Genomic DNA, 72,089 nt, shown 5'->3' with positions numbered 1-72,089 from the left:
ATAAGGATAAGGATAAGAATCAAGTGTAAGTAATGTGTCAGGTTTTAATGCTAATACGAGAATGTAAAGTAGGCATGTAAATTTCTTGTATTTTATGGTTACTGAAGTAAAATCTATGTGAAATAAATAATAAGGCTTAGAATACATCATATTTGATCTAAGAAAACAAGTAGATCCGATAAATATCTACTTATGTAATCTACTATTATAATAAACAAAAATGTTGGTTGTACCACAAACTCCTTAGTTGGCGTAATAGTTTACCAAGTAACACTCTCATGTATTAACCTATAATTTTAAATTAAATTTATAAATTTAAAACTAAAATTTGATTAAGATTTAAAACATTCCTTATTTAGCCTTATAATTATCTCATTCATTCCTTAGCTATTGTGGATTACAACTAATGGAGTTTGTTTCATATTATAAAGTCATGTTCATTGCACCACCCATTTATTAATTATGATTGCCCAAATGACTTATTACTCTTCTCACAAACCAAAAGCATATTGACTCTTGGTTTATATGTTGTTCCAAGTAGCGTGCAATAGATCCCTTTTGTCAATGACAAATTTGAATGTTACCATGATAAAAAACATGATCAGAAACATTAGCAAGTTGGGTAGAAACCAATTGATCAGATTATTGTAGGTTATTTGACCAAAAAACCTTATTTACAAGATCAAAAACATAAGCGGGTTAGGTAGAAGGTCAAAGTGACTAATTTCGTATGGATCAGTTGGAACCGGAACACTCCTTGTCCAGTATTTTGATTAGCAATATGGGTGTCACATATGAATACAAAAACATTATTATTTTGAAATCAAGCTGAAATGAATTTAGCTAATCTTTCTTTTCTTTTTTTTCCCTCTCTCTTTCGATCTATTGACTAATTATGAATGTACAAATCAAACTGAATGAATGAGACAAGTGTTTGGGTATTAAATCATGGTTGGTTTGGTTATTTTTTGTTGTGAATTGCAAGTAATAGTAAAAGCAATAATTAGACATCATATGGCCCCATTAATGGTTAGGGAAACTAGCAATTAGTTCAAATAAAAAAAATGTATATAATTTGTATATGCTTTGTTGCTTTATAACGTATGGTTTGTTAATGTTTCGGTAAAACTGTAGTAATTTATTTATATATATATATAACTTGCAACTTATTTGTAATTTAGATATTCATGAGCTTTTCATTTTTCAATATTATATGTAATTCGTAGATTTAATCATATAACGTATTTTAAAATTTATCAATTATACCGTTTTCTTTGTCCAACCCGTGTAATACATGGGTTCCCAACCTAGTTTTGAATGTAGCAAAAGAGATGAATAATAAGACTTTGAATACATAATATCTAATCTAATCTAATTTTTGCAGATGGTTAATAATTAACATACGTTCACATATTCCGTGAGGATCACGTAGTGATATCGTTTTTAATGATTGATACTGACAATGGAATTTGACTCGATCTCAAGCTTGGATTAAAATAGAGAGACAGTTTGCGTGGTTGATGTTCCTTTGCTATTTTTGGAAACTTCTGTTATGCAAATATCACATCATGATTCATTTACGTCTAGTTATTATATCCATTTTGAAATGAATAAAATATTTCTAAAAACTTGTAATACTACTATATTTGGAACAACGATAGCGTTCTGCTTTTGAATATGATTTTCCTAGGGCCGTCTTCAAAAATCCCTTAAAATTTCAAGGCTTGCTCAAGACAAGTAAAGACAGAGGCTCCTAAAATCACGTTTTACCAACTGAGTTGCATTTCAAAAACCAAATATGGATAAAAGCAAATAATAACAATAATAATAATAATAAGTTAATAAAATGACCGATATAAAACATAAAGTTACAATTTTTTCGTATACTAAAACGAATACCCTCATGGCAATTAAATTTATGATCTTTGGTTTTATAGACCAGCACTATTTTCATTGCTCCAAGTAATCATTTTGTAAAATGTTGTTTTAAAACAAAATTATATATGAAATATATTAAAAAAATTAACAGTTACATGTCTCTTCGAACACTAGGCTTGGAGTGATCGCCCTCCATTTTGGACGGCCTTGAATCACCCCCCCCCCCCCCCCCCCCAATTGAAACTTTATGCTAGGTTACCAAAATATCACTACTACAAGTACAAAATAATGAAAATATGATAAACACGACTAAAGTTTAGAACCGGCCACTAAAATTTTGCAACCGGAAAAAAATGCTCTATAGTGGTTTGTAACATTAGAATTAAATAAAGTAAATTGATTTGATCATTCATAACATGATTAACATTTGTAAAAAAATAAAAAATATTAAAGGAACTTTAGCAAGTGGTATCAAAGTGTGTAGAATGATGTCCCTCATCATAGCGTTAACTCCGATCCTCGTGGTAGACAGTAACATAGATTTATAAGTAAGCTTAACGTGTGTGTGTGCTAGACATTTTAAAAAATGAATGCAATATCTTAAAAGTAAGTGGGTCGCAAAAGGAACAGTATTTCATAGAGAAAATGTTTAATTTTGTGAGCCATTATTGTTGCTAAAAATAGTTCATAACATTTATTTTAACGGTTGAAAAAGAAACAAAAAAAGTAAAATAAAACTATTATTAATTTCTTACGTGAGAGAGTATCTCAGTGTACGTGTATATGGAAGGCACAAGTAGTCGACAAACTAACGATAAGGTTGATCTAAATAACGATAACGTTGTTGAAGATGAGAATGCGATTGTGATAACGATAACGTTGTGCAATGTTTTATACTTTTATGTTCTTAAAGTGGCACGTTTTAAACTTTAATGGATTAGACCTATCTTTTTTGCTAGGCGTTTTTTACTTTTAGTATGAATGAATGATCATGAGCCCATTTAGCATCTTCTTCAACCATAGTAAAAGATTTGAGCCCAAATAAAGCCCAAGCCTGACAATAAGAAACCCAAACTTGTAAGAATATAACAGCCTAAAAAATTTCCTCTCATTTTGTAATTACCACTAGACACTGAGACAAAGTCTGCTGGGTTTCCATAAACGAAAACTACCACCGGTAACCATATACTATTTAAAAGAAGAATTAATTTCATATATATCTTTACAAATATTACAAATATCATATATATCCAAGCAAAATTTAAAATATTATATATATACCCTTACAAAGTGAATAAAATATCATATATGTCCTTATAAACTCAATTAAAGTATCATATATACCCCTATTAATTAATAATAATTTAATAAATGGCCATTTTACCATTATTTTTCAAAAATTATAACTTTCATACACGCTCATTTTTTAACGAATAGTTCGTTCTACCGCTTCTATTAAACAACGTGTTTATATATTTTAATTTTAATCGACGTTTCTCACCTTTAACAACAACCAAATCGTCTCTCGTAACTTCTTGAAAATTGCAAACCATTCGAAGATTTATCGTATTGAATGGTCTACATTGGAAAACCTTTTATTGCATCTAATCAAACTAGAGTAATATGGTCGTCTTTTAAATTTTTTTAATGAATTGGGTATATATGATATATTAATAACTTTGTAAGGACATATACGATATTTTTAATTTTGCATGGGTATATATGATATTTTTAATATTTGTAAGGGTATATATGAAATTGCCCCTTAAAAGAAATACTTTGTGAGACAAAGTTACTATTTATTCTTTTAAAGCTTTATAACTTGTTTTGATGTTTATTCAATTCTTTGGTGGTTTTTTTAGTATAAGTATAAAATCATCTTGTTAACTATTAAAAAAACGATAAAATCGTCACAAAAATTTTAACTTTAGTGATAAATTACGGATATTGTCTTTACTGTTTGTGAAGTTATCACGTTTTTGTACTTGACACAAATGTTACACAACATAAAAGACATTCAAGTATCTTTAAAATTTAAAAACACGATTTTAAAAGTAACTCTCTTTATTATTTATTCGCCTAGTCGTCTTTTTTTTTTATTTTCAGCCTTAGTATTATTTTACTCTCAAATCTCGATTATTGAAGCTAACCATGAAGTCAATAACCAAAAAGATAGCCAATAATTTTAAATGGGCGGTTTCTAATCTTTGTTGCTAATAACATGAAAAATCAATATAAAATTAAATATAATAATTATAAACCTAAATTTTACAATCTACCTATATAATAAAAGAGTGGGTTCTTAAACAACCCCCTTTTATAATTAACTAGGAGTCTTTAAAATGCTTTCTAATTTTATTTCATTATTTTAATTTCTTTTAAAATCAAAACCGCGCTCGACGCATAAATCCATCTTCCTGTTAAGATATCTTCTAACCCCAATCACCATGAGCCCATTCTACTCGGAGTTACTTTGAAATCGATCAATCCTCAACTTTAAAGGTATGCATCAAACATGATGTCGATTATTAAACAACCGATTAATCTTCAACATCTGATGCAATCCGATTTGAAATGATCATCTAATCTTTGAAATCGATGATATAACCCTTCTTATCTACAATAGACAATCATCATCTCTTTCAATCCATCACTGTTCACTAGATCTATGTTTCAGTCGATCTCAAAAAACAATTTATTTGTTTTTCTTCTTCTTCGTGGCCGGTAGTCATGGAATCCATCGAAGCAATTGGATCTAGGTTTTTTATTCAGTATATATTTCTCTGTTTTTTCTTCTAAAAATTGTTTACCGATCACAATAAAATGTGATTTGGATGAGGCTTCATTCATTATATCGTTTTGCTTTTGTGGGTTTTTTATTGATATACGTAACAATTCATATTCAATTTCGTTTATTGTGTTCATAATGGTTATCATTCAGATTAGATTTCATCTATTCTCTTATAGTCTTACCTAGGGTGCGTATTAACCGAAGAAAAAAGGTAAAGTTGTTGATTCTAGAATCAGATGTTTGGTGGTTACACATAACCTTTTTGATGAAATGCCACAGAAAACTTGGTAAGGTAATATCTTTATTTTTCAAATTTGCTTACATGATATATGTTTGTTATTAGTGTGTCTTATTAAATTTAATGTTGGTATCATCTTTTTAATGATGATGATATTAATGTATCTTATATAGCGTTGTGAGAGAAAAGTATATCTTTTGCTAATATGTATGTTTCTTTGGATTGCGTATTATTTTTATTTTTTATTTTTATTGTTTCATCTTTTTTTAATCTTCTACTATTGTATTTACCTTAAAGTTGGTGATAGGAAACATGTGGAGTATTTTTTTTTTGTTGGAAAATATGCAGTCATGAATTGCAACACAAATTAAAAGGAATGCTAAACCTCCTATACTGATTGTGTCAGCCAAACCTTCAATCGCATGAACATTTAAAAGGTATGTTCGTAACTACGTTACCTTTTGAGTTATAAGAGCTCCCCTAATTCATTTGTATGCTGTTTATTTGATGTTTGGTTTTATGGGTGTTCCTTCAATATGAAAGGTTTCAAGTTTGGATCTAATATATTTCTACAATGATTTTTGTTTGGATATTACCTGTTGATGATGACAATTTAAGAGAATGGTTTAGATGTTTATTTATATCCAAGCAATCTTTATTGATCCAGTATAATGTTGGTTTTTATATTTCTATCTTTTGACCTGAATGTTTCGGTTTGCATAGATGTAGAATACAATGGTTTGTTAATATACTTAATATGGTGATGATTTAAGTCCTTCAATAGTTTTTATAGACAGGAAAATATGTTACTTTAACTTATGTTTGTTTCCATGGTGTACCATCTGGTTATGCTGCTTTAATCTAGCTACTATGCACACTTTTCTGAATTTTTCCTTATAACCTTTTTCTTCCTCGATGTTTCGCAGAAATATTATGGGCATGTTCAGCTTTATCTTTGTCACAAATCATGGGTAAAACCTTAAATCTTTGTTCTACATGAGGCGTGTTCTGGTTTCATTTAATTTGGGGTTTTATGAGTTCTTTTTGTTAATGTATCAATTTGCATATATTTAAAACACATTTAAAGTACTTTCCAAAGTCAAGTTTGACCCGAAAAAGTCAAAAATAATTTTTATTAACACATCACAGGTTTTTGTTTCTTTAGATTTATGTAAATAGTTAGGATAATTCTATTTATTCTTCATTTCTTATTTGCTTAGCTAACTATTTTTTTAATTATTTCATTCGTTCCAAATTTGGTTTTAGTTGAAGTTAATAGTTTACTTTTTTACAAATGGTCAAGTTATATAAAAAGTTTACTCTTTAATTTAAACAGAGAGCCATTTACCAGAAGTCTTAAACTTTGAAGTTGTTGTATTAAAGTTCAACCATATAATTGACTCAAATTTACTTCTGGAATCACTGCAGACCATTGGCATGAATCAGGTAATTCCAAAACTACCTTTATTGTTTATTTATCAAGATTATCATCTTCTAATTATTAACTAGATAAGATATGAATAATGCCATTAAGGAAAAAAAATATTTACTTGAGATCAGTAATGATCATGTCATAGATAGACCACATCAACTATGTTTGTTATGGTTTACCAGGTTTCAAAATGCTATTAAACAACAACGAGATAGAGGATGTAGATATATGGATTTTCTGTTATCTATTAATTTTGGTATTTATTAATATGTTCTAACAAATACTTTTAATATTCAAACCATCTTCTCAGAATGAAAATTTTTAGGAGATAAATGACTTGTTTTGCCATATCAGCATTTGGGAGAAGTGATCAAGTCCTTCATGTTAAGTATTCAGGTGTTAATTAACAAAACTTTAAATGATCTTGAAGCTGAATTGAGCCATCTTAGAAAGCGTATATCTTTACTACTGGTGTAAGTTAATTGCCACATCTGTTGCGTACAAGCACCAGTTCCAAATTTGACATTTGAGAATGCTTAGAACTTGCATAGGTGTTGAAAATATGTATTAATGTGATTGTTATGTTATTTTGTTCTTATGGAATTCTCATATCAGCCTTCCTTTTGACATGCATTTGCATTAGAAATTTTTCTAAGGTTGTTGTTACCTTACTTTGGAATCGTGTTCAGCGTAGTTAAACAGTTACATGATTTTTGTATAATACTTTTGTATTTTGTTTGGTTTTGTTGTACTGAAATCAATATATCTAACCTGTTATTTAATATGAATTTAGATATGAATGAAAACTTACTAATAGAAAATTTAAGATTTTTGTAAAATCATTTGTTAACTAAATATGATATGTAAAATTATGATATGAATAAATAACGATGTAATTATTTATATTATTATAGTTGTTTTATATTTATTTATTTATTTTTATCAACCCCGTGTATCACACGAATTCTAATCTAGTCTAATTTATATAAAGTCATTAAGTCAACACCAGGCATGAATCACACGCAAACATTCTCTCCACTTCGTAACAAGATTCCAAAATTGACTCTTTTTTTTAATCTTCAAACGTACAACTTATGCTATCATAATAGCCTGAAATTAAAAAAAATAAAATCGAAAGTAACAGAAAAATAAAAAAAAAGCATATGAAAGATGTATATAACTAACTACCTGGTTTGAATGTTTATAGTTATAATGGTTGTCACTATTGACAATTGCCTAGCCATTAATATTTTCGTATGGTTTCAATATTTTCCGGGGTTTGGATTAATAACTATCCGACGTCAAATTTTTTGGGTTGTGTTTGATTAAGTCGAGTCACATAATAAAAAAGACAAAATTATAATAAAACTAACATTGGTTCATATTGGATTCAGTTTTTTTAATTTTTGAGTTTGATCAGATTTCAAAGAGAGATTTGTTGATTTAAATTGTTTTGTTGAGAAATTAGTTGACTGGGATTTGTCACCTCTATATCTTTGTCGCGTAAACGACTTTGAGCTAGGCACTGTCGAGTGGTGAGTCGGTCGCATGGAATTTGGTTTATTTACACCATTTGCTCATTACTTCTTAACAAACTGGGTTTATTATATTATTTAGACCATTATTAATTACAAAATCAAATTGGACTCATCAGGTCTCAATTTTGCTTATAAGTTATCTATTTATCTAACTATCTATATAATTGTCTATCATGAAATCCTAAGTGTCGCTCTCAGGTTGTTCCCCCCCATTCTCTAGAGCCACTAGATTGCTTGATTTCTAAATCGAGGCTTCTCATGCATTTGACCCGAATTCATAGGTATGGGTCTTACAAAACTCGGATAGTCTTTAAATGGGTTATAACATCTCATATATTTATGAACTCTTTCATAATCAAACAATAATTTTTACGGGTCATGGGTCTCACCAAACCCAAATAACTCCTAAACGGGTTATAACATCTCATTTATTTGTGAAATGACCCCTTAATCATCAAATCCCAAAAATAATTTACACGGGTTATGGGTCTTACCAAACCCTAATAGCCCTCAAATGGGTTATAAGATCTCATTTAGTAAACACTATCAATAAACCGTAATTTAATTTATCTCCTTTACATGTTCTTTGTTGCTGGTCTATCATCTTCATCGACGGTTAACTTATGATACTACCCATCATTGTCAACTACATTAGCATCCCCTTTTTCATTAGACAAATATTTGTGCTCATGTTTGTTCATTTAAAAAAATCAACATGCTTGTGTCCGTTTATGTTTGTTCGTTAAAAATCTAAAAAACATACACATCTCAATTGAAAAAAATTCAAACGCTAAAAAATATAATAACAAACTAATATATATGTATTAAATTAAAACTAAGCTACGTTAAAAAATAAAATAAATCATCATAAAATATCAAAACGATTAAAACAAAAACTTGAATAAACCCCCGTAACACGGGATGATCAAACTAGTATTAAATATTATTTTATATAAACTTTATTTACAAAATTTTTTTTCTTAGTAATTTGGTTTAAAATCGTTTTTGTAATACACAATTGCCAAAAAAGAGTGGATTCGTTCGAAGATATCATATTACATGCACTAAAGAAAATGCGAAAAAAAATTGGTGTCGGGCAAACCCATAAGGTGGCTCCACCAATGACTGTTGTCGAAACCGGGGTGGAATATTACTACGAAACGTTAGGAGCATATATACCACGTTTACTTGGACAAAGTTGACAAATGACAATGACAAGTAACTTGTATGAAATATTCCTGAAGATTTCCAACAATTTACAGATTACTGAATGAGGGATTAAGCGGTTGACCATACTTAGGGTTGTTTGTTTACATCTGAATGGAACCATTCAGATGTAAACATCTGATTCATTTAGACTTCAGACTGTATGGTCTAACAGAAACATCTGAATGGTTAAAATTAGCTCAGAATCATTCAGACTTATTGTTATTACTGAATGGGACAGATGCTCATTCAGATCTGACTCATTCAGATCTGAATGAACCAAACAGCCCCTTAATTAATATAATAATCTTAAACTATGATGGATAATTTTGATTAATTATGGTCCAGCCCATCACAGCCAAGTAACCAGAATTCCGTAGGTTAGGTTAAGCTAGCTAGCCAACCCCACATTATAATATTACTAGTTTGAGGCCCATGTATTACACGGGTAATTGATGAAAATTTTAAACTTAAACTATGAAGTGAATTACAGTCAACAAAATCATCATTTATTGTTAATACAATTTATATAAAAATGACATAAATTACATAAATAAGATTACACAAATATGTTACAAATAAACAAAACTTTTCTTGTACACTACATTTGTGATTATATTGGTTGGTATACATTTTTTTTTATCAAAAATAAAAAATATTTAGTCCATGTATGCTTGTAACTCTTGCTAAGGTAACATATATGTCTGCTTATAACTTTTGATACAACCATGTATAGTTATCTGTGTGACAATAAAATAATACAAGTACATACCGCGACCCTAGATAAATGATAATATATATCCATGATACTAACAAAAAAAATATTCATACACATAAAATAAAATGTCATACCTTTTGATCAATTAGTATATATGATGTCATTTGAGATCATTCACTCATGTTTATCAACAAAAAAAAACCATGAGTATTCAAAAAAATACAGATTACCTAAACTTTGATGATATAATCATCCTTAGAGTCTTTAGAATCTGAAATTGATTGATCATGATAAATTATCTTTTGTTATTAATATACTGCATATTACAAATTGTAATTAATTTTATATATTAAAATTAATAATTATATAATCAATAAAACGTATAAAATCCAAAAATTAAATATAACAAAATGATTTGTTTCATTTCATATGAGTGGAAAATGACAAAGAAATAATAACCTAAAAGTCATGTTCAACTAACAGTAACTTTTTTAAAAAAAAATTGAGTATCACTTAATTATTTTGAATATAAACTTTAACAAACACTTTAATTATGTATTACCCAACATGTAACACTAACATAACCTCAAATCGTTGTATTTGTATAAAAATAAAATTACTAAGTTAATATAATATTGAAATGATGTAATAAATGATGAAAACGATATTCTAGGTTTTCATATCCTAAATGAGTTTTGGAAAGCGAAAATAGTGGAAAGGGATTGAAACATATTTTTCGGTTTAAAAATTTGAATGCTTTTAATTAAGTAATTTGTCTTATTAGACATTAAATTAAATATATTTGAATGTATAAAAAACGTATAAATCAAATCATAAAATATATGTTTCTGGAACATGTCCGTCTGAGTTATGAAAGAAAAATATTGAAAACTAAATATTGATCTTCTTGTTAATAACCATTTATATTACAAAAAAAAGTTATATAAATAAATGATAGATAGTTCATATAGTAAATCGTTATTCATATGGATTATAATTATAATATTCAACTTCAATGACTTAATGCTAAACACCAAGATATATATAATATGTATTCTTCATGTTTGTAATTTTTATATAAAATGTTTGGAGAAATTAAGAAAATACACATTTTCTTGAGTTCAAATACATATGAGAAAAATTTAAATCCAAATTTGAAACTAATCTTATGTAAAAAATTATGCACGACTGCTCCAATCCCAGTTTAAAACAAGTTATAGTTTACTATGATTTGAATTACCTATGATTTTAGAATTTATTCTAATAGATCTGCAACTTCAATTTTGATATTTTCTTATTTTTTTTTATCTTTCACCATTAATACTAATGAATGAATCGAATATGATTTACGTTTAATAAAAATAAACTTGAATTCATGTATTGAAATAACTTAAAATATAAGGATCATATGTTGAAATGTTGAAAAAATGGTGAAGAGGGTTATGAGAGTGACAAGTGACAAAAATAAGTAGTTATTTATTAGGATAGACATATATGATTTCTCAAGTTTTGAATATACAATTTTTAAGCCGGGATGAGGAAGTCCACGAAGAAACAGCCCACCGTATTCGTGATTTAATAATTTTTATTACTAGATAAAAAGAAGGAACCACATGGAATATTAGGATTAATTTTTATCGTCAAAATTACACTCCCTTTGACCTAGATAGCCATTTGATTAGTTTTCTAAAAACTATAACTAACTTAGAATTGAAGCTTTACAAAGAGCCTTTTGATTTGATAAAAGTGCCAATTTTGATCTCCAAAAGGCGCCAACGGAGAAATTTTGTCCACATGAAGTCTTTTGATTGAGTTATAATTTCTTATAATTATTTCAAGTTACAAAATAAAATATGTTTTAAATAACTGAGTGAGATGACCATTTGCCAATTTGTATAAAAACTTACCCAATATTGAAAGTACGATCGGTATCTATAATAGTCTAAACTTGATCGTTTATTAATTGTTGTGAAATAATGTTTACAAATAACCCTATCTATAAACTAACTAATCCTTAATCAATAAGTCAATAACAATCCTTATTAGAGTAAACTTGGAGAAAACTAACTAAAAAACTCTCAGGTTTTGCAACTTGTAAGTATGACAAATTACCCTTTTTACTCTACTTACGTAAGATTAGTTTAACAATCACCCACCAGAATCTTGCAATACCGGGAAGATATATCATCTCGATAATCTTTACTGTGGCATGGCTTTCGTGAGGATGTTGCCCCGTTGCAAATCCCCGCTAACATATTTCACTTTAATTATTCTCGCAATAGTTGAAAGTACAAATGATATCTGGCAATAGTCTAAACTTGATCGTCTATTAATTGTTGTGATAAATAATGTTCAAAAAACCCTATTTATAAACATACGGATCCGTAGTCAATAAGATTTTCCATAAAGTTGACTTAATAAGTAAATATATAATGTAGGAATAACAATATAAGGGTATTCAACAGACAATACAACAAGTCTCCAGCTCAAATGTTAGTTGCATACGAGGTATAATAATATAATATTATTCAACATACACAATACAGCAAGAAAATATATAAACAATAATGATAATACTAAATTAATCAAGTAGAATTCTTTTAAGCATGTATAAGATGAACCTAGCAACCTCAAAATAAGCATTTCTCAAAGAAATGAAGTTCCAAGGTTTTCTTCCAATGTTAATTCTTTTTGGTTTAGTGCTTACAACAGTTTTGGTTAATGCCCAAGATGATCAATCTGGTACTAAACAATATTTCTCTAAATATAAATATATAATCACTAATTATCTCTGTTTAATCCTCACTAATTAACATCTCCTTCCTTTTTTTGCAGGCTTCATAAGCATAGATTGTGGGATCGTCGAAGGCTCAACCTACACCGATAATGTAACAAACATAAACTATGTATCAGATGCTGAGTTCATAGACGGTGGTGAAATCCATAATATATTGGCCATATACAATTCATTCGACGTTGATACACAGCTTACCACCCTCAGAAGTTTCCCACAAAACACCAGAAACTGCTACACATTAAAACCAACCCAAGGAAAAGGTAACAGGTATTTAATAAGAGCACGATTTATGTATGGGAATTATGACTTCAAGGAGAAACTCCCAGAATTCGATGTCTATCTTGGACCTGATTACTGGGACACCATTAAATTTAATTCGTCATCAAAACCAATAAACATGGAGATTGTACATGTTTTGTCATCAGATTATATACATGTTTTATATAAATACTGGCCGTGGAACGCCTTTTGTATCAGCCATAGAATTACGGCTTCTGCAAGTAACATATATAAAGAAACTGCATTTGGATCATTATATCTTTTTGCGCGTGTGAATTTTGGCTCTGCATTTGGAACAATCAGGTAAATATTTTCGCTTCTTGGATAGAAAATTGATAATCTTTAATAGCAAAAATACTAATATTGGTTTTGTTGATTCTTGACTTAGGTATGAGGCTGACAAGTATGATAGACTATGGGGTCCAATCAGTTGGGCTAATAGCACTTACTTGTACACTTTTGTTAAAGTTTCTACAGAACTTTTCACAACTATTGACCCACCATCAGAGGTCATGAGTGATTCCATCACTCCAAAATACCCGCAAGAATCGTTTAACATTAATTGGACTCCTGATCAAACCACCGATAAGTTTTTCATGTACATGCACTTTGCAGAAATTGAAATACTGAGAAGAAACCAAAAAAGAGAATTCAACATTTACCTAAATGGGAATCTCTCTTATGGACCTTTCTCTCCACTTAATCACTCAACCACCACTATTTATAGCACAGAACCGGAGTTCGTAGCACCCAAGTATACACTCACAATAAATAAAACTAAAAACTCAACCCTTCCTCCAATCATCAATGCTCTCGAGCTTTATACGTTAAAGCAGCTCCCACAAAATCAAACATATTATCAAGATGGTAAGTGTAGAATCTTTTCTTTGATTATATATCAAAGTAGGTTTTCATTATAACCAGTTTCTTTTTTCTTTTTTTTTTGCAATGGATACTAGTTGCTGCATTGTTGAGCATCAAGTCAACTTACAAAATAAATACAAAAAACTGGCAAGGAGATCCATGTACTCCACAGGAATTTGTCTGGGAAGGCATTGGATGCAGCAACAATGATATTGAATCTCCTAGGATCGTGTCGTTGTAAGTAATTTCCGTATCCCCCCCCCCCCTATTCGAAGTTAAAATTTCCGTCCCACATGCTAGAGTTTATTAACGCTTAATTAATTTGAAAATCAGGAACTTGTCTGCTAGCGGATTGAATGGAGGCATAGATCCTGGAATAGCTAATCTCACAATGATACATACTTTGTAAGCGAACACTTGTAAATATACAAATGGTGATCATTCCAATTAACATAGTCTTTTATTCACATTCCAGGGATTTGTCGAATAATAATTTGACAGGAATTGTGCCTAATTTTCTCTCCGGACTTAAATTCCTAACGGTACTGTAAGTTCATATCCCTCTAACTAGCTAGCATCACAAGCCTAGTTAAGTGGTAAAAACTAATTTACTATTCATTATAGCAATCTAAAAGGTAACAATTTCGTCGGGCCGATTCCAGTAGAGCTCCAAGCAAAGGCAGACAAGGGATCATTGTCATTAAGGTTTGACTCCCATTTTTGAACTTGATGATCGAATGAATTTAATGCAAACCATTTCTTTAGCATTTGACATTGACTCCCCCAATATCAGTTTTGATGGTGAGAGTAAAGGTGATCCTGCTAATTCGTGTGACGGGAATACTTGTAAAGACAGCAAGGATAACAAAATCATTGTCCCGGTTATAGCCTCCGTTGCATCACTCGTTGTGATTGTGATTGCACTCTCTGCTGTATGGATAATTAAAAAACAAAAAGAGCACAGTATGAGAGCCCCTTCTATTCAATTAGATTGCCTTGTCAAATAATCTTTAATCCAAATCCATACGCACAAAAGCAGGCATCGGGCCGGACATAAGAAAACAACAGTACACATACTCCGAGGTACAAAGCATGACAAACAACTTTAGTCTTGTTCTTGGGAAAGGAGGATTTGGAACAGTTTACCATGGGTGTATAGGTGATACACAAGTTGCTGTCAAGATGCTTTCTGGATCATCTCTCCAAGGGGACAAGGAATTTCAGGCTGAGGTAAACTTTAACTTAACACATGTGCAGGTCTATTTTCAAAATTAGAAACAAGAACATGTGTGCCATGAACTTACATGGAAAACTAAAAGATTTATTTCATGTGCAGGCCTATCTTCTCCTGGGAATTCATCATAAAAACTTGATTTCGCTTATTGGATACTGCAACGATGAAATCCACAAGGGAATCATTTATGAGTACATGGCTAATGGGAACTTAGAAAGCCACATATTTGGTATTTTTCATTGTGACTTTATGCTTTTTGTTTAGACATCTTTTTTTTCCTCAAAGGGGATAATGAATATGGTATTGTAAATATGTAAGAGCTAGTATTAATGTTTTAATTACTTGAGCAGATGCATCTTCAAGTTTCTTGAATTGGGAAGAAAGGTTGCAAATAGTATGTGATGCAGCACATGGTTCGTTAGAAAACTATCCCAAATCCACCTTGTATTTGTTTGCCTTAATGATCATGAAGAAGATTTCTAACCAAATAGGATTCTATTTTTAGGCCTAGAGTACCTGCATCATGGTTGCAAGCCACCAATAGTCCATAGAGATATCAAGGGTACCAACATCTTACTGAATGAAACATTTCAGGCAAAACTAGCAGACTTTGGGTTGTCCAAGGCTTTTCCAACAGAAGGCGGCACACATATTTCAACAGCGGTTGCCGGCACTCCTGGTTACCTTGACCCTGAGTGAGTTTTCTTAATCTTGACATCTACTATGTAACACTTATGCTATCCATGGATTTTATGGTTGTAAGAACTCTGGATTGCAGGTATTACACATCAACCAGGCTGACCGAGAAAAGTGATGTTTATAGCTTTGGGGTTGTTCTTCTAGTGATAATTACAGGCCAACCAGCAATAACCAAATATGATAACGACAACATACACATAAGTCGATTGGTCAATTTAAAGCTAGCAGAGGGGGACATTAATAACATTGTTGATCCAAGGCTATTGGGGGATTTTGACGCCAATTCAGCATGGAAGGCGGTAGAGCTGGCAATGGCCTGCGTTGCACACACACCGAGCAGGAGACCAACAATGAAGGAAGTGGTGATGGAGTTAAGTGATTGTTTAGTCACAGAAAGAGCTCGCCAGGATACCAAACCAAAGAAGTTAACTGGACTCATGTCACTTAATCTGGAGAGTGCATATGATCCAACACCAATATAGCAAATTCAAAATAAACTTTAATTTGACATTTGTGTAATGCTATACTTTATGTTGTGCTTCTTGGTATATTTTGTGTAATAAATGTAACTAATCTTTTACATTTGCATCCCTAAAAATATGTGTTTCCAACATATGCTTTCTAATAACCTTTTAAGCACCGTCACGTTGTGGAAACGGGTCTTACCCTTCTTGCTCATCCAAGAACACCATCAAACCACTGTAGAAAAACCACTTGAGTCAGGTCTAAAACCTGAAACCACAATGTCCCAAATCTAAACCATCACTCCATTGTTATTGAACTAGAAGACTAATCACACACAGATCCATAAACTAGAAGTAACCTTCTCTTTATTATTTTTATTCGCTCAATGGATGTTTTTTGGCTTTAGTTTTAATTTACTCTCAATCTCAATTATTGAAGCTAACCGAGAAGTCAATAACCACAAAGATTGTCAATATTTGTTTTTTAACGACTAAATGCTACCTCTATAGGGTTTGTAGATAAATTTCAATGGGCCGTTTAACCCATCATGTGCGAGAAACCATGACCCAAATTGAAGCTCTGTATTTCATATATTGTCACATGTTGGATTTGAACCCATGTCCTCCTCTTAAAATTGACCGTGGTCACCGGCCTTTGGTTTGACACCGAAGAACGTCGCTTGACCTTGGTCACCGGCCTTGGTTTGACACATCGTGAAGGACCATGGTCATCGAGTGTCAATTACTTTTATATTGTTTTTTGTTCTGTTTCATTGGAATATCGGTTGTGTTTATACTAACATGTACAATGAACCAAAACCGGGGAATGCCGTTGATGTGCAACACTTCAGGATCGAGCTACTTTGAAGAATATGAATTATTTCTTCAAACAATCAAGCAGCTCACATATATTTTGATAGAATTTTGGACTTATATATCAAGAACCTAGACCGGGACTAGTTATTATTATTATATTATCATTGTTCTTTCTATTATGATTCTTGTTTTACATTCTTAGCGTTCGATTCTCTACCACTCTGACTATGGGGGAGTATTGGAACCTATAGGATTAGCTAGATTTGGTATCAAGCCCACGAACCTATATATATGTCTATTTATTGTAACCCTATATTGAGGCCAAATACTAGTTAAAAAACAAATTCGACTCACTGGGTTTTAGTTTTGTTTATAATTTCTCTATTTGTATTAAATATTAATTTACAAAAAAATCATATACAAGAATATTTTATTCACTAAAACTTTATTTACTTAGTGGGTTCAATTTTTTTTATGTGCACTATACAATCACCAAAAGAATAGTGCGTTTGTTCGAAAATATCATGTTACACGCACTACTAGAAAACACGAAAAAGATTAATGTCGGGCGAACCCATAAGGTTGCACCACCAATGACTGTCATCAAGACCAGAATGGAATATTACCACGAAATGAAGGGAGCATATCACGCTTACTTGGACAAATTTGACAATGACAAGTAAGCTATATGAAATATTCCATGAAAATTGCAGCAATTTACAGATTACTACTATACTTAATCAATAATATTAATCTAGGATGGATAATTAATAATCTTAATCTATGATGGATACTTAATTAATAATCTTAATCTATGATAGAGTCGAGCAAACCCATAAGGTGGCTCCATCAATGGTTGTTGTCGAGACCCGAATAGAATAATACTACAAAGTGATGGGAGCATACCAAGTTTACTTGGACAAATTTGACGAAGACATGTAAGATGCATGAAATATTCTAGGAAAATACCAGCAACTTATAGATTACTACTATACTTAATTAATAATCTTAATCTTTGATGGATAATTAATAATCTAATCTATGACGGATACTTAATTAATAATCTTAATTTATGATGGTATCGGGCAAATACATAAAGTGACTCCACCATTGATTATTGTCGAGACCTGAGAGGAATATTACTACGAAATGAGGGGAGTACGTGTACCACGTTTACTTGGACAAATTTGACTATGATAAGTAAGCTGCATGAAACATTCTAAGAAAATTCCAACAATTTATAGATGACTGAGGGATTAAATGGTTAAGTATACTTAATTAACAATCTTAATATACTATGAGTACTTAATCAATAATCTTAATCTATGATGGATATTATTATTAATATATTAAATAGTGCCTTTATGATTATTTATTTATTAGTAATCGATTATGGATTTAAATCCTATATATATGGTAATTATTTGATGGATACAATTATCCTTGCATATTCTAATTAGGTTTCCTCTTTGATATATATAAATAGAGAGCTAATTAGAAAGAATATGGGTTAATCACAAACATTAAATTCTTCCCTCTCTCCATTTCCTAAATTCATCATCATCACATACACCTTAAACTGTCACAGCCCCCGACACCTATACCCCGGGAGGAGAGCCGTGAACACTGATTGGTGGTATCGGTGTTTATTAAATTATTTTGCAGCGGAAAATTTCATCAGAACCGTAGTTAGAAAAAATAATCAGAGTTATAAAAACACCATGATTATTATTATGATAAAACGGGAATTTAATCCCTTTTGATACAAACATAAGATTTATAGGGTTAAACCCTTATTTACAAAACACGTTTCTTTATTCTGTTGACAAGCCACTTATTTAAGCTGGAAGCCCGCATGCATCATTCCTTTGTTTCTAACAAGTCACCTGAAACATTTTTAAAATATTTGATCAGCAAGAAATACTGGTGAGTACATTCATTTGTATATGACACATTTTACAGTTACAACATTAAGATGTTTTTACATCTGCTTGCTTACAAATTACCGAAAGGTACTTGTCACTCGATCGTATCTATGACTGTGGTCATATTACTTATTGGCTAACACTTCTCCAATAAGTAACGTGTTATAGCCCAGTAGGCAAGCCTTGTATACAAAACCCCACAATACCAGTAGTAACCATCCCGTAAGTCTATAAAGACTTAATCACTGTAATGTATTTAAAATACTTTAAAAATATATTTGAAAACATTTAGACCATTTGCCATGAGTTTTATAGATTTTGAAATCATCATGACAATGTCGGAAAAATACCTGTCTCACACAAATGTGAGTGATACAAAAACTCGAATGTCTCACCTTGCATATTTACAATTAAAGAAAACGCCTCTTGGTATTAACCACCTAGGATAAACACAATGTAGTATACCTAGATTAGTATAAAGCAATAATCATAACGATAATCACGAGATTAGAAACTTTACACGATGGCACAATGTCTTACCTTAACAGGCAGAGCTTTCTGATTCGTGTATATTTCTTTCGATCGGATAGGATATCGCTACGATAACTTGGGTATTATACTTTATAAAATACTTGTGTGTGTGTATGTTTTCAGAGAGAAAGAGAATTTTTGAGCAAATATGAATGTGTGTGTGTGTGTTCACAACCTATTTATAACTGATTTTGGACCTCATCGCGGTACGCGATGGCCATACACAATGGCCGTCGCGTTATAGCTTCGCTGAGTCAGCCCTCGTGTCACGCCACGTGGCAGGCTACGTGTCTCGTCCGCGTAACCTCCACGTCGCGGTACGCGATGGAAGGATTTTTATTTTATTTTATTAAAAATCTTAATTCCCAACAAAAATACTAAGGCGACCCTTAATGCGGCTCGCAGCGATGTGCAAAGTGCGCCATCAAAGCGCCACATTGCGCCCATCGCCCGAGCCCGTGCCCGAGCCCGTGCCCATGCGCGTTCGGGTGCTTCGCACCCTCCGCTAGGACCACTGGGTGTGATATGTCTTATAAAAACATTAACATAGAAATTTTCTTTCTTATAAAGAGCTCACTGGTTTGTTAATCTAGCGATGTGGGACAAGAACTTACAAACCTATTTATACTATGGTGGTTCCTTCTCCATTTCTTTCCTCCACCAATGTGGGATGGAATTTCCTTCACTTTTCTCTTTATCCTTTATTTGTGGTTTGTTATAGTCTCCCCTTCTTATTTTGAATCTCGTCCTCGAGATTTGATTGGAATAAGTGTGGGTACTTTCGTTTCATTTCAGATTCCAATTCCCAAGTATATTCTGGTCCACGTTTTGAATCCCACTTCACTTTGACCAGAACTATTCTTTTATGCTTGAGATTCTTGATCTTTCTATCTTCAATTTGCAAAGGTTTCTCAACGGATTTCAACTTTTCATTTACCTTTATATCTTGAAGGGGTACTTCTAGTGTTTTATCAACTAAACATTTTCTTAAGTTACTTACATGAGATACATCATGTATACCTGACATTTCTTCTGGTAATTCTAGCTGATAGGCTACTGGTCCAATTCGTTTGAGAATTTGAAATGGTCCAGCAAATCTTGGACTTAACTTTCCTTACCGAATCGGACTACTCCTTTCTATGGAGATACTTTTAGTAGCACTTTGTCTCCAACTTGAAATTCTAATGGTTTGCATCTATGGTCCGCATAACTTTTCTGACGATCTCGTGCGGTCTTTAATCTTTCTTTAACTTGATTTATCTTATCAGTGCTCTTTTGTATAATTTCAGGACAGATAATTGTTTTTCTCCTATTTCTGCCCAACATACTGGTGTTCTACACCTTCGTCCGTAAAGGGCTTCAAATGGGGCAGCGTTAATGCTTGTATGATAACTGTTATTATAGGAGAATTCTATTAGAGGTAAATGGTCATCCCAATTTCCACCAAAATCTATTACACATGCTCTTAGCATGTCTTCCAATGTTTGTATGGTCCTTTCACTTTGACCATCAGTTTGTGGATGGTATGCTGTGCTCAAGTTTAATTTTGTTCCCATAGGTATTTGGAAACTTTTCCAAAAATGATAAGTAAAACGGCTATCCCGATCCGATACAATGGATAATGGAACTCCATGTAATGAGACAACTTTGTCCACATATAGCTTAGCTAATTGTTCCATTTTGAAAGTTTCCTTCATTGGTATAAAATGAGCTAATTTTGTTAATCTGTCCACAATCACCCAGATTATGTCATTACCTCTTCTTGTGGTAGGTAATTTGGTAACAAAATCCATTGTTATTAATTCCCATTTCCATTCTAGCATTTCTAATTGTTGAAGTAATCCTGATGGCTTTTGATGTTCTGCTTTAACTTGTGAACAAGTTAAGCATTTTGAAACATAACTGGTTATGTCCTTTTTTATTTCTATCCACCAATAGATTTTCTTTAAATCTTGATACATTTTATCTCTTCCAGGATGCATTGTGTATTTCGAGTTATGGGATTCTTCGAGAATCTTTTCTCGTAATCCTCCTATGATTGGTATCCAGATCCTGTTCCCCATTCGGAGAATTTCATCATTTCCTTTGACAAGTAGATCAATGGTACCATTTCTTTTCTCATCAGCAATATTATTTTCTTCTATTGCTTGTTTCTGAGCATTCTTTACTTTATCAATTAAATTGATTTGAAGTTCTAACCTTAGAGCTCGCACTCTTTTAGGTTTCTCATGCTCTTTTCTGCTTAATGCAACGACTGCTATATTTGTCTTACCTTCACGGTATAAGATTTCACAATCATAATCGCTGAGAATTTCCATCCAGCGTCTTTGCCTCATGTTAAGCTTCTTTTGCCCAAAGATATATTTTAAACTTTTATGATCTGTGAATACAGTAAACTTACTACCATATAGATAGTGTCTCCAGATCTTTAGGGCAAAAATTATTGCTCCCAATTCTAAGTCATGTGTTGTGTAATTCTCTTCATGCTTCTTTAATTGTCTAGATGCGTAAGCAATTACTTTTTCACGTTGCATTAGTACACATCCCAATCCTGATTTAGAAGCATCACAACAGACTGTAAAATCTTCAGTTCCTTCTGGTAGTGCAAGTATTAGGGCATTTGTTAACTTTTACTTCAAAGTTATAAAAGTTTCTTCTTGCTTAGGTCCCCATTCAAACTTGACATTCTTACACGTTAACTTGGTTAACGGAACTGCTATTCGGGAAAAATTTTGAATGAAGCGTCTATAGTATCCTGCTAATCCTAAGAAACTTCAAATTTCTGTAGGAGTTTTAGGAATTTCCCAGTTAGTAATAGCTTCTATTTTGGAAGGGTCCGCGTGAATACCTTCATGGTTAATCAAGTGTCCTAGAAACTGTACTTCTTGTAACCACAATTCACACTTTGAGAATTTAGCATAAAGCTTCTCTTTTCTCAATAGTGTCAAAAATGTATGAAGATGTTTAACATGATCTTCACTGGTTTCGGAATAAATAAGTATATCGTCTATAAAAACGATTACAAATTTATCCAAATATGGTTTACATATTCGGTTCATCATATCCATAAATGCAGCTGGTGCATTGGTTAAACCAAATGACATGACTGTAAACTCATAATGACCATATCTTGTCCTAAAAGTTGTTTTAGGAACATCTTCTTCTTGCACTTTTAATTGATGGTATCCTGAGCGTAAATCGATTTTAGAAAAATATCGAGCTCCTTGGAGTTGATCGAATAAATCATCAATTCTCGGTAAGGGATACCGATTCTTAATTGTGACTTTATTCAATTCTCTATAATCGATACACATACGCATCGACCCATCTTTCTTTTTGACAAACAGTACTGGTGCTCCCCAGGGTGATGAGCTAGGTCGTACGAAACCCTTTTCTAGCAATTCATCTAATTGCTTATTTAATTCTAACATCTCCGTTGGCGCTAATCGGTATGGTGCTTTAGCAACTGGCGCTATTCCTGGTATTATATGGATTCTAAATTCAACTTCACGATCAGGCGGTTGTCCAGGTAAATCTTCTGGAAAGACATCAGGATATTCCGATACTACCGGAATTTCTTTTAGCTCTTTTCCTTTGGCGCTAATGATTACAGAAATCATATATACTACGCCTTATTTCCATAGATAGCTTGCCGCTTTCATTATTGATATAAACTTTCTAGGCTTGAGCATCTTATCTCCTTGAATTGTAATAATTTCTCCTGTTGGCGAGCGAATTTCAACAGAATTTGTATTACATAGGATTCGAGCATGATTGGCTGCTAACCAGTCCATTCCTAATATAACATCGAATCCAGCCAGATTCATTGGGAGTAAATTTGCTTTAAACTGGTGGCCTAGTAAGTTTATGTTTTCTTCTTGAAGTACTTCATGAATATGAATGGAATTTCCATCTGCCGTCTCTACTGTGCAGACTTGAAGGAGTTTGGTTTATGGTTGATTTAAGGCTTGGCAAAACTTCGTGTTTATAAAACTTTGGTTTGCTCCGAAATCAAACAATACTTTAGCGTAAACGTTATTGATAAGGAACGTACCCGCAATGACGTCCAGAATCATTGCTGCTTCTTGTGCAGTAAGCTGAAAGGCTCGTGCATTCTTCTTAGGTCCATCTGTGTTCTTTGCTTTCTTATCAGGCACCTTTGTCAGCTTTGGACATTCTGGACGGATGTGGCCAGGTTCTCCGCAGTTGTAGCAAACACGACTTTCTTTTCTTCTACATTCTTCATCTGTATGTCCGGCCATTTTGCAAAAATTGCAATACTTAGTTTTCTTAAAAGCGCATCTCCCTGAATGCCTTTTTCTACAAGTTCTACAGAAAGAATGAGCATAAGATTGCCCTGTTCCTTTCGAAATCTTGGGAAATCTTTTGGGCTAAATCTTTCTTTTTATTTTTTTCCTGAGTTCGGACTAATCCATCTGTCATGGTATTCGCTAGCTCGACTGTTTCTTTAATAGTCTGAGGTCTAGCTGACTTTACCAGATCGCGGATTTCACTTAACGAGAAATTAGTACTGATTCTGGCGAAGCCAAAGCCGGTACCATTCTTGCATATTCGAAGAATTTTGTCGTATACTCACGACACTTCACACCTTCCATCTTGTGGTTTAAGAACATAGTAGCAATCTTTTCTCTTTCTTGAGGAGGATAAAATTTCCTTTCTACTATTTCTTTAAATTCTTCACAGGTCATAGTATAGACTATGTGACTTCCTTTTGATTGTAGAATCGTGTTCCACCATTCCATTGCTTCATTAATGAAGAGGCTAGAAGCATATATTATTTTATATTCTTAAGCACATTTACTGATTCTTATTATAGCTTCTGTTTTTTTCTAACCAGCGTAGTGCTGAAATGGGTCCTTCATTTCCAGAGAATTTGGTTGGCTTACAAGCTAAGAAATCCTTGTAAGTACAACCGCGAACTTTTTGCTTTTTGGGTAATGGGTTTCTACCTCCTCCATTCACACTGTTACTAGCTATAGTGTTAGACTTTCGCTTATTACTTTCGGTGTTATGCCTAATTACAGAAATGGGTTGCTTAATAGCATCAGCAATTAAAGGAATTGCTTTCACGATTTTCTGAACTATCATATTTTCAATAGCATTCATATTCAAATGAGTTTCTTAATTGGAATTTTCATGATTATTCTCATTTTCTTGATTGTGCTCGTTTTCGTGATTATAGTTGTTTTCGTGATTAGAACTAGCTTCATTTGACATCTGAATTACATACAAGAAATGATTTATTAATATCGTAATTAAATAAGTCCAGTAGCCGAAAGCATCACTAGCTTACGCTCTGACCCGAGTAGCATGGGGCACGTGGAATCCCGTGTGAATCAGCAAGGACCACCTTGCAAGACTAATGGATTCGGGTCCATAACCATGGGTTCCAATGCACGAGATCTTGTAGCACTTACCAATGAGGCCCTATCGATTAGTATTACACAGAAGAAATCAATTATAGATACTAATACAATTAGATCCGCTCTTCATAAACGAATTTGGGATTTGCGATCCCACGTTAGCTCCAAGACGTTGGTCTCTAACTAGAAAAGTAAATGCTTGAGCTTGAGAAGCTTCTGGTCCAGTGGGTCCATAAAACTCACTAGGATAAGCCGATAAAGTAAGAAAGATATTAATAACACATAAGCATAAATAACACATATGCACAAAATATGTCAAAATCGTCGATCTTTGTGACATTTACTCTTTTTATATATATACATCACTATATTTTACATCTGCACATCATATATATATGCGTCACTACACATCTTTCTTACATACATACACTCTTCTTTTTTTTCTTTTTTATCAAATAAATTACAATAATGAACATATAAATATTATGTATATATATGGCTTTATATATAAGGCTCTCGGTCATAGTACTTCCAGAGTAGGGTCTCCCCAACATTACTCAGTCTATTGATGGTATCCACCAATTCTTCCCCATAGTGACGGAGCTCTGTCATCATCTCCGGTGTCATGGTGAGGTAGTTTGTGGTTTTAACCTGGAACGGTGCATAAGGATTTGACATCATTGTTTTATATTGCCAATCGTTCGTCCACTATTCTTCCATTTGAGTTTGACTGATAATATCATCATGGGGAAATGTATTATTTGGGTTTTGAGTTGGCATATTCGGGTTGCTGGAGCTTCTTGCACCTATATCATTGAATATGGGTTGAAAGATTTCACATTCATCTAGGCATCTGCCTAGTCGCTCTTCCATTGGTATTGTTGACATGGGTGGTGGTAAAGTTGGTGGTGGTTCTATTAATTGTGGTTGAGTTGATTGTTCAGGTTGTGGTTGAGTTGGTTGTTCGGGTTGTGGTTGAGTTGGTCGTTTAATTGTGGTTTTTCCTTTCTTATTTCTTCTCAATCCTCGTTGCTAGTATTTCAGCCTTCTTCTTCTTTTAGGCTTTGGTTTTTCTACAGGTAGGGCTTGAAAGATCATTGGTTTTGGTTGTTGTTGACTAACTTCTCCTTCTTCTATATCCGTGGAGTTAACGGATATGTGTTCAAAAGAACAACTAGCTCACTCATGCTGTTAATCAAAAATTATAAAACAACGAATTCCAAAAGAAATTAGTATTTATTTTCACGTGTGGTTAAAATCTTATGTTTATGGTTAACACATAAGTTAATGCATGTATTTCCTAACATTAATTTCTAAGATTAGGTATTATTAAAATACCCATATTGCTTAAACCAGTGGCTCTGATACCACTTCAGCTGTCACAGCCCCCGACCCCTATACCCCGGGAGGGGAGCCGTGAACATTGATTGGTGGTATCGGTGTTTATTAAATTATTTTGCGGCGGAAAATTTCATCAGAACCGTAGTTAGGAAAAATTATTAGAGTTATAAAAACACCGTGATTATTGTTATGATAAACAGGAATTTAATCCCTTTTGATACAAACATAAGATTTATAGGGTTAAACCCTTATTTACAAAACACGTTTCTTTATTCTGGTGACAAGCCACTTATTTAAGCTGGAAGCCCGCATGCATCATTCATTTGTTTCTAACAAGTCACCTGAAACATGTTTAAAATATTTGATCAGCAAGAAATACTGGTGAGTACATTCATTTGTATATGACACATTTTACAGTTACAGCATTAAGATGTTTTTACATCTGCCTGCTTACAAATTACCGAAAGGTACTTGTCACTCGACCGTATCTATGACTGTGGTCATATTACTTATTGGCTAACACTTCTCCAATAAGTAATGTGTTATAGCCGGTAGGCAAGCCTTGTATACAAAACCCCACAATACCAGTAGTAACCATCCCGTAAGTCTACAGAGACTTAATCACTGTAATGTATTTAAAATACTTCAAAAATATATTTGAAAACATTTAGACCATTTGCCATGAGTTTTATAGAATTTGAAATCATCATGACATTGTCGGAAAAACACTTGTCTCACGCAAATGTGAGTGATACAAAAACTCGAATGTCTCACCTTGCATATTTACAATTAAAGAAAACGCCTCTTGGTATTAACCACCTAGGATAAACACAATGTAGTATACCTAGATTAGTATAAATCAATAATCATAACGATAATCACGAGATTAGAAACTTTTCACGATGGCACAATGTCTTACCTTAACAGGCAGAGCTTTTGGATTCGTGTATATTTCTTTCGATCGGATAGGATATCGCTACGATAACTTGGGTATTATACTTTATAAAATACTTGTGTGTGTGTGTGTATTTTCAGAGAGAAAGAGAATTTTTGAGCAAATATGAATGTCCCGTTCACAACCTATTTATAGCTGATTTTGGACCTCATCGCGGTACGCGATGCCCATACACAACGGTCGTCGCGTATCACGAAGCATGTTATAGCTTCGCTGAGTCAGCCCTAGGCCTGCTACGTGGCACGCCACGTGGCAGGCTACGTGTCGCGGTACGCGATGGGTAACTTAACCCGTCGCGTATCGCGATGGAAGGATTTTTATTTTTATTTATTTTATTAAAAATCTTAATTCCCAACAAAAATACTAAGGCGGCCCTTAATGCGGCTCGCGGCGATGCGAGCGTGCGAAGTGCGCCATCAAAGCGCCACATTGCGCCCATCGCTCGAGCACGTGCCCGAGCCCATGCCCTGCGCATTCGGGTGCTTCGCACCCTTCGCTAGGACCACTGGGTGTGATATGTCTTATAAGAACGTTAACATAGAAATTTTCTTTCTTATAAAGAGCTCACTAGTTTGTTAATCTAGCGATGTGGGACAAGAACTTACAAACCTATTTATACTATGGTGGTTCCTTCTCCATTTCTTTCCACCACCAATGTGGGATGGAATTTCCTTCACTTTTCTCTTTATCCTTTATTTGTGGTTTGTTATATAAATGGTTCAACCGGAGACCAGACATTAGGCTAGTCCGGCTCAATGTATATAACCACTAGGTTAGCTACCCGTGTAGCACACGAGTTAGAATAAATTAATTTATTTAAACAATAACATAATGTGACATACAAACAAATATGTTCAACAGATATAAATATATATTATATGGTATAATAAATTACACACTGTACAATATGAAAATAGAAAATTTATAAACCTCTAAATATTTCTTGATACACAATAGTGTACTTTTATTGTAACTTTACTTGTTTTTTAAAACTTAGTAGTTTCACATTGATTATGATTTTAAATCTAGATAATGTAACAAATAACTAGTCATGAGTTAAAACAAATTGTCTAAAAAACAAACCAACAATCTACAATGATTGACCTTCGCTTTTATTAATCTTCATTCCAAACAAAAATTAAGTGAAATTTTCATTCTTTAAAATTAGTACTTTTATTTAAAGGTGTAGGATTTAAAAAAAATAACTACAATTGTGAGTTCCAATATTATTTCTGGATATGATTTCGCTTCTATAGCACGGTTATCATATTGTATTTTCACATGTAGCTTAATTTCATTGCAATTACCAACTTTCTAGTTAATATTTTAATCAACATCAGTTCAACATCAGCTTTTAAAACTAACCTATGACTTAACAACCTTATATTTTGAGGTCATTTAAAAAGTCATGAGACTAATACTTTCTTGTAACATATCATTTTATGTCTGATAGATACCATATGAAGAATATAAGGATACACAAAGTCAATTTATCATCTGATTAACAGCGTGCTAACGTTTAACATTTGTATTCCAAAGGTAAGAAGTTGTCTTTACCGCATGAAAAACCAAAACATGTAGTATATATAGTGTTAATATTTTTGTGGATTTTTAAGATGGTGAACTTAACATAAATGATGGATTGATTAAATAGCAAATTAAAAAAATGTTGTAAATGGCTACTTTTTTAAACTAACCCGTGGATCGAAACTCATTCTAATAATAAATTGCTTTGACTTGAACCATGTTTGATACTTTAGCCGGTTAAAAAGCTCGTCGTTTAAATTAACATAAACAGTGAGAACTTCAATAGTTAATTTGTCTTTTAAGAGTTTGAATGATTAAAAAGAAAAAAAAATATGTATTTAATATGAGAGAAAGGAAGGAAAATTTAAAATACAAAATTATTAATAATAAAGATAAATGCATTTAATATGAGAGGGAGGTGGGAAAATTGTAAGGATTAGTATGGTGATGACATGTGGCAATAAGAAAGTTTTGTTTATTATATAGTATAGATTTTTATCGAGTTGTTCAGATCAATTAATTAGCGGTTGAACCGGTAAATCAAGTTAGTGGTTGGACCGGTGTTGGGCAAAATATATAAATGAAACTTTTTGTTACTTACAAGAAACTTGATATCTCTATTGTGAAAACTAAAGCCTCTACAAACTCTTCTAAAATGGTATTTATGTCCTTTTCCTACGTATATATGTTTAATATCCTTTTTAGTGCTTTAATTACTTCTTGTTTTTTTTCTTACAAAGTGTGCTGTTTTTTTTCCGAAAACCAAATACATTTCTTTTGTTTTTTAAATATAAATAAATTGACAACATAGTTTATTAAACTTTTTAATTAAATAGTATTCAAAGTTTATGTCATATTTGGTTGTTTTTGGAATGAATTATATATGACTTCGTCCGGGTCTTAAATCCGGTCTGACCTTTGACCTGGTTCGATGTTCGGTCCAAATCTGAAAACATCATGATCAAGAGTTAAGCGAACCGGTCAGAAACGATGAAGGATCAGGTTTCCTAAAACAATATACATTAATCAATTAATGACAAGTATACCACGTTTACTTGGACTAATTTAACAATGACAAGTAGCCGGAATGAAATTCCAGGAGTTTTCCAACAATTACAAATTACAAAATGAGAGGTTGACCATAACTAAGAATCTTAAATTATGATGGATAATCTTGATTAATTATATATGGTCCAACCCAGCACAGCGCTAACCAGAATTCCATAGATTAAGCTAATCAAACACATATTATATAGTTTTTAAGTTGTAAAATTTACACATTGTTTAAGGTAGGAATCATGCAGGTATGCTACAAAGTCAATGAGGATGTACGCCCACTAAGAAACTGCCAAGTCTCTTTCAGGGTAAGAAAGGAAACCGAGGGATGTTTGTCGTTTGATTGAATTTCTGTTCAAACCTTTCATCAGGGTGCTAAATAAACCTTTCACATGGAAAAACTTGGAGAGAAAGGAACCAAAAGCAGTTGGAGACCACTCTTTCTTTCTTTGTTTATTTTTATTTTTTTTTTCATATGGGGTGATCAGGGTGCTAAATAAAACTTTTATTGAAGGCAATAGGGATTTTTAGGTATAAAAATGCTAATATTCTTTTTTATGAAAAAAAGGGTTGTCCCACCCTTCGTGTGTAGGTCCGCCAATGCCTAGAAGGTTTTGTGAACCCCTAATTATGAACGTTACATGTTGCTATTCGCTTTTCGGAAAAAAACACACACGCATTGCTATAACAACGCAGACAAAATCAAGCATCAACAAATATCTAAAACCAGCCTGGCAGAAGTTGCCACTTTCAATACCATACCAAGTCTCCAGTTCAAATTAATACAAACCTTAAAGGTATAGATTAATCAACACACACAACACAGCAAGAATAAATGTTAAAAATAATTATAATAATGATACACAAATAAATAAATAAATAAATAAACGAGGAATCTTTGAAACATGTATAAGATGAGGGATCCCATATCTAACTAGAGACTTCAAACTAAGTGTTTCTCAGAGAAATGAAGCTGTTCCAATGTTTTCTTCCAATGTTGATTCTTGTTGGTTTAGTTCTTACCTTGGTTCATGCCCAAGATGCTCAATCAGGTACTAAAGTACTGTACTTCTCTAGATATAAATGTACAGCCACTATCTCTATCTAATTAACCTCCTGATTAATTAACCTCTCTTTTCTCTTTCGTTGCAGGCTTCATAAGCATAGATTGTGGGATTTGCCGAAGGCTCAACCTACACCTATAATGTAACAAACATAAACTATGTATCAAATGCTGACTTCATAGACAGTGGTGAAATCCATAATATATTGGCCATATACAATTCATACGACGTTGATACACAGCTTACCACCCTCAGAAGTTTTCCTCGAAACACCAGAAACTGCTACACGCTAAAACCAACTCAAGGAAAGGGTCGCAGGTATCTAATAAGGGTGCGGTTTATGTATGGGAACTATGACTTCAAGGATCAACTTCCAGAATTTGACGTCTATCTTGGACCTAATTACTGGCAAACCATTAAAATCAATTCGTCATCGAAACCAATAAACAGGGAGATTATACATCTTTTGTCATCCGATTATCTACATGTTTGTCTTATAAATACAGGTCATGGAATACCTTTTATATCGGCCATAGAGCTACGCTTCTGGCAGATAACATGTATAAAGAAAGTGCTGATTTTGGATCATTACATGCCTTTTCACGTGTCAATTTTGGTGATGCGTTTACAACAGTCAGGTAAACATTTTACAATATGTTTAGTATATGGAAAATTAATTAATAGATCATCTTAAAGAATACAAAAGTAGTAACTTCATTGTTATTGACTCTTAACTTAGATATGAGGCTGACAAATATGATCGACTATGGCTTCCGGTTAGTTGGCCTAATAATACTAGGTTATATACTTTAGACAAAGTTTATACATCGCTCTCATTCAATGACCCGCCAGAAGAGGTCATGAGTACTGCCATCACTCCGGAATACCCAAATGATTCAATTAGCATGAGCTGGAGTCCTGTTAATCCCACTGATCAATTTTTCATTTACATACACTTCGCTGATATTCAAATACTGAAAAGAAACCAGTTAAGAGAATTCACTGTTTACCTGAATGGGAACCATTGGATTGGACCTTTCTCTCCATTTAATCACTCAACCATCACCACTGCGAGCACAGAACCGGAGACCGTAGCACCCACCTATATTCTCACAATTAACAAAACCAAAAATTCAACCCTTCCTCCAATCATCAATGCCATCGAGCTTTATACATTAAAGCAGCTCCCACAAAAGCAAACATATGATCAAGATGGTAAGTGTAGAATCTGTTCTTTGATTCAATATATGAATCTGTTCTTTTAACAATACTATTTTTTAATTTAAGACTTTTGTATTTGTGATGGATATTAGTTTTTGTATTGTGGAGCATTAAGTCAACTTACAAAATAAATACAAAAAACCGGCAAGGTGATCCATGTACTCCACAAGAATTTGTTTCGGAAGGCATTGGATGCAGCAACAATGATACTGAATCTCCTAGGATCGTGTCGTTGTAAGTAAAAAACTTCAAGAACCCCCACCCCCGCCTTGCAGTTAAAATTTTGTTCTGCGTCCAAGAATTTATTAACGTTTGATCTGAAAATCAGGAACTTGTCTAGCAGTGGACTGAATGGAGACATAGATCCTGGAATAGCTAATCTCACAATGATACATACTTTGTAAGCGAACACTTTTATTTATACTGTTAGAAGAAGGGTGTTGTAGTGAAAGAGATGTTTATTTCTTAATTGTGTATATTACAAAGGGAGATACATCTATATATACAAGCCAAACCCTAATTACAACCCATAATAGGCCCATGGGCTTTAACCAACTACATGGGCTAAAACCCTAACAAATACAACTAACACACCTCCTCAAGTTGGTGCATAGATATTAATCATGCCCAACTTGTTACAAATAAAATCTATCTGAGTTTTCCGAAGAGGTTTAGTGAGAATATCTGCAAGTTGAAAGTTTGTCTTGATATGAATTGGTTGAATGGATGGAGGATCTGCTTGCGTGCCTACTACTCGGTCTCTGATAAGGTGGCAGTCAACCTCAATGTGTTTCGGTCTTTCATGGAATACTTGATTCTTGGCTATATGGATAGCTGATTGATTATCACAGTATAATCGCATCAAGTCTTTAGAAATAACCTCGAGTTCTATGAGAAGACGACGAATCCATGTCATTTCTGATGTTACATCTGCCATAGCTCTATACTCCGATTCAGCGCTCGATCTAGATACCGTGTGTTGTTTCTTACTTTTCCATGATACAAGATTTCCTCCAACGAACACACAATATCCAGTGGTAGATCGTCGTGAAATTGGACAACCTGCCCAATCTGCGTCTGAGAAACCTGATATCCCACCATCTCCTTCTTCCGTGAAAGCACCCACTCGACAATGACCCTGATCAGAATATAGGATGCCAAGGCCTGAGGTGGCCTTGAGATATCTCAAAACACGAAGAGCAGCATCCCAGTGAACGGTGTATGGTTCAGCCATGAATTGGCTCAGAACACTTACAGTGAAAGAAATATCGGGTCGTGTGACGGTTAAATAATTAAGTTTACCAACCAACCGTCTGTATCGCTCTGGATCCTTCATCGGATCCCCTTCTTTCGAGAGGAGCTTCTTTATAGGAAGCATCGGAGTATCAACAGGCTTGCAGCCAAGTAAGCCACATTCAATCAACATATCAAGGACATACTTTCGTTGACAAAGAAGTATTCCTTGTGGAGAGTGAGATACCTCTATGCCCAGAAAGTACCTCAGTCGACCTAAGTCGCTGACCTGAAACTGAGACTGAAGAAACTTTTTGAGTTCGGTGATCTCGACCTCGTCATCACCTGTGATTATAATTTCATCCACATAAACAACTACAATAATCCTTTTCCCTTTCTGGTGTCTAAAGAAGACAGAGTGATCGTAGGCACTACGAGTCATCCCAAACTATCCCATAACGCTAGAGAATCAACCAAACCATGCCCTGGGAGACTGTTTCAGACCATATAGAGAACGGCGCAGTCTGCAAACTTTCGAGGCCTCCTCCTCAACAATGAACCCTGGTGGCTGTTCCATATATATCTCCTCCTCAAGAACACCATTAAGAAAGGCGTTCTTGACATCAAGCTGGTGGAGCGGCCAATGATTAATGGCAGCAAGGGCAATACAAATACGGACAAGTGGCATTTTAGCAACCGGCGAGAAAGTTTCATCATAGTCAATGCCATATGCCTGAGAGTACCCTTTGGCGACCAACCGAGCTTTTAGGCGATTGAAAGAACCATCTGGATGAAGTTTGACTGTGAACACCCAACGACAGCCAACAATACGCTTCCCAACAGGAAGTGTTTCAAGATCCCATGTATGATTGGACCTTAGAGCCCCAATTTCATCTTCCATAGCCTGTCGCCATCCTGGGTGAGTGAGAGCCGTGGCCACATTTTTGGGAATCGGGTAGGAATCAAGGGTAGTGGTATATGCATGAGATTCGGTAGAGAGGTGAGAATAGGCAACATAATCCTGAATTGGATAACTAGTGCAATGTCGGGGTTCTTTGCGAAAGGCAATAGGTATATCGGGCAATGGTGCACCAAGAGGGTCATATGCAGGTGTATCAGGGGTAGTATCCGGTAAAGGTGTAGTTTCGGGTAAGGATGTATCAATTAGGGGTGTGGATTGCTCGGATGTAAGCGAAGGATCCGAGCTATGATCTGGTTGTGAATCAAGTGTCTCTGTTATTTGACCTTTACCTCGTCTAGCATATGTGAAAAGTAATGGCGGAGTTTCTGTCGGTGGGTCAGAATCAGTAGAGACCGGAATTGTTGCTTCAGAGACCGGATGGGTAGAGGGCACAAACACAGGAGAGGTGGAGATAATATGTGACTCAGGTATATCAGTCTCGGGAAACAAGTCATAAACTGAAGTGGAAGGCTCGAGAAAGTAATAACATGACTGATGGAAGGTTACGTCAGAACTCGTAAAGTAACTTTGAAGAGAGGGGTTGTAACACCGATACCCTTTCTTGACACGAGAATAACCAAGGAAGGCACAACGAATAGCTCAAGGTGCAAGTCTACTAAGACCCAGACGATGATCATGTACATATGCTACACACCCGAAAATTTTAGGCATGAGTGGAAAGGGAGTCCCTTTAGGGAACAAGACAGAAAACGGGGTTTGACCAAGAACAGATGAAGGCATGCGATTTATGAGATAACAAGCTGTAAGAACAGCGTCACCCCAAAATCTATCAGGAACATGATACTGAAACATGAGTGTGCGTGTGATATCCAGTAAGTGGCGATTTTTTCGTTCAGCGACGCCATTTTGTTGAGACGTGTACGAGCAAGAAGACTCGTGAACAATGCCATGCGTTTTAAGGTATGTAGAAAATTCATTTGAGAAGTATTCTGTTGCATTATCAGTGCGTAAGGTTTTAATGGATGTGTTGAACTGGTTTTGGACATAAGAATGAAACTCACGAAAAATGGAATTAACTTCACTACGAGCTTTCAAAAGATAAACCCAAGTAGCGCGGGAATAATCATCAATGAAAGTGATGAAGTACTAGAAACCCAATGTGGATTTAACACGACAAGGACCCCATACATCAGAATGCACAAGTTCAAATAAAAAATCGGTTCGTTTTGACACTTTAGGGGGATAAGATCGTCGTTTGTGTTTACCAAGCTCACATGACTCACAATGAAAATCATTAGAAATAGAAAGATCTGGTCTCATTTGCCTCAAAATCGCTAAAGAAGGATGGCCTAACTGACAATGAGCCTCCCTGACAGTGGAATCGCATAAGTTTGCTATAGGGTGTGATGGTTGAGACATACGATAGAGACCTCCCGATTCAAAACCGGTACCAATTACCTGGTTTGTTCCTAGTTCACGAAAGATGCAATGAGTTGGGTAAAAGGTTGCATGACAGTTGTTTTGTTTAGTAATCTGACTAACTGAACAAAGGCTGGTAGGAAATTTAGGAACGAATAGGACAGAAGACAATTTTAGGTTTTTCAGATTACTTATGGATCCTATACCGTGAACGGGGCATGAAGATCCATCGGCAAGACGAACAGGTGAATAATTAACATTATGTAGGTCGGATAAAATACCTCGATTCCCAGTCATGTGATGTGTTGCTCCAGAATCGATTACCCACGATGAGTCGAGGCTAGAAAACGTACCCGGATGTGCTGAGTTGGTTTGAGGAGGATTCAACTGGGAGGCAAGAAACTGTTGAATCAGGTCATACTCCTCCTTGGTAAATGTATATGTGTGTTTTTCGTCTCCCATGGTAGCATACAGAAGACAAAATCTGATGAACAGTGACTTCCGGCGCAGAACAGTAACTTCCAGCCGATAAACAGTGATTTCCGGCAGGTGAACAGTAATTCCGGCAATGAACAGTAACTTCGGCGGCGAACAGTAATTTTCCGGCAGGTAAACAGTACTTTTTGCAGCCGATGAACAGTATTTCCCGGCGATGAACAGTGCTTTTCGGCGACGAACAGTAATTTCGGGATGAACAGTATTCGCCGGATGAACAGTACCTTCGCTTGTTTCAGATATTTAGACTGCTGGTGGCGGCTGGTCAGACTCGGGTTCGGGTCAAATCGCGGCTAGGGTTTGGATCTAGAGCCGTAGCTCTGATACCATGTTAGAAGAAGGGTGTTTTAGTGAAAGAGATGTTTATTACTTAATTGTGTATATTACAAAGGGAGATACATCTATATATACAAACCAAACCCTAATTACAACCCATAATAGACCCATGGGCTTTAACCAACTGCATGGGCTAAAACCCTAACAAATACAACTAACATATACAAATGGTGAGTCTAATTACCATATTCTTATTCTCTGCATCCCTATTGCAGGGATTTGTCGAATAATAATTTGACAGGAATTGTGCCCAACTTTCTCTCCAGACTTAAATTCCTAACGGTCCTGTAAGTTTATATCCTTTGAACTAGAATCTCAAGTCTAGTTAAGTGGTAAAAACTAATCTTACTTACTATTGGTTATATCTAAAAGGAAACAATTTCATCGGACCGATTCCAGCGGAGCTCTAAGCAAAGGCAAACAAGGGATCATTGTCATTAAGGTTTGGCTGACATCTTTTAATATGCTGATTGAATTTAATACACATTGCTTTAGTATGTGACATTTACCCTCCAATATCAGTTTTGATGGCACGAGTACAGATGGTCCGGCAAGTTCGTGTGACGGGAATACTTGTAAAGACAGTAAGGATAACAAAATCATTGTCCCGGTTATAGCCTCCGTTGCACCACTCGTTGTGATTTTGATTGCACTCTCTGCTGTATGGATAATTAAAAAACAAAAAGAGCACGGTATGAGAACCCCTTCTATTTAGTTAGATTGCCTTGTCAAATAATCTTTAATCCAAATCCATACGCACAAAAACAGGCATCGGGCCGGACATAAGAAAACAACAGTACACATACTCTGAGGTACAAAGCATGACAAACAACTTTAGTATTGTTCTTGGGAAAGGAAGATTTGGAACAGTTTACCATGGGTGTATAGGTGATACACAAGTTGCTGTCAAGATGCTTTCTGGATCATCTCTTCAAGGGGACAAGGAATTTCAGGCTGAAGTAAGCATTAATTTAACACATGCATAAGATCAAAATTAGAAACAAGAACATTAATGAATGCATGGTAAAAACTTACAGGCCTATCTTCTCCTCGGTATTCATCATAAAAACTTAATTTCACTTATTGGATACTGCAATGATGAAAGCCACAAGCGGATCATTTATGAATACATGGCTAATGGGAACTTAGAAAGCCACATATTTGGTATTTTTCATGTGACTTTATGCTTTTTTTGTTTAGACATCTTATTTTCCCTCAAATGGGTTACCGTTTTAAATTACTTGAGCAGATACATCTTCAAGTTTCATGAATTGGGAAGAAAGGCTGCAAATAGTATGTGATGCAGCACATGGTTCGTGAGCAAATCATACCCAATCTACCTACTTTTATCTTTAATCATGAAGATTTCTAACCAAAGAATTATATTTTTAGGCCTAGAGTACCTGCATTATGGGTGCAAGCCACCAATAGTCCATAGAGATATCAAGGGTACCAACATCTTACTGAATGAAACATTTCAGGCAAAACTAGCAGACTTTGGGTTGTCCAAGGCTTTTCCAACAGAAGGTGGTACACATATTTCAACAGCAGTTGCCGGCACTCCTGGTTACCTTGACCCTGAGTGGGTGTTCTTAATCTTGACATCTACTATGTAACACTTATGCTATCCATGGATTTTTCGGTTCTAAGAACTCTGGATTGCAGGTATTACACGTCAACCAGGCTGACCGAGAAAGGTGATGTTTATAGCTTTGGGGTTGTGCTTCTAGTGATAATAACAGGCCAACCAGCAATTACCAAGCATGATAATGAAAACATACACATAAGTCGATTGGTCAATTTAAAGTTAGCAGAGGGGGACATAAATAGCATTGTTGATCCAAGGCTATCGGGGGATTTTGACATCAATTCAGCATGGAAGGCGGTAGAGCTGGCAATGGCCTGCGTTGCACACACACCAAGCAAGAGACCAACAATGAAGGAAGTGGCGATGGAGTTAAATGATTGTTTACTCACAGAAAGAGCCCGTCAGGAGAGCAAACCAAAGAAGTTAACTGGACTCATGTCACTTAATCTGGAGAGTGCATATGATCCAACACCAATATAGTAAACTCAAAATAAACTTTAATTTGACATTTGTGTAATTCTATACACTATATGTTGTGCTTCTTGGTATGTTTTGTGTAATAATTGTAACTAATCTTTTACATTTGCACCCCTTAATGTATATGTGTTTCATGGTTTGTGTTTCCAACATATGCTTTTAGTTTTCCACGTTAGCATTCATAAATAACATCTTTTAACGTATAACTTATGCAACTAAATGAAATTTGTAATCAATCATAAGACTGCTCTGTTATGACAACCTTGAAAGCATAAGCATACTCAAACATAGAGTGTCCATTTGGACCCATTTTAAGTTAGCTTATATAAGAGTGGCTCATTTTGGCTCATTGTATAACTTGAGTTCACCCAAATGAACACATAAGTAAACGAAAATCACTGCCCAGACCCATTACTTAATGAACGGGTCAAGAGTGCCAGGTGTTAGCATGCAAGGATATTGCCAAAGTTTTTGTAGAAGGCTTACCTTATAAAAAGGATGCTATACAGCCACCCCATCGTTTCTCATGAAGTTGCTCAAGCCTATCACTTGGACGAATACCCAAAGTGTGCCCCTAACACCCTTAGATGCCCTACACTATCTGATGCAAAGTGTCATGACTTTTGACAGCTATATATAGCACTCGGCGCGCTTTGAACTTGTCAAAGCTATTCATTAGCTTTTACATATCCTTCTTATGAAATTCCTCACTCTCAATGACACGTGGGCAAATTGGCTGAGAATGCTCCAATTCTAGATAATCAAGATCGTATAAATATGTTTTGTTCTAGATCTTCTAGAGTGGCGTTATCAAATTCTAGAAGCAATTATTCTATCGGCCTACTTGGTAATCAGTTAAGAGCATGTTTAGGATTGAGTTTGAAAAATGATTATTGGTTTTTTGATGTTTTCAAAATGTCAATAAACCAAAATGTGTTTGGCAATTAAAAAAATCATTTTTATTTTAGCTTTTTGAAAGGGTTAAAAAACAGTTTTCTAAATGCCTCAAATCCAGGCTTTTGAAAATGGTTTTTTGAAAAAACCAATAAGCATTTCTCAAACTCAATCCCAAACATGCCTAACTTTATAAGCATTTTATATCATTTAATTACTTTAAGCCTTTAAAAAATGCATAAACATGACAACAAAATATACAACTTCGATTCGTAATATGTTATAGGTGGTGGATAAAACGGGCTAAAACACTGTAATCAAGCTAAACATGAGATGATTAGATGCTAATGGCAAACAAGTAAATCTTCAGATGATATTTATATATTATCATTATTATCAATCTTTTATGTTTATGATTGATAATATATAATATTTGTGATTAAAGTTATCAGTGGCCGAATACAACAAAAATGCTAGAATTATTGGTGATGCAGGTGCGGGTGAGGTGTCAGCAGCAAAAAGAAATCAATTAGGCTGTAATTTATTTGGCCCAAAAAAACAGATTTAATCGGGCTATTGAAATGGACTTGGCCAGTGAATTGAATTACTGGAAGAAGCTTGAGGAGTCAACTAAGACTATGGGATGTGGTTAAGGAGAAAGGAGAATGATGTCCTATGTGGACAAAATGATGGAAAATGGTATCATTGACCCCCCCCCCCCCTCCCTCTTCCCTTGATCACGTGTGACTTGATGGGTTTGACCACCATCACGCACATCACAGAGCATGAAGAGCCCCTTGTGACCGTTGGTACCCCAGTAATTTCAATATATATATATATATATATATATATATATATATATATATATATATATTATATTTTTAATAATTAATCATCAACTATCTCATTATACAAATCCATTTTCAATTCATCTTCATCATTCACCATATGAGACTAGTTTTTGAAGTGGCCACAATACATACAATCCCAATTCGGATCTCAATCACAAACTGAACAAGTAGAAGATATTCAAGAGCTCGGGCCGGAGATCGTCCCCAAAACCCAAATCGAACCCGTAAAGAAGAAAAAGGACGAGAACAAGAAACACGGTCAAAGATGGAGAAAGGCTAACGTCGACCACGGTCAAGGAAAATGCGTTACCACGACTTTGGGTTGATGAATCTGAGAATGCGAGCAAGGGTGACGCACAATTGGGACCCGCGTTTTTGGGAGGCGGTCACAATAAAGTTTCATGGATCCTACAAAGACCGAAATACCGCAAAAACAATTCTTTAAACGAAAAGTGGAGAGAGATGGAAAGAAAACTAGCGTTGTTTAACAATATTATGTACATCAACACCAAAGAGAATCGAAAACGTGGCACTAGCGACTCCTATATGTACAAGTTGGCTAATGAGTGATATACCGCCAACCATAAACACGTCTTTCCATACCCTGGTGTTTGCGAAATTGTCCGGTTTTGTCCGAAGTGGCATCCGGTCCCGAATGAGGTTGAGAAGGTGGCACGGATGCTCATTGTAAAATGGTCCTTAATTCCAAGGATTTTATGTATGGTTGAAGATCCGGTTGAACTGGAACAACCAATTAGGAGCGACAAAGCCAAGGCGGGATCGTCATCTAAAAAAACCGGGTTGCTCGAGGATCCAAAATTGCATTTTATAAAGGGAGAATTTGCAGCTTTTAGAGAATTGCAATTAGAGAAGATGTGGTTGAAGGAACAAGTGGAGAAGCAATTGGAGATTGAACGCAAGAAGGTTCGATTAATGGAGAAACAAAACGAAGATGATGGCATCGAGAAGGATTTCAATATTATAACACGAAAAATAGATCACCTTACCGAAGCCGAATTAGATGCGGCGAAAATAATGAAGAAAAAAATTGCCCAAAAATACGGCATAGCAACGTCGGATTAGTTTTTTTAAGTTTATGATTTTTGTTTTTTTTAATATAATAAAATGTGACCGTTTCCACTTGTTTTAATTTATTTCCAGTTTTATTAAATATATATATTGAAAACTGTTATATATATATATCGAACCCAACCTGTGATGGATCCTGGGTGACAAAGTAAAAGCCTTTGATCCTTTGCCCCATACTTTGAGATGCTCCTCCCTGCCAATCAAGCGGCGACGCTGCTCTTAGCTTTATTTAAGCCGCTATAGTTCGGTTAGGATAAGTCAAGTCCCTTCAGTCAGTTCTCTCAGGTGATCCTCACTTATCTTCTCTAACGTTTAGAGTTGTTCTATGAGAATGATGGATAATGAACCACACCTCATATAAAAATATGTTGAGTAATGGAGAAAAACCTGATGTGACGAATAATGGAGAGTGATAATAATAAACCATACTGCATAGCTTAAGGTCGAGGAGGAAAAAAGTGTCATGAGGTGGATGGAAGTAATTTGGGATGGATGAAGCTTAATGGTAGCTTACGGTACCAAAAATAACCTCATGGTCCTCATCTGAAGTCTCCACTAGGACATGCTTGAATCCTCTCAGCATCCCAAATTTTATTTTCCAACGTTTTTTTACATATCATGACAATGGATTTCAAAAGTACGAACCAATTTTTTTTACATCTCATGAAAATGAATATCAATACTAAACAAAATACCATAAGTTTTTCTTCTTCTTTCATATTGTCGACGTTTTGCTATTTCACAAAGTTTTCACGAAGTTGATGCCCCACATATATATAAGTCAACTTAAAAAATACAAAGCATTAAGGTGAACCACAAATAATAACCCTGACTTAAGTAAACCTCGCATTAGGCACATGCAGATCGAAGATAGTCAAACCGCCGTGTAAAATGAGCCAGAATCAAAGAAAATTGTCCCAGCCACTTGGCCAGCCAAACTAAAGTCAATTTGCTTTATAAAAGAATATGTCATCATGCCCAAAGACTTGAAAGTAGTAATGATGAAGATGCACAAAGAAATATTGCTTCTTTGTAGTTTACTTCTTACAATGGTATTTGTTCGAGCTCAGAATAATCAATCAGGTACTAAACCATGTTTTTTAATGAAAACAACCGGTAATAATGATTTCTATCAAATGTCTTGATTTATATGTTTTTATTCCAATTTTTCAGTTATTATTGATTTTTCAAGTATGATTAATGTGATAAAACTTTTATTATATATAGAAGGTACACAAAAATGTTTGTGTGTCAACTCATTAACTCAACCCAGCCCGGTTGTTTTGAGTATACACTCGCCCAACCGGAACTGTCATGTGTATGGATCGGTTTTGGACTCAAATCGAAGCGGTTTAATTTTTCGGTTTTCATAACGGGTTCAATTCCTTTTTTTTAAGTTTTATCATTTGGACTTAACAATTATGGGCCGAAAAATTATTGGGTTACACCTATTTTTTTTAATTAATTATTGTTTGATTAATATATTTGGACCTAAATCTATTGTATACGCCCTTCATTAATTCTTTTAAAATTACTTGAAATCAGTTTTTTCGGTTCAGTTTAGTAATTTTCAATTATTGTTGCGGCAAATCGAAACTGAACAGAACAAACAATGTTTTAGTAAAGATACAGCCAAACCCCTAGTTTTTTAAATGTCCGGCTATTTTGGTTTGGTTACGTCGGTTGTTTTGGTTATAGCTCGGTTATTTTGGTCCCATGCATGTGCACCCCAACCTTCCTTTCCACCTCTGCTCGTGATTAGGGTTGTGCAAGGTTCGCTTTGGTTTGGTTTTGGGCTATAACTAAATCAAAAACCGAAACTTTGGTTTTTGGATTTTTGAAACTGTTCAGTTTCAGTTTTTTTGGTTTCCCAGTTTACGTTGTGGTTTCGATTTTTGTCATTTAAGCTTGAAAATTTCATCAGGCCGGAAAAAAAAAAAGTTGGCCCAAATTATTGAATTTAGTTATAAGCCTTTTCGTTAATTAATAACTTAATGATTATTATGCATTTGGGTAGAAAGTATTTGAGATACATATTTTGCTAAATTCTAATAAATTAATCAAAATAAAATATAAAAAAATAAAAATCTAGAAATTCGATCAGTCAAGACCAACCTCTCTTTCCCCTCGATCTTTGCAGGCTTCATAAGCATAGATTGTGGGATAGCTAGAGGCTCAAACTACAGTGATAGAAGAACAGATATACACTATGTATCCGATGCTGACTTCATAGACAGCGGCGAAAGTCACACCATATCGCCCGCATACAATCCACCTGACCAACAGCTTACCACCCTCACAAGTTTTCCTGAAAACAACAGAAACTGTTACACCCTTAGACCAACCGAAGGAAAGGGCTACAAGTATCTAATCAGGGCAAGGTTCATGTATGGGAACTATGACTTCCATGGCCGGCTTCCAGAATTCGATGTCTATCTTGGACCCGACTACTGGGATACAGTGAAAATCAATTCATTAACTACACCCGTTAACATGGAGATCATACATATGTTATCATCAGATTACATACATGTTTGTCTTCTAAACACAGGTCGCGGAACACCTTTCATATCAGCCTTAGAACTACGGCTTCTAGGCAGCGACATGTATAACCAAACTGATCTCGGATCATTATATCTTTGCAGATATGCAGACTTCGGAAATGCATCTGGAATTATCAGGTCAGTTTTTTAAATTGTTTTATCAACTAACTTCATGTCTTCATCCGAGTTTGTGCAAGAATCCTACATTTTACAGATAAATTACGTCGCATTTTCAAATATTACAAATTATAATAATCGTATATTCACCAATCCATCTATGTAAAATCTTTTGTATTATTACAACTAAGTACTATCTCAATAAACTTATATATATGAAAAGGGTATTAATTCACTTTTATTGATTTTTAAAACTTAGGTTTAAACCTGACATGTATGATAGACTGTGGAGTCCAACTAGTTTGCCTAATACCAGTAATTTGTTATCAACCGCAACCAAGATTTCTTCAGAGCTTTCTGGAAATGCTTGCCCGCCAACAAGGGTCATGAGTACTGCCATCACACCAATATACCCGACAAATACATTAAACATAACGTGGAATGAACGTAACACTAGCGATAAGTTTTTGATTTACTTGCACTTTGCTGAACTTGAAACACTGAAAACAAACGAGAAAAGAGAATTCAACATATACCTAAATGGAAATCTCTTTGCTGGACCTTTATCTCCGGTATATCAAACAACCACCACAATTTATAGCACAAAACCGGAGATCGTAGCACCTAAGTATACACTCACAATAAACAGTACTAAAAATTCCACCCTTCTTCCCATTGTTAACGCTCTCGAGCTTTATACTTTAAAGCAGCTTCCGCAAAAGCAAACATACGATCAAGATGGTAAGCTTAGCGCACATATGTTCTTTAATTAATTCCATAACAAAGTATGTTCAAATATAAGTAACCTCTTTGTCTCTTTAATGAATATTAGCTTCAATCATGTGGAGGATTAAGTCAACTTACAGATTAACGAAAAACTGGCAAGGAGATCCATGTACTCCACAGGAATTTTTTTGGGATGGTCTCAGATGCAGTAGGGATGATAAGGATTCCCTCAGGATTACATTCTTGTATGTATAATTTCTTTCGCCTAAAAAAGAAAACAAAAAAAGTTACTACAATTTTAGTGGTGTTTGAAACAATTTACTCACACCTAACTTGAAAACAGGAACCTGTCTACCAGTGGATTAAGTGGAGAGATAGATTCTGCAATAGCTAACCTTACAATGATACAAACCTTGTAAGTCATGAACAACCTATGTACCTGCTATTATGGTTATTACTGCTTTATTATTAGGATTTACAAGTATATGGCTCGTATGCCCAAAATAAGTTTCTCGTTTATTCCTGTATGTATTGAGTGTTATGATCACTACATTTTATTTATAGTACCACTCTTAACATTCATATTTCAGGGATTTGTCCAACAATAACTTAACAGGAACTGTGCCTAACTTTCTATCTGAACTAAACTTCCTCAAGGTCCTGTAAGTTATCTTTTCCTTGAACTAACATTAAAAGTTTAGTAACATTTAAAAAACTAATCTTAAATACTATTTGTTATAGCAATTTAAAAGGAAACAATTTCATTGGACCTGTCCCGGTAGAGCTTCTAGCAAAGCAAAAGCAGGGAACATTGTCATTGAGGTTTGGCACTCATTCTTTAAACACATTGACTGGATTTAATACCATTCACTATTTTATTATTCATCATTATTAACACTTAAACCGCATTTTCAGTATCGATGATGAGGGTGCAAGTTCCTGTGGCAGGACTAATTGTAAAAATAAGAAAAATAAAAAAATCATTGTTCCAGCAATAGTAATGGCTGCTTTCATCTTTATGACCTTGACTGTGCTCATCGCTATATGGATGTTCAAAAAACAAAAAACACGCGGTATGAGAAACACGACCCTTTCATTAAATGCTTTGTAAATAAAGCTTACATCAAAAACTCACAGGCACAGGACTGCGCATAAAAAAACAACAATACACATACTCTGAGGTACAAAGCATCACAAACAACTTCAATGTTGTTCTTGGGAAAGGAGGATTTGGAACAGTTTACCATGGGCGTATTGGTAATACACAAGTTGCTGTTAAAATGCTCTCCGAAACATCCAACCAGGGAGAAAAGGAATTTCAGGCCGAGGTAACGTCATGTCGTCATAGCACGCTTATAAATGTATGAAAACTTTCATGACAAGCTTAAATATCTCTCTTGTGTACAGGCCATTCTTCTCATGAGTGTTCATCATAAAAACTTAACTTCATTTGTCGGGTTCTGCAATGAAGAGAAACACAAGGGAATCATATACGAATACATGGCTAATGGAAACTTAGAAAAACTTCTACTTGGTATTAATTAATTTAACTTCAATACACCATTACATCACTTTCAAGTTTAAAGTGAATAAAAACTTTGCAAATATGTAATAGTAAGTTTTGTTTTTATGAATCACTTGAGCAGATACAAATTCTAGTATCTTGGACTGGGAAAAAAGATTACAAATAGCATGTGATGCAGCACATGGTAAGCTGACAAAATATTAAATTTTATTGCTTCTATGATCATTCAGATTCTTGACCAAATGGGGATTAATTCTTTATCAGGGCTTGAGTATCTGCATCATGGTTGCAAGCCGCCAATAATCCATAGAGATATTAAGAGTACCAACATCTTACTGAATGAAAGATATCAAGCAAAACTAGCAGACTTTGGGTTGTCAAGAGCTTTTCCAACAGAAGTTGCCACTCATGTTTCAACAGCCATGGCTGGCACTCCTGGTTACCTAGACCCTGAGTGAGTTTTCCTTAACTTATATATTGGCGCGGAGCGGAAGCAAATAAATACGCATATAGCTCTGAAGAAATTTGATTAAAAACTGAGCTTATAGGGACTTTCTGAACTCCACAAGTTTGCCAATTTCTCATAATTATAAATACGCTAATGATTACTGATATTAAAACCACAAATAGTTGCGTTAATTATGTTGATCAATGATTTTCGTGCTTTATACTATAAAAAGAAAGTACCAAATTGATTGATGAAATTGGAGAAACTTTGGAGTGACATAATCGGAGCTTTAAAGGAAATAATTCGAGTATGACAGTTCCAGATGATAGGCTCATCGAGACCTTTATGTCCACTAGTTATGAACCCGTAACTTCACTTGTTACCCAAGTTATGCTCGTTTGAAGTTTGGGTCTTTTCTATGTTGTTCACTTCTGTCCAACTGATAAAAAAAAGGTATATATGTCAACTCTTGGATTAACTTAAACGTAGGGATGACAATCCAATAAGAGTACCCGAAACCCAACACAAATGGGACGGGTAAAACCCGCCCCATTAGGGTTTGGGACTGGTTTTTGTATTAGATTTGAAAATTTTCACGGATTAGGGACAGGTTTAGGATTTCTAAAATACCATATTACATTAACCCATTTACCCGATTATATGCCTTTTGTACCCGACGTAACACACATATACACATTTTGCGAGCAACATTTTGTTCACAACTCGAGTTTCGATCCTATCATCTCTCTCTCTCTCCTTCTCCCTCTCCCTCCCTCTCTCTCTCTATATATATATGTGTGTGTGTGTGTGTGTGTGTGTTATATAGAAAAATTAGGATCATGTGGTTTTAGTTGCAAGCCTTCTAAAATGTAATCTAAAGATTCTACATCATCATACAACATAGCCACATAGGACATAATAGTATGAAAGATCTCTCTGACCATGGATTTTAGTCTAAATGCAAAAACAGTTATATCGGCAGGTATAATATCATCTCAGACAAGCCGTCAAACGAGAAAAATGATATTTATAGCTTTGGAGTTGTGCTTCTTGAGATAATTACAGGCCAACGAGCGGCAATCAAATATGAAGATGATGAATGCATACACATAAGTGAATGGGTCAGTTTAAAGCTGCCAGAAGGGAACTTAAATAACATTGTTGATCCAAGGATACTAGAAGATTTTGACATCAATTCAGCATGGAAGGCAATAGAAGTTGCGATGGCATGTGTCACGGACACTCCCAGCAGAAGACCAACCATGAACAAAGTGGTGATGGAGTTAAATGATTGTTTGGTGACAGAGAGAGCTCGTAAGGGGACGGAGCCAAGTAATTTAACTGGACTTGTGTCACTTAATCTAGAGGGTGTATATGATCCAAACCCAAGATAGAGAATTCAAAAACACAATTTTATGTGAAATATCTTGTATTTGTATGAACGTAAAATTGATTCATTTAACTTATGTTTTGTATTGCTCAGACGTAACATTTTATGGTTTAACAGCCTTGAAGAGTAAGCCACAGAACTTTTTATGGATTTGAAAGACATTATAATAGCTTAATTAACTATTTGGAAACAAAGTTGGGATCTTAGTGTATGATTTGGAAACAGAGGACCAACTTTTCGTATCGACTACACGTCTTGTATTTTTACATTTATCGTTTCCTAACAAAATTAATATTATGTATTATAACCATATTGTTCGTTAGATTGGTTAATACGGTGCGGTTTTTGCTTCTCCAGTTTTCAAATGTTTGTTAGATCATTGAATACTTTTGTAATCATATAGCATCAGTTAAAACAGTATGAAAGATTGTGTTTGTTTTAAATAAATGACTCGCTCTTTTTAACGAAAAATATAAAATTTTGTGTTATTTTATAACATAGGTGAGTTTTAATCCTTAATTTTATGAATGTGCTTATTTGTTACAAATTTTAATGTTCCTTGATTTTAAATCTTAATAGCAAATTCTCCTACGACATAATGTGTTCTGGAACAATTCGTACAAATAAAGTGTGAGATTTAGATAGATCCAACGTTGTTTAACTGACCCGGAAAGATCCGTTAAAATCATGAAACCGAAAATCGGAGGGTGGCTGGTGAAACACGTGGAAAACAGTAACAAATATCGTCGGTCCGCCTAATAAATACAAAGCGAGCAAGTGAGAGACTGACAGCCACCCTCTTGACTATATTACACATCACCTGGCCCATCCACCTTAAATTGTGTGACAAATAAACTTTCTTTTTCTTTTCTTTAAACAACGAATAAAGTCTAGTAAGTGAGCTTGCAAACGCAAAAATGTTGGGTAGTCCAAGTTCATCATCTCATATTTTGGAGAAAACCCGTCACCCAAAAGCTCACTACAGTAAAACCTATTAAAATCGGATTTAAACTTGAGACCTTACGATCCCCATCCTAAACATTCACTTCCATTTCAACGTCAGTTGGGCTAAAGCTCATTGACCGACAAATACTATGTGTTTTATTGTTTGTGTTTTGATGAGTGTCGTGCATGGGTGTGTGTTTGCACGTTCACGTGTTCTTGTAAATGTTGGATAAGGAATATAACCTTTTTTAAATGTACAAAATTTAAGAAAATTAAAACATTTTGTACAGTACTATTCTCAAAAATAAAACAAGTAAATGAAAGGTTTACACTGTACACGAAACATGTATGACGACCTCATGATCATCCATATTGTATGCATAAAGTATTAATCGTAAACTTAAGTTGGGTTTCATACTTTTCGATCCCATATCAAGTTCAAATTATCATTTTATAAATATGGTACCTTATTTGATTAATAATACTTTAAGAATTAAGTAAACATTTTTATATATAGAAAATAACACTTCTAACAAGACTTTGGACAGGTATACCTAATAAGTTGTTAAAAAGTTATGATTCATGATTACCCAATAAAAAGTAGTTATTAATATAAGAAGGTTTTTTCCTAAACTAGTATTAATGAAAAAACTATTTACCATTTTAATATTTCTTGAAAAATATTTACCGGTGTTTATTATATTTCACTCTTCTTTGCACTCATTCATTTAATTAAATAAATACATTATTCCCACCTGCTCTCTAGTCCCTCTACCTTATAAATAAATAAAAATAAAAATCTTGCAAAGTGGGTAGTGGGTGCGAATCAGGTAGTCATATTTATTCAAATGACGGGACTTGCACCCAATATGGATATTTGAATTGCAGTCGTTACCCTTTGGTTGGAATGGCTTTTCTGGTTGGGTTGGGTTAGGTTAGGTCCATGAGAATGTATGAAAAGATTGAATACCAAGTTTTTTGGTGTGTAAAAAATGGTCCCAGCAGAGCCCAGTTGGACCTGCAAGACTCACCTTCAACAGGGACGTCTGCGCGGTTGGACCCGCAAGACTCACCTTCAACAGGGACGTCTGCGCAGTTGGACTCGCAAGACTCCTTAAAAGAGACGTCTGCGCAAAGACCAACTGGATCCGCAGGACCAACCATGCTCAGAGACGCGACGTCCTTACGCGCAGTACGCTAGCTGCTCCCGCAGGAAACGCCTCCCAATGGTCGACGTACTCCGCCTGTTCCCGCAGCTACGGATACTAGCCATCAGGGAAGGCTACCCGCACAGCAAGGCTACACGCACAAGGCACTAACTCTCAAATAATTCAGTAATGTCACCTGAAGAGGGAATGAGCAAGCCGGGAATACTCCCGCCCAAATGAGCCAGTCCGTACATTACTGGAGGATCTTTTGTACTGTACCTGCCAAGGTATGGACAAAAGATCTGACCAAAGCTGCGACAGCTCACTGTGATAAAGGAATAGTACACAGCCGGCCTGGTTACTATCAGCCGCTGCCTACTCACCAACCCCTGTCACTATCAGCCGCTGCCTACTCACCAACCCCTGTCGTAGCACGTGCATAGCCTGCAGTTGGTGGAAAAGGAATAGTACACAGCCGGCCTGGTCACTATCAGCCGCTGCCTACCCACCAACCACCAGCATGGCACGTGCGTAGCACATAGTTAGTAGAACAGGAATACTATTCAGCCGGCTGTACCTGCTTGGAAACCTACCTTCGGCTATAATACTCCAACACCTTGGAACGGTATTATCATCTTATCATATCATCTTATCTCATACCATCATATCTGCTCTAGTCATTTCTCTTAATATACACTTATATTCAAGAGCAATCTAGTCTGATTCTCACGCCGGAGGGTGGTCACAAGGAGGTACCCCCCCCCCCCTTCTCAGTGACGAGCTCACGGTGTCTGTTTTGCAGGTCATCTGAAGAACAACCATCTTTGCCGGACCTAATCCCTCGTGGGAAACATCTACTTAACCCCCAGATTATCCGTAATCTGCCCGGGGTCACTTAGTGTTTCTTCATTGGCGTCATCCGTGCATAAAAGTTAGAACTAATTCTTTTTCAGTTTTTTTCAAAACTTCTGGAAAGATGGTTAAAGTTACTCTGGTCCCAAGGCCAGTGAGTGACCAAGAAACCCCGGTAACCACAACCCCAGCTATTGGGGGGAACACCGGCGAGTATACAATTTTTACGAACACTACCCCGGTTACCCAAGCCGGGGCAAGTGCAGTAAACAATCCGGGACAAGCCGGTTACACAAATTTTACGAACACTACCCCGGTTACCCAAGCCGGGGCAAGTGCAGTAAACAATCTATCACTGGGATTCCCCGATGCCCAGTTGGAGAGACGTCGTCGGAGCATTTGTCAGAGATGGGACGCTCACGCACCTCGTGGCGTAATGAACGCTGAGCAGGCTAATGCGTGTAGAACCCCAGTTGGGGAAAACACGAATGAAACTGCAGCTTCAATGTTGGAGCCTACATACTGCGTAAACAACGAGATTCCGAACCAGGTGCATGTCGGCTCGAAAGGCTCGATGACACCCCCATCCCAAGAACAGGGAAGGGAGTTCAATTACACAGGTTGCATGTAGATCAATTCTAAACTTGTAAAGAAAATGCCCAGAGCCACTTCTAATGGAAATGATTCTCCTTATCACATTGACGCTGATGGTCTTACACTGATATGCCGGTATTCACCGCATAAATAAGTGTGAAAAGAAATCGTTGCGTGTGGACGGCGGCAAAACTCGCATAAGCACAAAAAACGATAAAAATTTCTAACAGATAAGGACAACCTTCACGCAGGTCAGTCATAGGTGAAGTTCGGTCATCCCACTAAATGAAAGTGCCGGTCCTATCCGCACAATCATGATAGAGGAAACTGAACATTAACCTATCGACAACCGCGCGTCGAAAGGTTTAACTTATTCAAAACACTGATATGCCGGTATTCACCGCATAAATAAGTGGGGAAGTCGTTGCGTGTGGACGGCGGCAAAACCCGCATAAACACAAAAAACGGCAAACCTTCACGCAGGTCAGTTATAGGTGAAGATTGGTCATCCCACTAAATGAAAGTGACGGTCCTACCCGCACAATCATGATAGAGGAAACTAAACACTAACCTATTGACAACCGCGCGTCGAACGGTTAACTGCTAAGTTAAACTAAAGTATGCACGAGCGAATCATATATTGTTTATGCGGCAAAACAAGTGCCAAATTAAGCAATAATATGCATGAGCAAGTCATATAACGTTTATAACGCAAATCAAAAAGATTCAAAAGTAAGCGGGACCATACCCCTTACCTTGGCAACCAAGTAACTATAAGACAGGTGCGGGTGCAGTGTCAAGGCAAAACCCTTCACATACTTAGCACCTGCAGGGAATTGAAGCCAAGAATACCTCGGCAACCAAGTAACTATAAGACGGGTGCGGGTACAGTGTCAAGGCAAAACCCTTCACATACTTAGCACCCGCAGGGAATTGAAGCCAGGAATACCCTGGAAGTAAAGTAACTATAAGACGAGTGCGGGTACAGTGTTAAGGCGAAACCCTTCACATACTTAGCACTCCGCAGGGAATTGAAACCAAGAAGGATCTTCTGGGCCATGCTTGCGGAAAGGGATATAACATCCCCGCATAGCGGGAACGATGAGAACTAGATAGTTGGAAGCTCCAAGATGGAATTGGTTGTTTAACATAATTGATCACTATGTTTATAACTACCAAAACCCCGTGGAGAATCTACACAAGTGAAACTCAACGCTCCCGACTTGCGAGGAGGTTACACACCTACCCGCATCATACCCAAAGATCAAGCAGAACAGTGGGAAATTCTGCGTGACTTTAGGACTTCCGCGGGAAGAATCCCCATGGAAAACCTTAAAACTAAACCCTTTTCAAAACCCCTTGCTTAAGTCCAAAAGTTCACCTCACTTATTAACAATTCATGAGAAGAACATTGGAATGGGGGGACTTGAAGAGGTAGGTCCCAGCAGAGCCCAGTTGGACCCGCAAGATTCACCTTCAACAGGGACGTCTGCGCGGTTGGACCCGCAAGACTCACCTTAAACAGGGACGTCTGCGCAGTTGGACCCGCAAGACTCACCTCGAAGAGGGACGTCTGCGCAGTTGAACTCGCAAGACTCCTTAAAAGAGACGTCTGCGCAAAGACCAACTGGATCCGCAGGACCAACCATGCTCAGAGACGCGGCGTCCTTACGCGCAGTACGCTAGCTGCTCCCGCAGGAAACGCCTCCCAATGGTCGACGTACTCCGCCTGTTCCCGCAGCTACGGATACTAGCCATCAGGGAAGGCTACCCGCACAGCAAGGCTACACGCACAAGGCACTAACTCTCAAATAATTCAGTAATGTCACCTGAAGAGGGAATGAGCAAGCCGGGAATACTCCCGCCCAAATGAGCCAGTCCGTACATTACTGGAGGATCTTTTGTACTGTACCTGCCAAGGTATGGACAAAAGATCTGACCAAAGCTGCGACAGCTCACTGTGATAAAGGAATAGTACACAGCCGGCCTGGTCACTATCAGCCGCTGCCTACTCACCAACCCCTGTCACTATCAGCCGCTGCCTACTCACCAACCCCTCTCGTAGCACGTGCATAGCCTGCAGTTGGTGGGAAAGGAATAGTACACAGCCGGCCTGGTCACTATCAGCTGCTGCCTACCCACCAACCACCAGCATGGCACGTGCGTAGCACACAGTTGGTAGAACAGGAATACTATTCAGCCGGCTGTACCTGCTTGGAAACCTACCTTCGGCTATAAATACTCCAACACCTTGGAACGGTACTATCATCTTATCATATCATCTTATCTCATACCATCATATCTGCTCTAGTCATTTCTCTTAATATACACTTATATTCAAGAGCAATCTAGTCTGATTCTCACGCCGGAGGGTGGTCACAAGGAGGTACCCCCCCCCCCCTTCTCAGTGACGAGCTCACGGTGTCTGTTTTGCAGGTCATCTGAAGAACAACCATCTTTGCCGGACCTAATCCCTCGTGGGAAACATCTATTTAACCCCCAGATTATCCGTAATCTGCCCGGGGTCACTTAGTGTTTCTTCAGTCCATGAGAATGTATGAAAAGATTGAATACGAAGTTTTTTGGTGTGTAAAAAATGGTAATATATTATGGGTATTTATAGGATTGATTAAAACATATTATTTTAAAGTCGTTGAATAACATTAATAACTAATTTTTTATAAGTAAACCTTCATCAATGCGTGAAGATACTCGTAAGTGATATCAAATTACCGGCAAACTCAACAAATGAACGGTATTTGTTGTCGTTACTGCTGTCAGATCAAAGCTATCAGTGCCAAGAAAGTGGTATCCATACTGCAGGACCTAATGACTAACGAGTATGAATAGAACCATCCTATCAAAATCCGCCCAGTGGATTTACCATGCCAGCACATGGGCGACATAAACGTAGAGAATTGTTTGATTGTGTATTATTATATTCGCATATGACTTTAACCTCATTGCATGTAGGTTTATGTCATAGGAAATTGCGTTATTATCATTATGAATCTATAGTCACGTATTAACTTCAATTACATGTTATTAGTTTGTGTCTTTTATCTTATTTATATTTGTTCTTCGCATACACATAATTTTCAAGATGAGTGATGGGATGAAAGAACGGTATGTGGCAGATGATTTACATATGACATAACTATAGGCGTAATCTTTTATCTAGCATGTATGTCAATGAAAAATATTTACCAATCTAGTGTTTTTCATTTGTTTTGTATTTATCTTTTGCTTTTAAACCAACATTTTAGAGTCTTTTTAATTTTTCTATTTACTTATTCTATTATCTATTTTTTAATCATATTTTTTAGATAATTGTATCCAGTCAAATTTGTATCTACCTTTTTATATATATTTTTATCAATCAACCTTTTTTATTTTTTACAAACGGGTTACTAACTGTATTTAAAAAAAAATTATCAACCATTGTCAAATTGAAAACCTAAGGGCCATTATAAGCTCAACATGAAATAAGAAGCATTACAAAAATAATCAAATATTACGACTTGACCAACTAAAAGTCAAATATGATCGAAAATATGATATTCAATAGTCGAGTCGCTACCTAATAAATATCCAAAAAGGACAAAAATAAAGAATGCCAAACAAAATCAAGTCACTACCGGTCTCAACAATTATAAATAAAGCGAGTTAAATCCGATCAATATCAGTTAGTTCGTTACACTACCGACACTAAAGCCAAAAACACATTTTTTTAAAAAACATATTTAAAACAAAATTCGATAAAGTGTTCTATCGATTAATTTTGTTACGACACCGGAACTCAAGTGATGGCAAAACCCAAGCGTTGCGACGACTATTCGACGTGAATTCGTTCAATACCGGTTAGGCTCGTTACGGTGCAGAAACTAAATTCAAAAGATAATTTTTTAAACTTAACATATTTAAAAAATAACAATAAAAATCAATAAAACCAAAGTGTTGGTAAAACCCAATCATTACGACGGCTATTCCCTACAAATTCAGCTTATATCTATTATCTAAAAAATATTTGTAAAAATGTTAAGTAAAAAACAAGAAATCAAGAGAAAATATTTATAAGGAATTAGTTAAAAGGTTAAACAAAGATTATTTGCAATGAAAATAAAAATAAATATGACGATAATGAATTATTGGATGACAATATATATTAGTAGCATGTAAAAAGATAATTAATTATCGGATAAAAATATACACGTAGTATGTAAAAAAGAATAGAAATTAGATAATAGATTAACTAAATAAAAATAATAATAAAAGACTCTAAAATGTTTTTAAAATCAAAAAATGAATACAAAACAAATGAAAAACACTAGATTAGTAAATGTTTTTCAAGAAACATCAAAATGGTAAATAGTTTTTCCAACAACACTAGTTTAGGAAAAAAAAACTCAAAATATAGTGTGACACTGACGTGATAGGTACTGGAAGTGAACATTTTGTTTAGAGAGGACGGGAGATTCATATAGGTGCATGACTACTAAATCATGTGGTAACATATTGTCACCCCATGTGAGTATGATCCATATATTCATTCCGAAAATGTTTACCACATAAAATTGATTCATTTTTTTATCATTATTGTAAAGTTGGAGAATTAAAATAGATTAATAATTAATTTATTAAACATTATTATTACACATAAATAGCACCGACCATTCACTATTTTTATTCACTCAAATCTTTTACCATTTTTCACTCAAATGAATTTTTTTCAAATGATAGTAACACACAAAATTTTCAAATATCTCTTCGAGCAAACCAAAGAGGAAGATACATCGAGAGTGCCGCCAATGGGACGTATGATAGAGACTTTAAGATGTATACTCGGCCACACGGTAATAGAGTACGAGGTAAAGAAATTCGCTATAGCCGCAAATGAGAAATTGCGAAAAAATATAATTGGCCAAAGGATCAATTACAGAATATTTAGTTTCAATTTTCGTATTTTAATTTTTTTTGTATGATCTGTTGTATTTTATTTTTCCGATTTTCATTTATGTAATGTTTTTTAATATTAATGAAAATTTTAATTTTAATTATATTTAATTGTTTAATTTATTTTATATTAAAAGAACAAAAAAGTTGTAGGATACTACGTATCACAAAGATTTATAGATACCTAATAATAGAAATAAGGTGTCAGTATGGGATTAACTAATACGTAGATAATACTCATGAGTCTCCCCATGATAGAGATACTCACTAATTAAAGATCTAAACACACGATAATATAGGAAGAATTGAATTGATTTCCTTTAGAACAAACAAATTGTGGTGGTTTTGATATTCCTAAGGTTAGGTTACGTTACGTTACGTTGCGTTGCGTGAGAATAGATTAGCGAGTGGCTGTGAGTTGATGCCAACACATAGCTGAGTCATGGTTGGCCCCGCCACCAACAAAAATCTTGACAGCGAAAACAAAAATAATAAATAAAATAATAACTCACGGGCAACGCTTGCCACCTCAGCAAAATCAGAATCCCATTTATTCGTATTCAAAATTAATAAAATAATAATAATTTGAATTTGCCAAGGAAGGAGTGGGAAGAAATAGAGTTTTCAGGGAAGGACTCGGTGAGTCTGAATTCTCAGGTAAGGACTTTCCGGCACCCTATATATACCCTCTTTCTTTCTTCACATTTCACCACCCTAATATTACTTCTCATCATATTATTATTATTATTATTATTATCATTCCTATATCATAATAATAATAATAATAATATATTCCGGTTTATTATCATCATGACTATTATTATTGTCGATCAACACCAATATGGTAACCATCACTTCTTTTTAATATGCGTTTGTCACGTTTTTGTTATTTATTATCTGTAATTATTATTGTTCAACACATTGATTTTTTGTGATCGTGTAAATAATGTTTTGGAATTAAAATTGCATGTCACAATAAGAAATAAGAAATCATCATGGGATTTGACTTATTTTGTTTTTATGTTTTTTGATTTGTGATTATGCACGTTTGATGATAGAAAATGGAAGTCAGGAGCAGATCACAAAAAACAAAGCAGAAACAGAGTTGGTGTTGGATGGTGGATTTTGCATTCCACACACAAATTCTTATGGCCACAATTTTAGGTTTATTGTTATTATTATTATTATTATTATTATTTATTTCCAAAACTACCCTGGGAAATTATAGTGTTTTGATCTGGATCTTTGTTGTTTGTTGTACAGGGATTATGATGTGGAGAGTGAAAGGCAACAAGGAGTGGAGAATTTTTACCGTGTGAATCACATCAATCAAACAGTTGATTTTGTGGGTGCTTTGTTTTTACTTTTAAAATTTTTCTTTTTTGAGATTGAATTTGGATGGTGAATTTTGATCTATATGGATCAGGTGAAAAAGATGAGAACAGAGTATGAAAAATTGGACAAGGTTGAGATGAGCATTTGGGAATGTTGTGAGCTCTTGAATCAAGTGATCGATGAGAGCGATCCTGATCTAGACGAGCCTCAGATCGAGCACTTATTGCAAACCGCTGAGGCGATTAGGAAAGATTATCGTAACCAAGATTGGCTTCACTTGACTGCCTTGATTCATGGTACCTTAGAATACAAAAACAAGAAAATGTCAATACGTCATGATGTTATATTGTTATGTTTTTAGCTTTTAAATTTTTATGGTACCTAACATGGAAAAGTGTTGTGTAGATCTTGGTAAGGTTTTGTTGCATCCTAGCTTTGGGGAACTTCCTCAATGGGCTGTTGTAGGTGACACATTTCCGGTCGGGTGTGCTTTTGATCAATCAATTGTTCATAACAAGGTCTATTTCTTAATAAACTTATCGATTGTTATTCGTTTCGTTTTCAATTTGGTAAAGTTGATTTGGGTTTTTGAAAACAGTACTTTTTGGAAAATCCCGACTACAACAATCCGACTTACAATACAAAGCATGGAATTTACTCTGAAAGTTGTGGACTCGACAAGGTTATGATGTCATGGGGGCATGATGATTACATGTACTTGGTATTAATCGACCCTCAACTCGTTATAGCCCCTTTTTAGTTTTTTTATGCATTATACATTTATTATACCTTCATTTACTTAGGTTGCAAAGGAGAATGGAACCACTCTTCCTTCGGCCGGGCTTTTCATCATAAGATATCATTCCTTTTATGGTATGGAGGTAATTTGATTTTCGAAAGATGAACTTGTTTTATTAAATTTGTTAATTAATTGTTTTCGTTATTGTTGGGACGACAGCGTTGCACAGATCTGACGCATATAAACACTTGATGAACGAGGAAGATGTCGAGAATCTAAAGTGGCTTCAAATATTCAAGTAAGCATCTTGTTACCATAATATTTTCCTTAAATCAAGTCAAGTATATTAATCGGTTATGCAATATGCACATTTAGCAAGTATGACTTGTATAGCAAGAGCAAGGTTCGGGTGGATGTTGAGAAAGTGAAACCGTACTACGAGTCTCTGATCGAAAAGGTGAGTCCACTATTTTACCCAAAGTTTGTGAATTAAGTGTGTTGATCCTCATTTTTAATTTGTGCTTTGTTCAGTATTTCCCTGCAAAGTTAAGGTGGTGAGAAGACAAAGTTAGTTTCCTGATTGTTATTTATGAATAGGAATAAGTTATGCTCCATGAGAGCAAATTATTAGAATACAGTGTATGTTAGTTTCTTTTAATGTAAACATAGTGTTTCTTTAGTTTGGACTATGTTTCCCATGTCAGTGTGTTACCTTAAGATGTAATCTTATTCCTAGTATCTATAAATGTCTTTTATCTTTTAAAATTAAAAAATGAGTAAACAAAGTTAATTAGTTGATAGATATAAATATTAAGATATAAAAGAAAGAATAAAAATGGAATTAATTCATGGTTAAGACACCACATCTTTTTGTTAGTGAATCTATGTCATCAAGTCATCTTAATTAACTAAATTTTTGAGACCAAATGAAATCAGAATAAACATTGATTTGAATTAGAATGTGTGGAGCATACTTGTTCAAGACTGATTTGATTTTCGACAAACCTCACGACCAAGAGACAGAGCCCCATTGCCCCTAATGAATGAGTGAAAATGGCGTACATGGTTGGAAGCCTTTGAAATGATACAACCGTCAACAATAACCAAAGTTAAGTTATTATTAGCAAAACCATCCATCAGTATGAGGGGGTTGCATGGTAAGGAACAACAATATAACGACAGTTGATGAAGTGTTGTGACAATTTATATGATTATTTGGCATGCTAGTTATTTCTTTATAAAGAGTGCTCAAGAAGAATTCATACAATGAGCTGTTAGAACCACTCAAAGGGGTCGATGGTAAGAAACAGGGCCATTGGTTATGTATATTTTTTGTTTGGGTCGATTTTGTTAGTTGTAGATTATTCGGTTAGGTTTGCTCACCCCTAATCAAGAATAACTGAGTTACCACTAATAAAAATACATTACTAGAATTAACCATCAATTGGCACACTCTTTCATGAAGAATTGTGTCGTTTCACCAAAAATGTTGCAATAGTACAACATATAAAATGCAAACGCTGGTCAATTTTGGATACATTGTTTTCATGACGGAAAATACATACTAGATTTAAATTTCTTTCGAAAGTATACGATTAAGATACTAGAAATACTATCAGTGTACTTTTATTTAAAGTGATTATGATTTTAGAGATTGTTAATTAAGTACTCAACTATTTTGAAACTCACACCTTTTACATTCAATCAAATATAGTTTGATAAAACTTGTCAAAACTTTTTATCATAACATAATGTTTTACTTTTTTTTTTATTATATGAAAAGATCAGTATAACTTATTCAACAAGTTAAATAAGCTTTTCTACGAGTTATATAAAGGTTAAGAGCTTCGCTGCTACAAAAGATCATTTATATGACTTATAATGTTAGATAAAACCAACCAAGGTTAAGATTTCTTTTTATCGACTAAATCCATTAATCTTTTGCGCCAAAAAGATACATTTTATTTCTCCAACATATCCAAATCACCAGTTAACAAATCGAAAATGGTAAGAGATAGAACTACCAAACACACAACATCTAAAGGTTAACTTGTTGAATTGTCAAAATGTCTTGAAATTGACTAGTTTTATCCAACATCTAAAGGTTCCCGTCAGTTAAGTTTTCTAATTCTCACTCTTTATTGTGATTGATCCCACAAGTTAGTATCTTCATCGCTACAATCTGTTTTTCCGTTCCAATCTGCCAGTGCCAACATCTCTTCTATTTATCTTCTTCGCTCAAATTCTATCCAATATCTTCCCCTGCATCCATGTCCCATGTTTGTAAGATTCTTTAACAACCATCGTGAAATCCTCATTTATTTCTGGAGAGGAATCAGATTTGTGGTTGGCAGGATGGTGGCAGGCATATATGTCGATGGCGGAGATGGATCGTTTTTGTTGTAATCAATGCTAATGAAGAAGCCGTAATAGTAAGTCAACCCAATTTTCATCAATTTCTGTATGTGCCTTTCTCATTACATCTTCGATTTAGGTTTTCAGTTCTTATAATATGCAATCTGATCCCAATTTATAATTTTTCTTTAATTTCTAGTATTAAATTTCGTCTTTTGTTCATGTGATACTTTCGCCTTTCAGGTCTCCAAAATTAGCTCTGAATTTCAACTGTAGAAGGTACTTTTTATTGAACTTAATGATGTTGGTACTAGAGGTCATATTCATATATGAGGCAAGCTTGATCAAATAGTCATTGATTTAACTTACATCGAAATAGAGGGCTATCGGTCAACAAGTTGGGTAACTAGAAGTGGAAACTTGTATAAATTTTCATACAAATTTGTTGTTCTAGGTTCTGTTTCACAATACCTATTTGCTAAACTGGTTTAAACCAACTAAAATAAAGAAAAAAAATTGAACCGGCTGAGAGACTGGAACCTGACATTGACAGTTTAAAACGTACCGACCTATTAACGTTATTCTTATTATTTTCCTTTTTTGGAATATGCAAATATACAATATGTAACAATGATGAAGCATATTTATTAAAAAAGTAATACAAAATAATTTTTGGAATTTGCCATTTAAATTAAACCAGAATAGCACATTTGGATTTCTCCAAAAAGGACATGCATGTTTTCTTTTTACCGGTAGCAGCTTCTTACTCTGCTTTTAACTTTTCATTTGCAATTGCAGAACCAAGAAGCACTTTCTTTTGCATCAGCAGCTTTTAAGCATAAGCGACGACGACGACGCATGTGCATAAGTAATAATATGCTTTTATTTCAAATAGAGAAACCTTCCTCATGGGCATCAAGACACTACCATAAGTTCCACAGCTGACGTATGTGAGCTGGATGAAGAGGGTCTTGTACCATAAGCTTCAAATTTATTATTATTTTTTTGCCACCAATAATTTGTGTTATGTTTCACTTTTTGTTAAATAAGGTACATTATGGTGATGACGCGCCAAGTGTTAAGAATTTCCGTTACCTTGTCAATGAAGGAGCTAAACAAGAATTCACTAGAGTCAATTTTATAACTTAACTTGTAAGTGATTACTTTTAAAGCATTTAAACAAATAAGACAACGATTATAAGCCTTCTTGATTCTCTTCATTTTTTTAATTTATATATTCTTTTGCAACTATAAGCTCCAGTTTAATTGGACAGATCAAAGCCATAGTACAACTGTTATTTGAGATAATAGTCAAGACAAACACCATAAACATACAGTGAAAGGTGAGTTAGTTAACATGTCAAAATGGATAAATTTTACATTTTTTCTTTGATTGATGAAAAGGTGTTATTTGCATGTGTAGAGCCATATGGTGGTAACCTTAGGGGCCATGGTCAAGGTTGTGGCTGGGTAAGAGGTCATGGCTGGAACAGGTATGGTGGTTATCAAGGTGGTGATGAATACATAAACTATCAAGGGGAAAATGGTATGGTGGTACAGTTACCATGATGGTGGCAGGAGGTATGGGAATGGGAACTACCGAGGTGGCAAAGGGTATAGTAACCACCAAGGAGGCGGTGGTGAATATGGTAACAGCTATTAAGGAGACTGAAAATACAGAAACCATCAAGGTATTTTAATTTTTCCATTAATATCAAACATAGTCTCATTTTTTATTGTAGATCTTTAGTGGTGGCAAAAACAGTTGGTAATTAATTTTGGGCATGATACTACAAATTGTATGACATGATTTTAGGATCTGTGTCGTGTTTTGGTCGATCTGTACCCGTCAACCCGTGAACGCCAGCCATTTTGTGAAAATTTTGTAAAACTTAAAATTGATCTATAGCGGTGTTGTAGTTTCATATTAATAAATTTAGAGTTACATAAAAATTTCTAAAAAAGGGTGGCGTTCATGGGTTGACGAGTATGAACGGACCTGAAAACGACACGGATCCTGAAATCATGTCATACAATCAGAAGTATCATGCCAAAATTACTTACCAACTATTTTTAACACCATTAAAGATTTACAATTATAAGTCAGAGTGTGTTAAACAAACATATATTAACAAATATATAAACGAGCGTTCGTGAATGTAAATAAACGAACATAAATGAACGTTCATGAACGTAAATCAACAACAATACATCTGTTCATGTTTAGAATAGAAAATGTCAGGTTGGACCCCACCAACTTGGTGAACAGTACCTGTTAAACATGAGTTGCGATTATGAAATTTTATTAATCAGTTTTGTGTTATTATATTGGTTGTTTATAAATTAATGATATAATTATGAAAGATATAGTAATAATCACAATGAGTTGTGATAAAGAAGAAAAGTAATATTCACAATGAGTTGTGATAATCTTTAAAAAGAAGACATATAAAAAACGAGCAGTTATCTTGAAATACTTTTAATCAGAGTGAGTAGTGCTTAGAGATGGAATATATAATTAATAACAGTATATATGAGATATAATACTTGATACACAATGAAGATGTGTGCTTTATAAAAGTGAAGTTTTATAAAGAAGATTTGACGCGTTTTCATGACCCGCTAAGAAGTGAGAAATGTAATGTATATATTCTGCAGTGTTAGGGATCAAAATTCGGTACTATATTACGTTAGATTCTGCATTATTATGGTTTCATTTCTGCACCGTTTTGAGTTTAAATGTTGCAGTTTTAAGGACCAAATTATGCATTGTTTTCGCATAAATTTATGCACTGTTTTTGGTTTAAATTATTGCACAGTTTTGGGTTATAATGTTATCCTTTTGGAGTTAAAATACAGCAATGTTTGTAGCTAAAGTGCCGCAATGTTTGGGTAGTTGGTACTTCATATGTTATTGATACAGTGCTTCTTCTTTTATACATAAAATTATAATAGAAAAAAATATATAAAATAATTATATTATATAAAAAAATAATTGATAAATGGTAAACAAGCTGAGCCCGAGCCGAGCTCGAGCTTCAAAATCCATTCACGAGCCGAGCTTGAGCTTTGAAAATAGAGCTCGAAACGAGCTGAGCTCGAGCTCGAGCTCTGTATAAGTTAAACGAGCCGAGCTCGAGACTAGTCGAGCTCGCCTCGGCTCGTTTGCACCCCTACCCATAATTCAAAACCAACTATCTCACGACTTTTTAATGGGCCATAACTTTTTCACACGTTATTATTTTTTTTAAAAAAAATACATTATAAAAACGAGCATTTTATTCTTTTTAATTGAAGTATGATATTGATATTGTTTTTTAGTTTTAAAAAATTAAAATGTTACGTGATTAACATTTAGAACCGGCAACATGTTGAGTTGGCTAGCCCAGGTTATTTATAAAACAAGATATGGGTCCAACGAGTCGATACAAAAAAGGGTGAATAAGGTTCGGGTCGGTACAAGTTCGAGTAAAATGGGGCCAGGTAAGAATGTTGTTGAGTTGGAGCGGTTTTGGGGCCAAAAACAAGTTGGTTTAAAAAATGATTTATTTGAAATTATTGTATAGTTTAGATTTGCTTCTTGATTTTCGTCATTCGTTACGCATATGTTGTTGTTTACATATACCGGGGCCGATAAACGTGTGCCCGACACCACGTAACGCACATAGTCCAATCTTGGTAAGTGCTCAACCCAGCGCCCCGCACCGGTTATCGGCATAAATTACACACATGGTATTGGTTAAGCATGCTTTAATTTCGGTAACGTGCTTTCTGGTCCGGTTACGCGTGTTCAAACTTCGGTGACACGCAACCGGCCTTGCACAAGCTACGCGTCAAATTTTGGTCTACGTGCGCACTATCATTAGATGTACCGACAATAACTATGCATTCAATGTCGAGTTAAACACGCACCCCACCGCATTGCGCAGACATTTAGTTAGTCTAGTTTTATCTCGTTTACATGAAAAAAAAAGATACATCATACATGCATAAACTATGTATGTGAGGTCAACACTTTTTTCTAAACTTGTGATGTGTACTTGAAAATGATGTTGAAAAATATCAAAGGTGGATGACAGAAGAAAAGAGGGTCACATGAACACCCTGCCACCCTTTTGGTTTATTGGATGCATGTCACTCGTTTCCACTGTCATCAGTCACATGTTCGTACAATCCAATACGACACAACTTCCCTCTAAATCAACCTTCATTTTAACCTCTATTGTTCATTAAACACACAACAATATTTTAAATATATGCCAAGTTTTTTTTCACAATCCTATTGTTATCTATTCTTTTCAAAACGGGCCAATTTTACATGTATGCTTAACTTTTACTATTGTATGTCACAACTTATAGATTAGTAAATCCAAGGGTTTAGAGTGCAATAAATAGTAACTTTTTATTTTTAAGTTTAATGTTTCATCTTCTATATCTTAAGTAATATACATTTTGAACCGGCTTGAGTTTCATTCAATTTGATTTTACTGTGATAACTTATTAACTTAAGTTCGTTAAATTTTAAAAAAGCTTAATATGTTTTTGTGTTTAATTTTTTTATCTCGAGATATTGGTAATTTTTTTTTTTGAAAATGGAGTTGTATTCAAAATAAAACACTATCGCAAATTCAATTCTGACCAAAAAAATCACTACCGTATTAGTATTGGAATCGTCATCGGTATTTTTTTTATGATTTTCAAGATGTATATCGTATGTTGATATTCATTTGGCGTATCACAATTTTATTCAACTTTTATCTATCTATTTGGTATATCATGACACATCAATTTTTTGAACGGTCAACAAATATAGAATGCATAGTTACTTCGTACGATGTGACTTAATGGTAAGAGGTCACCGCCAACTGACCCAACCCAGCCGTACGGAGCCCTTAAGCGCCTTCGAGTTATCTTTAGTTCCAAAGAAACTCACCCGCCTAAAAACTCACTGATGGTAAAAACACAAACACCCTTAAAATCAAAATTGATATCATAAAAATTTAAGTCTTCCTTAATTTAGACACACATGTCCCATATCATGACACATCTACTATTTACCTTCACATGCCATGTTTTCTTTTTTAGATTTTCTAAAAGGGAACAATAACCACCCTTTATTCCATAAATCTGAAATAATATTCTTAAGAAACGTTGACTTGTAATTTTTTATTTATTTAAGGGTGTTGCTAAACATACCCCCTCTTACTTCATTTTTACTAAATATATTTTCCCCTGAACTTATTACATAAATTACAATTAGCTCTTAACATTATTTATATACATAGTAGTCCCTACAACATTACTTCATTTGATAACCTCCACTACATATATCAAATTAAAAACTATCAAGTATTACTATTAATTTATTTTTTTAATATTAATATTATAAATATTTACAATATCTTTTTTAAATTTTAATAGTATATGTATTTATAATATCCTTATTTTACCACTTTATCTTTTACAAAACAAACCAAAAACCCTAAACCCTAAACCCGAAACCTGAAACCCAAAACCCTAAAACCTAAACCCGAAACCGAACCCTAAACCCGAGCCCTAAACCCTAAAACCCTAAAATCGAAACCTTAAACCCGAAACCGAACCCTAAACCCGAACCCTAAAACCGAAACCCAAAACCGTAAACTCGAAATCATAAAAAGAAAACGCAACTTGTAAAAAACATAATATTAAATCCTTACTTTTGTGCTAATTTGGTAATTATATGATTTCAAGGGTTAATATGAAAGTTGGTTTTTCAAGAGGGAAGAGGGGGGGGGGGTATGACAAGCAGCCAAGGGAGTACATTTAGCCTAACCCTTACTTAATTAGAGCAAATCATTCTTAAAAAAATTTAAGGGTCAACTCAATAAACATCATCCAAAATGTGATGGTAAAATTTATGATGGTCAAAACTAAAAAGTCAAATAAGATTTTACCTTTTAAAGTGGTGAGACTTCAAATGCGACTTCAAATGCACTAAATGGCTGACAATAAAAAAAAATGTTGTTAGGCAACGGCGTACTAAAACATTCGTAAATATATATAAAAGACAATAATGTTGGTTTGGCTCAGGGGCGGATTCAGTATTGAGTCAGCTCTCAAATTCGTATTTTCTTCTATAAACTTCTACTATATTATGTTTAAAGACCCCAAGTGCCTCATCCATGTTTTTTAATGCCCCAAACTCAACTTTCCGAGTCAACTTTTCAAACGCAATTATAGTTTTTCTTTCACAAAATAACAATTAAGCTTAGATTATTTAATTGTCTAACAACTTCATCAATTAGTTATTAATATGTGATATATTTTGTTAGTTTAATCATACCATCATAAAAATTAGACCAAAATATAATAGTATTCAGAGTATCATTTCTTTTTTATAATTCTACATTGTTTAACTTATAATTTTTTTTATTTGCACATAAGAGCGCTTTGTGCCGTAACAATTATGCAAATGTTTATATCAACGGTAATATGGTAATATGTATTTTGTTATTGTGTTTTGGGGAAATTTATTGCTTACATTTCTATAAGTGGTTTATTTAATGTAATTTCATTTGACCCGTCTTAGTTTGACTTGACCCGTTCTGTGTTGACCGTTTTTTGCACCCACTGGCAAATATTTTTGGATCCGTCACTGATTTGGCTCGATCAAGTCACATTTAAATAATGATAAAATAGAGTGTAACTATAAATACATAAAAATACGTCACTCGATATTAGAAATCCATAATGAAATTCAATGACCGTAAAATTACTCTCTTAAGAGCTTATATTTTACCTAGCCACTACATAATTCTTAGAAACATTCCTAAACAAATGTTTTTCAATATACAAAAGACAATTATTGCTCATTTTCCAAAACCCAACCAACGTAATTTATATCTATAAAACTTTATAATCTTTTTTCTTGAGATACGGTGTTAGAGCAATTTTTCATGTTAGACGTTCACAAACCGCCACATTAGCTTCACATAATACTCAATTTTTTTCTTAAAAACTCATGTTTTTTTCCACAATAACAACCATCCGTAAAACCTATTAAAATCATTAAATATGTATGTATAAGGTATATATATATATGTGTTTGTGAGACTATGACCCATCCCCTTCGTCCGCTTGTAGTCTACAACCACAAAACTTGGCTTCTTAGACAAGCCTCCACAACAGATGTTGTGTTTTCGGCTTAGGCCCGTGTAGTGCCAGATAGATCCGAAGATGTGCATTGTAGATGCTCTTAAGACTTCTTAGGCTACCTGAGTATTATATAAGATTAGATACACACTTAAAAAAGTTCTGATATGTAAGGGGCCCTTCTCAACTACTAGGTCCATCATTGCATACAAACAACATTATGTCAAATCAAGTATACACATTAAAACTTTTCACCTCATACAATTATAAGACGAAAAATGGTTATACGAGCCCGCCCGTATTATTTCATCCGTGGTCATGGTCATATCAATAATTTATTTATCAATCAAACAAAGTAACAAACCATACGAGACGCATGATTAACCTCACATACTGCTCTTAATCGTATGACCTTTTTTCGTCTACCATATGGTTCATATTACCATTTCCTCGTATCATACAGCTCCTATGACGCGTTAGTTTAAACTCATCCTTTATAACCAAGATATTAAGTAGTGTGATAGTGCCGAGTGTTGTTTGAGCTAGCCTCATTGTCCCTTATCACTTTCTCTCAGTTTCCACAAACATTTGATTCTCTTCAACCATGAAAACAATGCACCTTCACACCACCTCCATCATCTTCCTATTTCTCATTTCCTTTAACCATGTCTCCACCACAACTATTATGATGGTGAACAAGTGCACCCATCCAGTCTGGCCTGGTATCCAGCCCAGCGCCGGTCGCCCTATTATCGCCCGAGGCGGCTTCAAACTTCCTGCCAAAAAATCCTACACACTTTTCCTCCCACCCGCTTGGTCCGGCCGTCTTTGGGGCCGTGTCGGCTGCTCCTTCGACTCTTCTGGCCGAGGGAAATGCGCCACTGGCGATTGTGGCGGCTCACTTTTCTGCAACGGCGCTGGCGGCACCCCGCCAGCGACGTTAGCAGAAATTACTCTAACCGCCGATCAAGACTTTTATGACGTGAGTCTGGTCGACGGTTACAACCTTCCGTTATCTATAATGCCCTTTAAGGGAACGGGTAAATACATTTTTTTTAATAACGACAAATATTACTTTTATTATACTTTACACTTATAAGTTTAAATTACTTCTTTTCCTAGGTAAATGCAGTTATGCAGGATGTGTTAGTGATTTAAATGTGATGTGTCCGGTTGGTTTGCAAGTGAGGTCAAGTGACAAGAGGCGCGTGGTAGCGTGTAGGAGTGCGTGTTCGGCGTTTAACTCTCCGAGGTTTTGTTGTACGGGGAGATACGGGAACCCGAAGACGTGTAGACCGACGGTGTATTCGAGGATATTTAAGGTGGCTTGTCCGAGGGCTTATTCGTATGCGTACGATGATCCCACTAGTGTCACCACTTGCACCGGAGCTAACTATTTGCTCACTTTCGGTCCTCACCATTGAATAATGTTTGTACGGTACAACTGTCAATGCATTCATACTTCCACTTGGGCCTTTTGTTTTTCAACTCGCATGTTCGAATTATCTTAAATTTTAGTCATATTTAAGTTATATTTATTTGGGATGTATTTTTATATCTTTCTTTTTTTTCTAACGACTAACGAATAGACCTAGCTATTTAAGATAACTAAATGATAAAAGACATACGTCTACTATTGTAGACAATATGTCTAAGTCCACTATCTCATGTTCCAGGAAAAACCTGGTTGAGATCGGATTCAAGCTTTAGACTTTACAGTCTGCAATCTAAATGTTTACTTCGCCAATACCAGTTGAGCTAAAGATCATTATCTGTTTTTAATCTATGTCGGTATATGTGTAGGCAAATTTCTTGTATTTATTTATCTTTTTTTTTTCTAAATGAATACTTTAATACACAAAAACTAGATATTATAAGAGTAAGATAGTTGATAATCAAATATTTGTAACAAATTTATAAAAAAGTATTGGTATCGTAATTTGTCTCTCTCTATTCCTAGTATATGTGATGTGGGCTTGCTTTTCGATTTTCAACTGTCTTTTTTGCTTTGGATTCTGAAATAATTAAAAGAAAAAGAAAGGAAAAAAGGAAAAGGAGACCAAAAGAATAATAGTTGCTTTAAAATTGAACGGCATGATATCATAAAATCACAAATGTTTATTCAAGTTACCATTGAGGTGCATAAATCGGATATTAGAAAACCCCATGTTCGGGTATAGAACCGGGTTTGGGTATGATCAGGCATTAGAAAATCAGGTATTAGTAATACCTAGGTCGGATATGAAACCAGGTATTTTAAAACAGGGTATTTGAATGCTCTATTTCCGGGCATTGAAAAAACCATATTTTCGGGGTTTTCGGGTTTTTTTTGGGGTACAGATTGGAATTTTTTAGGGGCTGCACTTTTTAGAGATATTTTTCGGGTATTTTTCAGTTATTTTTCGGATAATTTTGAGTATAGATCGGGTATTTGAAAAACCCGGTTTCAGGTATTGAAAAAAAACCGGTTCCGGGAACCAGTTCTGGTTTTCGGGTATTACCGTGTAAAAATCAGGTCCGGATGCATACCATATTCGTACCATACGGATATAGTCAGGTTCGGGTTCGGATATTAAAAACCCGGGTATAAGAAAAACTGGTTCCGGTTTTCTTTTTCAGGTTCGGTTTCGGATTCGGGTTTTTTTGTGCACCTCTAGTTACCTTATGAAAGCGTCATATTAATCAAATTCAAACTATTAATTTTAGACCTATTTGTCATTCCAATTATACGAAACAGATTTGAGTTCGTTTGATTTTCATAGTGAAGCATGTATCCATTTTGAAGATTTAAGTTATTCATAGTTTTCCAATTTCCAAAATCGATCAGACGAGAACACGAGACCATTCCAAGAGAAAAATTAATTCCATGTGGCGATCAAGAAGCTACAACCGAAGATGATAGAATCAACATCCTCTTCAACGTTAGAAACGACATGTTTAAACGTGGACATGTGGTAGTGGGCTAAAAGTTGCTTGGGTTTTCTTAGCCCATATTAAGTTCGACCTTGACGAGTTTGGGTGTTCTTGGCCCATGATAAGTTCCACAACTTAAAGCATGTGTATTATTGTGTATACTTATTACTTACTTAGATACAACTATGGTCATTTCGATATGTTTTCATTTAAAGTTTGTATACATTACAGTAGATGCATGTTTACGTGACTTAAATGATAGTTTTAATACATGAGTAATGAGTTAATTAAAATAAAAAGTTTTGAGTACTTGGATAGTTTCCACAATGAGCAAATCGTACCGGTTCGGTATGTGTATGAGCCTATTAGGGATGAGTTTGGTGGTACCGGTGTCGAAAATATTGATTCCGATAATTGTTATAAATAAATGAGTACTGGTAACCATTTGTTCATCCCTAACAATAGTGTGTTTATTGCATATGCTATAATATTGAGTATCAACATTTTACTTTCATATTATCGGCCGACATCATTTTTATGACGAAACAATGTAACCCGACAATAACAAGATTAACTTCTGCAATTTAGAACATACGCTTCATATTTGTTAAGGTTTGATGGTTTTTTTCTACATACCCATATTTCTTATGTTTTCATATTCAAAATTTCGTAACATGTTCGGAAAGTGTGTTTTTATTTTGGTATGTATCCAATATCATTGTGTCGTTTTAGCTAAATAAATTGTAAACATTGTGTTTTAGGGATCATTACTACGGTCTGTATCCAATATCATAATTGATATACTATTCAAATATTATACAATGAACCACCACATTTTTAATTAGTTCGATTACATCTGTTTACCTTTATCAGTTATTCCAATTACAGTTTAGTTAATTCGTTGTTCTACTTGCCCTAATTGCACCATTCAAACCATAAAATAAAATAAACATAACATTAGTAGTCTAGTTTTTCATATTATTGACTACTTCAACAAAATTAGTTATTATGATCTTAACATCATATGTGGTCTGAATAACAAAAGTACTATTTCATGTCATGGAAGACTTTGCATAATCAGGTCTCTTGTTTTTTTTGAAAAGGTCTTCT

The 72,089-nt window shown here is 34.8% G+C and overlaps 2 protein-coding genes and 3 pseudogenes across 4 annotated transcripts; all 5 read left to right on the top strand.

Moving 5' to 3' along the window:
- Window positions 1–12,455: 12,455 nt before the first annotated feature.
- Window positions 12,456–16,156, top strand: LOC143565352 (putative leucine-rich repeat receptor-like protein kinase At2g19210; annotated as a pseudogene). Its single transcript, XR_013141054.1, has 12 exons — window positions 12,456–12,543; window positions 12,637–13,180; window positions 13,266–13,744; window positions 13,837–13,978; window positions 14,075–14,146; window positions 14,217–14,288; window positions 14,366–14,376; window positions 14,447–14,971; window positions 15,078–15,204; window positions 15,326–15,388; window positions 15,481–15,670; window positions 15,754–16,156. The product of XR_013141054.1 is annotated as a putative leucine-rich repeat receptor-like protein kinase At2g19210 (transcript).
- Window positions 16,157–30,875: 14,719 nt separating this feature from the next.
- Window positions 30,876–38,948, top strand: LOC143565337 (LRR receptor-like serine/threonine-protein kinase IOS1; annotated as a pseudogene).
- A 3,075-nt stretch (window positions 38,949–42,023) lies between these two features.
- LOC143565342 (putative LRR receptor-like serine/threonine-protein kinase At1g05700) lies at window positions 42,024–48,020 on the top strand (annotated as a pseudogene). Its single transcript, XR_013141051.1, has 12 exons — window positions 42,024–42,345; window positions 43,403–43,943; window positions 44,182–44,663; window positions 44,755–44,893; window positions 44,992–45,063; window positions 45,239–45,310; window positions 45,390–45,470; window positions 45,564–45,976; window positions 46,056–46,182; window positions 46,295–46,357; window positions 46,438–46,627; window positions 47,592–48,020. The product of XR_013141051.1 is annotated as a putative LRR receptor-like serine/threonine-protein kinase At1g05700 (transcript).
- Window positions 48,021–57,298: 9,278 nt separating this feature from the next.
- On the top strand, window positions 57,299–59,266 carry LOC143565336 (inositol oxygenase 1-like). The gene is made up of 10 exons (XM_077052330.1): window positions 57,299–57,347; window positions 57,562–57,667; window positions 57,767–57,848; window positions 57,930–58,134; window positions 58,244–58,356; window positions 58,437–58,559; window positions 58,642–58,711; window positions 58,797–58,875; window positions 58,953–59,034; window positions 59,109–59,266. Exons 1-10 carry the CDS (start codon window positions 57,314–57,316, stop codon window positions 59,133–59,135), a joined length of 921 nt encoding a protein of 306 aa, XP_076908445.1. The 5' UTR covers window positions 57,299–57,313; the 3' UTR covers window positions 59,136–59,266.
- Window positions 59,267–68,366: 9,100 nt separating this feature from the next.
- LOC143565335 (thaumatin-like protein) lies at window positions 68,367–69,629 on the top strand. Its single transcript, XM_077052329.1, has 2 exons — window positions 68,367–69,106; window positions 69,189–69,629. The coding sequence occupies exons 1-2, from the start codon at window positions 68,671–68,673 to the stop codon at window positions 69,488–69,490; spliced, it is 738 nt and encodes a 245-aa protein (XP_076908444.1). The 5' UTR covers window positions 68,367–68,670; the 3' UTR covers window positions 69,491–69,629.
- The last annotated feature ends 2,460 nt before the right edge of the window (window positions 69,630–72,089 follow it).

This window comes from Bidens hawaiensis, unplaced genomic scaffold (genome assembly GCF_021521415.1).
Source record: "Bidens hawaiensis isolate Kalapana, Puna unplaced genomic scaffold, B.hawaiensis_p1.1 tig00022321_1, whole genome shotgun sequence".
Taxonomy (NCBI): Eukaryota; Viridiplantae; Streptophyta; class Magnoliopsida; order Asterales; family Asteraceae; genus Bidens; species Bidens hawaiensis.
The sequence above is the reverse complement of the archived record's forward strand: the minus strand, read 5'-3'. Positions and strand labels throughout refer to the sequence as shown.

Excerpts from the sequence above, each read along its gene's own strand:
- LOC143565335 (XM_077052329.1), top strand. The coding sequence starts at position 68,671 with ATGAAAACAATGCACCTTCACACCACCTCCATCATCTTCCTATTTCTC. Across the intron at positions 69,107-69,188 it reads AATGCCCTTTAAGGGAACGG|GTAAATGCAGTTATGCAGGA; the intron begins GTAAATACATTT and ends TTCTTTTCCTAG.
- LOC143565336 (XM_077052330.1), top strand. The coding sequence starts at position 57,314 with ATGACTATTATTATTGTCGATCAACACCAATATG. Across the intron at positions 57,668-57,766 it reads TCTTATGGCCACAATTTTAG|GGATTATGATGTGGAGAGTG; the intron begins GTTTATTGTTAT and ends TTTGTTGTACAG. Across the intron at positions 57,849-57,929 it reads TCAATCAAACAGTTGATTTT|GTGAAAAAGATGAGAACAGA; the intron begins GTGGGTGCTTTG and ends TATATGGATCAG.